Source organism: Opisthocomus hoazin, chromosome 1, assembly GCF_030867145.1.
Source record: "Opisthocomus hoazin isolate bOpiHoa1 chromosome 1, bOpiHoa1.hap1, whole genome shotgun sequence".
In the NCBI taxonomy this organism is placed as follows: domain Eukaryota; kingdom Metazoa; phylum Chordata; class Aves; order Opisthocomiformes; family Opisthocomidae; genus Opisthocomus; species Opisthocomus hoazin.
Window position 1 is genome coordinate 21,363,675 of NC_134414.1, and position 60,948 is coordinate 21,424,622.

Sequence of the window (60,948 nt, forward strand, 5' to 3'; positions counted from 1 at the left end):
ATCTCTTTGATGTCCTCCATCCCTAAAGCCAACTAATAGTTGCCATCTCAGTTTCTATAACCTTCCAGCCTCCCACCCAAGTAATTTACAAGAAAAGACACATTACCTGTGTTACCAGCTCAAACTGGATTAATCTAGTCAGTTCAAGCTCAGCAGGTGTAATCACAGCTCATTTGTCTGGGCAGTTCTTCTAGATAGGCTAAACTCAGTGGCACCTACTAGACACTACAGTCCTTCATTTAATTTTTTTGCAAATAGTGCAGGGAGACTTGTCTGCCCACCCTGAATTAGCTCAGCAATTACACTTACGTATCGGTGTCTTCTACGTCCTTTGTGAGGCCTGCAACAATATAAAGTTGCAGGCACTGGATAGGATAGAGACAGTGGGAAGGTGATTAGAAATAATTCTCCTCTTAAGAAGTTATCAGAGAATGTGTCTGGAGCAAAAGTGGGAATCTGGGAAAAACAGATGACCATGACAGCAGGCAATGAATTGTAGGGCTCCTTCAGCAATGCAGTGCTTACAGAAGAAAGTACCTCTTTGACCAGCGTACCCACAGGGTCTCAGCACAAAGCTGAGACAAAGAACATTCTTCATTAGCTGAAAACTACATTGTTTCACACACCAGCACTTCCCAAACAGAAAAGAGTTGGAGGAGATGGGCTTCGTCGGAGCAAATGGCAAATGCAAAAGTTGAGCAAGGTGCAAGATTGACAAATGACAGAAAAGGAAGGCATGAGAACGAATACTTCACTTGTTTTACATACTACAATAAATTGCTATTTTGAATCTGTTTCTTAATCTTGCCTAAAGGCAGATTCACGTACAGTTTAAGAATTAACTTTGAAATGTCAATGTGCATGACTTCAGGTCAGTATTTTAGTGGAGCAGGTTGCATGTTCCTGTATTTTCCTGACACTTTACTGAGCTAGTTTTGCTTCTGTAACTGTGATGTCTAAGATGGCAAGATTTGCAGAGACCAATACCATCTATTACATTTGTAGTAAACGGACATTTGGGAGGGAAATACCGTTCATGTTATACGTCTGATCTAGACACAACAAACATCAAGCTGGGAGTGATTGCTCTGGGTGTAGCACAGTATTACTAACTTTTAGAGGGAGGAGATAGTTAGCGAAGAGCAGTGAGACAATGACAGGCCTGTAGATCAAATAGAGGTCATTTACTTGGGTGGAACAGGGATGGCTCAACAGTTGGTGGGATGTGAAGAAAATTATTAAAAATATTTAATTTATAAAACATTTATTGAGTGAATACTGAGTCCCTCGTTTTTAATATTCAGAAAAGTTATGACTTTTAGTTCCCAGGCTTGTCTTTGAAGTTATGTTGTAGGTTCTTCTAGAAGATCGGGTCTGAGGAGTTAGGCAACGTTTTCGTTGTCCCAGCTGGGTGTTTCTGTTCTTCACTGACTGCCTCCGTGAGTTCATTCTGGTGTGGAGTAGTTTCACTTGCATCATCTCCACAGAGCCATTTTAATGCCTCACAAACAAAGTGGATCCGAGGTGGGTAAGATCCATGGATTCTGATGACTCAGTTGTGCAGCATTTTTTTTTCCATTGTTTATACCGATGTTCTACCATGCACATACCTATCTCAACAACATAAGGAACACCTTCATCAAACAAGGACATCTTTTAAGAGGTCAGAGTGTACCTTTGAACCACATTACCACACAGAGACTTAGGACACTATAAAAATACACTCACCAACCATCTATTTGTTGAAATCTGTACAGGAAGTCATTAATAATACCGTAAACTGAAAGAAGCTTATCGCTCCTACCACGTTTTCCTAGAATATTCCTTTCTCCTTCACCTGAGGAGAGCTCCAGGTGTTCCAGATACAGTATCAGAAATAAACTTCCAGCAAGAGATAAATGGAATAAGATCATGCTAAGCAATAAGCACAAAATTTTCCAACACATTTCCCTTTACTCAGTAAAGCTTTTATGACCCATGCAGTTTTTTTCTCAACCATCTTGGTTCCTGCTAACACATCACTAACAGGGATTTGCTACCCATCTCTAATACCGTTCCACAAGTCTGTGACTTTTCTCTTTGTGGACACACTGTTCCACAAGTTTTAAATTCTTTTTCACAAATAGTGGTATCAATTAGGTTATTTCCCCAAAAAAAAATGCTCCCAGTCTTTTCTGAAGTTTGAAACAGGAGCTGTATCAGAGCTGAAGAATATGTAATCAAAATCCATATCTTCCAGTGCTGTCTGTTGGTTTAACGGAAGATACTTAAAAATCTCCATACTAATCTTGCCTCTATTACCAAATAAAAGCCTTTATACTTAGAAATGTAAATATTTTTGTTATTACTGAGCTTTGCAGCGGAAAGATTAGCTGCAGATATTCATACAGAAAGACACTTTGCAGGAGCTTCTCAGCAAATTCAAAGGACACAACACCAGAGGACTTAGAAGATGTGTGTTGGTGTTCTGGTACCTTAGGTGTGACAGCTGCATACAAACCAACACAGCAAAATGCCAGAAGCGTGAAACACTGAGTATTCTCACTGAAAGCAAGCTATGAAGTTTAATCAGGCTATAACAAAAAATGCAGTTTTTTCTTTCACATTTTCATTTACCTGTCCATTGCAGAAGGGGATGAAAGGAAAAATTTACAGTTAAGAAAGCAGGGTGGGGTATTTTGGGCCCAGAAGTTTACATGCAGTTTCCAGTCTTGCACAGGCTGCCCAGGTGGGTAACCTGGACCTCACTGCCTCAGCCCCACTTCTTGACACGGAAGTATCATTGTAGCAGAGTAAACATAACTATACTGATATTTCTTATGCATTTCACTATGACTTTGATGCAGGTTCTATAATTATCTGTTAGAACTGTATTTCTCTAACTTATCAGAATCCAATTTGCTATCAGTCCATAATCGTTACATCTTTTTTGATACGTATCTTTCATCCCATTGCAATTCTTGAAAATATTTTTCATAAGCATTCTTCTGTAAGCGAGTTTTTAACACCAGCTTTAATGTTAGAAGGGCATAAGAAGACTTACGTGGTTCTGACCTTATGATTTGTGTTTTTCTCTACAACCAGAGTATATCACAGTCAGTGTCATTTGAAACAGAGTTTAAATAGTGTGAATGCTACAACCTTTGTCATAGTTTTCTGAAGAGGTGCGCAGTGAGCCCTGGTCAAACCAAGAGAGACCACTTAGTTCGGATTCAGCACTATCAACAAGAATAAATGTACTCTTTGCTATTGAGGGTCCAGTAAGAAAATTTAAAGTGATACTGAGAAAAAGTGTTTGTTTACACTAATAAAAGCAGCTGTATGCAGTCTTGTCTGCATTAGCATTCAGTTTCCACTGACGCATGTGTAGACCCACTCAGCCACTGCTGCAGCACTTTCTCCACATACGTGGTGCTAAAGTGAGGGGTTTTTTCACCGTCTTGCCAGGCGAATGTACTCTGCACTGCTTTGCTATCCCATCACTTCTTACCACTATAAAATCAGCACAGTGAGATGAGCCCCAGCATAACGTGGAGCTGTAGCAACAGTCCCGCAGCGAGCTCGGAGGTGAACCCTGGCATCTGGGTGTGAGATCAAGAAGTTGAACCTGGGCAGCAGGAACATCTCATTGTTCCTGTCGGTACTGGTGGGGATTTCTGTGGATCGCAGGGTTAGCAGGCCTGGTGTCCTGCAGGTTTCCTGTCCTACCCCATTGCCTTCAGTGTCTGAGGAGATACAAGCGCTTGTGGAAGGGAAGGCTTACACCAGGAGTGGCATTAAAATCTCTGCCTCGACCCACCGCTCCTGCCGACCCACCTCAGCCCTCCTAGCCAGCAGTGGGAGCATTAGCTTCAGCAAGAGTTGGAATGACTCACTAATTAGCACCACAGGAGAAAGTGTGAAACCCATTAAATACTATGAACTGCAAAAAGTAAGAAGGGCAGTAGATTTTTCTCATACCACTTACGAGATTTTGGGGCAGATTAATCATTTCAACATAGTGCTGTTCTGCTACTTGGATACCAAACTTATACATGTGCATAGAAGTCTGTGGAAGAAACATTACCAGAATGTTGTGGTTTAAGAAATGTCCTTCCCACCATCAGGTGAAACCTAGCTGGCTTGATGACATCTCAGAGGAAGGAGAGTCATTGCTTATTAGCAGGAAGTATCCCACCGCCAGTACTAGTCTATCAAAATAAAAAGATAGCTGGCAGCATCTTCCAACAGCTTGCATCTGTTGAAACTTTCTCTGTGATAAAACAAGCAACTGTGTCAGCCTCTAGACCAATAGCCTGGGCAATTAAAGCAGGCACGGATGGCATCTTGCTTCCAGACTGGTCCCTCAGTTCTCTTAGGTTCTTGAGTGGTAGCAGAAAGCATAGTTTCTCAGTCTCAGGTTGACTGGGATTGAGAGTCAATTACTTTGGTCCATGTTTCTCTGAGCCTCCATGTAATCACTTGTGCACATTCTTCAGGGGCACTCTGATCTGTACACTTCTCAAAGGTTGGGAAAAATCCATGCCAAGTCAAAAGTGTGAAAAGAAATGAGGAATTTTTAGATAGCAAGGTCTTGGATTTATGACTTAGTGTGTTCATCTAGCTACTAATGCAGTAGATTTGGAGGTTTGGGTTTGTTTGGGATTTTTATGATTCCCCAGAATTTAGGTTTGATTCACCCTTCCTGGGAAGAGCAGATTCAAGTTGCCAATGCCCAAGTGGTGGAAACTGTCTGAGGGAAAGTCAGATTCACATTGCTGCTTTAACCTCTCTGCTTTAACCGTTCCAGCTCCTCAAAGCATACTCATTTTTGATCGCTTCTTCTGACTGCTGGTCAGAGGTCTTTGCGATGGACTGTGTGCTGTCAGGGCCTCTGTACTCACTGATAAACTAACAAAAACTGAATCACTTGGAGATAAAATTCACCCACCTTCTCCGCTCCACAGCAGACATGACAAAGGCAGGTTCCGTAGGTAGCATTTAACATATGGCACTCAGAAGGTCCAAATGAAGGTAGAAGGTTGTGCTTTGGATATATGTGAATTTATATACCACTGTCTTTCTACAATGACAAGCTTAGCTAGATAGACCAGACTCTGGAAGCCTGAAAATATTTGCAAACATAATTAGCTCAACTGTAAATGCTGTAGGCAAGTTGACTTTGCTCACCTGTTGGGAACAAAATGAGCCATGTAACTCGTGGCTGTGAGGTTCCTCCAGCCCAGATGTGCAAAGGACAGCAATCTGCTGTGCATCTAAGCTAGAGAGCACATCCTTGAGGCTTTGAAGACCTATGGGTGTTAGCCAGGGTGGTGCCCCATGCAGGATCTAGGTATAATGAGTAAAAACCCACTTAAAATTTTGTCCTGTTCACGTTCGGCAAGTATCAGAGCTACCAATATCACATCCCTCACATCTCTGTTTCACATGCAAATACTTCTTGTGTCTAAGTGCCATTTTTGTCAGAACACTTTAGGAAAGATCCCTCGGAATCACCTGTAATCATGTCCCACATAGAACTGCAAGAACTAGACTGAATTTACCTTTCTTGAAGGTTCATTTATCTGAATCAACATTGTCTTATTTCAATTGTTACTCAAAGGAGCAACTAGCCAAGCACAAGCTTTGTTCAATTAATTTTTTACAAGAATAGCTGGTGAAAGTAGAGGGCAGAAATGTGCCAGGTTCAGGGGGGGACACTCAGAGACGCAGGCAGGCACACAGTCACAAAGTCCTGGGGACTGACTGGCCAGCCCAAAAGGTCCCTGGAGAGTCCAGATTCTTGGAGCTGGCGGCATCCTGCAGCTGCAGCTCAGCGTGCACAGCGAGATAAATCCCTCTGGCAGCTCTGGCTGTGCCTTTTATAGATTCTGGGCTGCCAGGCTGAGTCTCTGCTGGAAGATTCTGGGGTTGCCCGGCCGACTCTCCCAGGGCCAGCCACGTCTGCGCATCCCAGCCAGACCAGTTTTGGGGCTGGAGGTGTGATCTCTCGAGCGGTGCCTGCAAACCCCTCTTTTGACTTCACCCTGCCCTCGGTCAGGTGAAGGGCCAAGGTGCCCTTGGTCTCATCCACGCCGTGGAGCTGCAAGGTCTACCTCAGCCTAGCTGAGGAACCATACTGGTCTCACACTGATGACCACGTAACGCATTGGAATAACAAAGCCCGACGCAGGCGATGAGAGCAGTCGTCGTAACAAACTGCCCCACGGAGTTACAAAAGAAATGTGGTTTCAGATACACCCCTCACCAGCCACAGGCAGTTATGGTTTTAGCTGCATCTGTGCCTGACGTTAATAGGGGAAAAGAGCAGGCTGTGTGAGTAAAAAATGTCGCCGGTCTCCTCTCCCTGTCCTTTTCAGCATCCGAGTGCCCATTCATATGAGTATCCACTTGCTGCTGACCTCTGCCAGCAACAAGCGACCTCCCAGCACACCCAGCCTACTCTGCCCAGTTCTCAGGCTCCCTGCCCCCAGGTCCCTCACCCCAGCCCGATCTGCAGAAGCTGCTGCTGCATTTCTGTTTACCAGAAGTCCTAGGATTTCTGCTTATTCAGCTCAAATGCCCCTACCAGCCATCTGAGGCCTGTTAGTGTTTGTTATCCCATGTGGTTCCGAGACGAAAAGAAATCTGAGGAATCTATTGCTCAGCAGATGTATCACAACATGATACTTAGCTGGAGATCCCAGAGGGGCAAAGAAATTTCACCAGCAGGCATCCCTCCTGACAGAAATGTTCTGTTACCGTAGGTGAGGGTACTTTCACAAAGGCCCAAGTTTGTTCCACCAGGAAATGAAGAGCGTACGTTCCTGTCATTTCCAGTATCGTGCCTTTTCTCAGGACAGTTTGCACAGTTCTCTCTGGGAATATCTATATCACTAACTCTCCTTTTCCCTTTCACCACTTGCCCAGCCCATCTTTACCACTTGGCACTTGTTCCTCTACTTGTTTTTCTGCCTCTTCTCCCGCTCACACTGCTCCAGCCAGCCCCTGCCCAGCTCCCACCCCACCAGACAGCTTCCTTTCAGCTCCCTGCCCTTTTTTCACCTGCTGGTCTGGTTCCTGAGCTCCTTCCCTGGTATTTCATCATAGAATCACAGAATGGTTTGGGCTGGAAGGGACCTTATACATCATCTGGTTCCAACCTCCCTGCCATGGGCAGGGACACCTTCCGATAGACCAGGTTGCTCAAAGCCCATCCATCCTTATGACGAAACTGTTTGCCCTCTTCCAGTTTAAAACCCTTGCCTCTTGTCCTGTCACTGCAGACCTTGGTAAAAAGTCCCTCTCTAGCTTTCCTGTAGGCCCCCTTCATGTCCTGAAAGGCTGCTATAAGGTCTCCCCGCAGCCTTCTCTTCTCCAGGCTGAACAGCCCCAGCTCTCTCAGCCTTTCCTCACAGCAGAGGTGCTCCAGCCCTGGGATCATCTTTGTGGCCCTCCTCTGCACCCGCTCCAACAGCTCCATGTCCTTCCTGTGCTGAGGGCTCCAGAGCCGGACGCAGGACTCCAGATGGGCTCTCACCAGAGCGGAGTAGAGGGGCAGAATCCCCTCCCTCGCCCTGCTGGCCACGCTGCTTTTGATGCAGCCCAGGACACGGTTGTCTGGTTGTCCTTCTGGGCTGTGGACGCGTACTGCCAGCTCATGTTGAGCTTCTCATCCACCAGCACCCCCAAGCCCTGCTCCTCAGCCCGCTCTCACTCCGTGCTGTGCCCAGCCTGCGTTCGTGCTTGGGATTGCCCCAGCCCGTTTCCTTTCTCCTCCCCTTCCCTGTGCAGCTCTCACTCTTTACCGGCCCGGTTCTCTCACCCGGTTTTCCGGGCCGGCCTGGTCCCCCCCGCCCGGCATCCCCCTCCTCCCGGCCCACCCACGCTCGCTGCCCGCGGGAGGAGCTGCTCCGCCGGGAGAGCCGGGCCCCGGGCAGGGCCTGCGCCCGCCGGGCCCCTCCGCAGAGCCCGCCGCGCCGCGCCGTGGGGCAGGGCCGTTGTCGCGGCGCACATGGCGGCGCGGTGGGAGGCCCCGGCGGGCAGCTCGGCCGCGCCACCGCAGAGCGGGCGGGCCCGGCGGCCCCCGGCGCGGTGCTGAAGGGACAGCGCCCGCCCCGCCCCGCTCCGCCCCGCCCGGGCAGCCCCGCGCGGCGCCGCGGGAGCGGGGCGGGGGGACCCGGCCTCCGCCCGCCGCCGGCACCGGGGCCCGGCCCGCACCCGCGGGAGCGGTTCCCCGAGCCCCGCCCGCCCGCCCGCCGCGCCGATGCCGGGCGTTGGGGCGATCGGAGCGCGGTGCAGGCGCCGGCCGCGCAGGAGCCGCGGGGAGAGCCCCGAGGCGGAGCCGGGCCAGGCCGCCATGGACGCGGCGATTTGGATCTACCAGTTCCGGCTGATCGTGCTGGGCGACTCCACCGTGGGCAAGTCCTGCCTGCTGCACCGCTTCACCGAGGGCCGCTTCCCGGGGCCACTGCACTCCGACCCCACTGTGGGGGTGGACTTCTTCTCCCGGCTGGTGGAGATCGAGCCCGGCAAGAGGGTCAAGCTGCAGCTCTGGGACACGGCGGGGCAGGAGCGCTTCAGGTAGGGGACCCCCGCCCCCCGCCCCCAGGAGCTGCCCCCCGGGCGCACCCTGCCCCGCAGCCCCGGCCCCCGCCGCCCTCCTGGCACCGCACCCTCCGCCCTCATCGTCCGACGCGTCTCCTGCCCCAAGGACTTCGCCTTGCCCCCCCCCCCCACCGAAACGTGTCGCTGCACCCCCCGGCTGCTGTGCCCCACCGCCGCCTCCCCTGCTGCCCACCAGCCCTCCGGCCCCACCGCCCGCCGGTTCCCCACCCAGGGGCTTCCTCCTTCCCCACCCTTGCCCCTCTACCCTGCCGGGGAACAGCCGCCCCTCCCCTCCAGCTCACGCAGGGGTAACAAGTGGCCAGGTCCTGTTCCTCCTGCCCTCAAGCCCTGGACTGAGGGTAGCAATCCCCTCTCCGCTTTTTTTCCCCTCCTTTGCAGCTGCTTCCCTCCGCCTTTCTTACTTTGTCATCACCTCTGAACTCATCCTCCCCTGCAGCATTTCCCTGTGGCGTAACGCTCCCTCCCGTGGGATCCGGAGAGGCCAGGCCACCTCCCTGCCCGTCCTCCCGGCATGGCAGCCCTGGCAGCACCCCCGCAGCCCTGGCAGCGCGGAAGGCGCCGGGCAGCCAGCTGCAGTCCCTCCTCAGCATTTTATCCGCCAGGCGCACCTGCTCTGCGCTGCCAGGAGCCTTCGCTAGCGCCTCTGTCATTTGTGGTGTGCCTGAACCAGCTCCAATGCTGCACCGAGTGTTAAATCCTCTCCTTTCTCCTCACTGCCACAAACAGGTAGCAAAGCTGCCCTCTCTTCCTGCCCCAAAAGAGCCCTGGTCACTCCCAGCGCGCAAACCGCTCCCATCGTTTGCTCGCTCTTGCGGCTGCGCTGTATCTGTAGCGCTTGCCGCCCTGGGCAGCTTACCTACAGATGTTAGGTTGGACTCGGGGTTCGGCAGCTGTGAGCTCGGGCGGGAGGCGAACGCGCAGCCGCCCACGGGGTCCCTGCCCCACACGCCCGTTGTTCCTGGGGGGACTGACAGGGGTCTCTGCACTGTCCAGAATCGACTCTCCGACCTTCGCTGCCTTCCGCTGCAACAGTTGTGCAGGCTCTCGCACGCAGCTGCAGAGGTGTGCAGAGGTGGGATTTCACTGTCTCACCAGGGGACACCGACCCCTTTTTTTTCAGTAAGAAGCATTACAGTGAGACAAAAAACTTCCCTGGGCTTGCGTGAGTCACAACTTCGTACGTGGCTTTGCAGGCAGGCCTCTGAAGGGTTAGCAACGAAATCAACAGTGATCACGGGAAGCTCTTAGCATTTTTCATCCTCCTCCTGCTTTCCAGCAAAGAACGTAAAACGCGTGTAAACAAGTGACTGGGAATGTATAACCCCCTTATTTTGAATTTGCTGACAAATATCTGGCATGGCCAATGCCCAGGCACTTGACCGAGAGGAATGCAAATGTTTTGCATACATTTTAAAACAAACGGTAGCCATCCTTTAACGTGGGAACGCTGCGGGAATACACAGTGATGAGTCATGCAGTCAGTTGCTTTTAAATTTGCCGTTAGTATACATCTGTGTTTTTTCTAATACGGACGATGCAAACTGAAGGAAGTAGTTTTAGACATTTGTGTCTGTTTTTCTGCTAGAAGTTTCTTGTCAGTTGGTGTACCAAATATCATAGCGTTTATTGTATAGTCTGGTTTACACTTAAGTAAATTATAAATATTTTATAATTTATTATTAACTTTTATGAAGTTACACACCACAGGTTAAAATCTTGCATGTTCTGTTCCCTGCTAACAGGGATGACTACAGATCACAAGCAAAGGTGGTCTTGGGGAAGAACTAATTATTCCAAGCAATCTGATTTTGCAGGACGCCAAGCAGTTTGCAGTTCTGATTCCCAGTTCTTCTCTGGTTCACTTGTGTTGGGACTTAAGAGGAGGTAAAACCTGGCCTTAAACTTCCCTGGGGAGTTCCCTGCTTGCAGGGCAAGCTACTGGCTGCATAATAACCCTCTTCTTTTGGTCCCAGGCATTAGGGACGTTCCCAGGGGAAAAGTCAGGTGTGACACACCTGCCATCACACTCTTGAAAGAGTGCACATACTTGCTTCAAGAAATTGTTTTGGAAAAATTCTTGTGTCTAGTTCATTGATGCTGCTGTATTTGAACTGGATTTCATGCATGGTCTTAGAAATCACGTGTAACATGCACGGCTTGCATTACCTCTCCAATAAAGTAATTCTCAGCACTTCCATGAGAAGGGCGAGCGAGCCACAAGCCCTGGTGCCGGACAGTTTGCTGCTTCTGAGCTCAGACAGGGCAGTTCCTGACTATATTTGCTTTTACGTCAGTGAGGCATCACTAAGCAGCATCTCCCATTGTGCTAGGTGCCATACGGACAGCAACAACAGAATCAGTAGCTTTAACACCTTACTGGAACAAGAACTGACAGACTCAGGTCCCCAGTGCAGACCAAGGTAAATGAGGGGTACACCCCAGGTTTATCTCTGTCTGGAGAGTAGTCGTTGTTGAGAGCAGTCTGCTGCTTTGGCTGTGCTTCACATCGTCCACTTTGCTGTGATTTTTTGTTTGCTTGTTTAATTTTCCTGTATTTAAATCAAACAATATGTTTAAATCATGAAACTTCCAAGGCTATAAAATGCTTGGTAGTGGTGGTAAGACTGAGAGTTCAAGAATGCTGGGGCAAGATATTGCGGGGGTGCCTTAATTAATATAATTATTCACAGAGATTCCTTGGCACCATGGTTAGATACCCACTTTTTAGCAGACTATGATACTAGAAACATTCTGTTTCCAACACGTGTCTTGAAAATAAAACACCATCCTTATTCCTCTTTTTGAGTAAGCAATATGTATTTTCAAAATTAATACCACAACAATGTAGTCATTAGTCATAGTATAAAAGTAAGTCTTCAAAATGATATAAAGCTTTTAGTGAAAGTTTGGTTCATCTGGTGAAGATCAGTAAGAGCATAATGAGAAAGAAACCCTGTGACTGATTTAAAGTCACCCTAAAGCCATAGACTGATGTGATTAATACATTTTCTCATTCATTTTCAGAAACAATTGTTCAGTGGCCATCATCTTACCAAGGCTTTTCTTGAGTATTAATTAGGGTCTTACATCTTGAACCTAATATTTAGATTAAGCTAAGAGAATGACTTCTGTTCCAGACCATATTTCCCCCTTCCGTAATGGTAGTTTAGGCAGAACTAATTAGCGGGACCAACACATACTCTACATGGGAAGTCGTAATTTGCAAAAGAGTTTAGGATCTGCATTTAACAAATATTCCCAATTAAAACGAAAGTCTTTGGAAAAACATTCTAATGTATCACTATTGTACATCACAACACAGAAGTTCTTGAGGAGCTGTCTCACCTCCAGCAGTGTGAAACACAGAACCATTTGGAGGAACCTGACAGCATTCAATATCAAAGTGCCATGGTTTCCTTTTAGTACTTAGTGCAATCTTACCTTTTTAGCATGGTCTAATAGGGAAAAACTGATTTTCTCCACCCTTTATATGTATTTACCTTTCATTTATTACAAGTGCCAAGCTTTATACGCAACAAGAAAAAATATTATTCATACAAGTATTCTTGCTGAAAATAAAAATTTAGGATGGTCTTGAGGATGCTAGGACAGTCCATATGCAACAACAGCACAGACAAGGAGCTTTGTAATCTCTGTTTGTTTATATGGAGTGGGAGAGAAAATAAGAATTACCTTTTCAATAAAGTTTACATCAGTTGGCACATAGAAGAAACACGAAGTGGGTTTAGGTAGAGAGATAAGACATGTGAATAAAGACAGATGCAAAGATGGATTTAAGAGTTCGGTCCCCCTTCCATTCAAAGTCACAGGCAGATTTGCCAGATTCGAAATCTGAACGACGTTCTGCTTCCCCGTTCCAGCCAGCAGCTCCTTGGAACAGCTTCCTGGAAGGAGATGGCAGGCTCCACTGCTGTCCCCCCTGTTCTAGAAGAAAGGCTGCTCTTTGGCCATTACTTTTTCACCCTAATCCCACCCTGTCCCTAACTTAGGGCTTTCCCTCTAGTAAAGGAAGTACTCCCCTCTCCCCCCTTCCCTACAGAAAATCAATCACGGTGCTGCAGGTAACACATTCCCTTCCATAATGCTAGTTTAATGACGTTAATTAGCTGAACCAAACTTTATGTGAGAAGCCATCATTTCAACAAGAATTTAGGATCTGCATGGGGATAATTTGAGAAATGGAAATTTGAACATCCTTTATGAGTAAGTTGGACTATGTGACCTGTCACCTGTTCCTCATCCCGACTTGAAAATCTTGCAGGACCCTAGGGATTTTTTTCCTTTTGTTCAAAAAGTGACAGCAATAAGGGAGTTAAAAACTTCATTTTGCTTGCAGAGTCTGATCTTGCAGCACTTCCCAAAGCGTGTATAACCACCTAAGTGGATTCCCTGCTTGTGAAAGAACACAAGAAAGGCCAGTCTGATTTTGTCTATGGTCCATACTCCTGTCCCTGACACAGTCTTTGAATTCTCCTGAATGCTTTGCTGTCCTCTGCTTTCAACTTTAGGGACTCGGATGTGAGCTCGGATGTGAGCAAACATGGAGGGCAGGGCTGTCCCCGCCGAGCGGCGTGCAGCCTGCACGCAGGCAGAGCGCAGGGCTCTCCTCCCCGGGGAGCTCATCCAGGCACCGTGGTTAGATACGCAGCTCAGTGGAGCACAACTTCAGATGTCCGTCGTAACAGTACTGCCTAAGCCTTGCTGAAGGCACTTAAAAGTCCTATAATCTGTAGCGATAATAAGAGGCAAATATTGCCCTTGCACTTCATTTTATAGAAAAAAACCAAACCAAACCAAAAGCAGAGAGACCTGCCAGACCATCGAAGTCAATGCACTTTCATTCTTTCTAGGTGTGCTACAGGGCAGAAGTGGGCAGAAGCACTTCCACTTCACACAGTTCATCTCCCAATTAACCCTAAGCTGTCTACTAAAAGTATAGGTCTAATACCTCATCTGCTCTGGTTGTTGTCATACTGAAGTCAAGTATTTGGCATCTGTAAGACGTTTCAGGCACGACTGAACAACCTACCACAGTCACGGGCCCAGACGCTTTTGCCAGTTGATGGCCTAAACTTTCTGCTTCAAAATTTTGTCTTATTTGTCAGGAATACTTTCTTTTAAAATACAAATGCAAATAATAACTCACTTTAATAGTAAAACTATTCAAATACTTGTAGACCATATTTTAACAAACATCATCCTTTTCTCAGATGTTAGACAATCACATAAAATTATATCATATACGTCATATGTATCTTTAAAACTTTTTGTTACTTTTTTCTTTTGTTACTATTTTCTAAATCCTCTCTAGTATATCAACCTTTTTTTTGGTAATGAGAAAACTAATTTGAAATTATACATACCAAAAATATAAAAAAAACAACTGCTGTCTCTCCCATATATTCACCCAGTTTTTGTGATGTACAGCCCAAAGTTACAGATGGTTTTTAATCATTTCCATTAAAGACAACACATACACATAACTAAATATAATGGCTTAGATCATCAGCTAGTGTAAATGAGCATATCTCTGTAGAAGTGAGTTACAACAGATGAGGGTACTGACTGCTGCGTACAGGCACCCAGTAACGCATGGGGGCTGTTTTGCAGTACTCCGGTTCATAGATACATGATATAACATTGTTCTACATAGAAATGCTTGGTAAATGATACACCACATTTTTACTCACCTACTTTCTTCCCTGGCTAATGCATTTCTTTGGCATAACTGTTTTCAGTATTTTTTTTAATGAAAATAGGTTGTATTAGTTTCCACTTCTCCAAATCGAATTCCATTTTTGTCACCCACTTCTGCCCCTTCTACAACCACTCAAATTATTTTAATGTACTCATTTGTGTTTGCAACTGCTCTACAGAAAAAAAAAAAAAAGAAACACATGTTTATGGCACCTTTATTTAATACTTCACAAAATATGACATCCCTCATTTATGGCCTTAGATAATTTTGCAAAACCATGTGTTATTGTTCATATCCAGGCTATTTGAACTAATCTGAGGGTAAGATCCTGTTGTCTTCACATTCAAACTGTTCAGAGAGACACTCCATGGACTTTATTGCTGGGAATGTAGAAAATATATTTCTGAACATTAGGACAAGCAATCTGTCCCTGTTATCTAAATAAAACCATTTCAAATGCCGTTTGCTGGGGCTAAATTAATTTAGATATGCCAAGAAACCTAAGCCTTATCTAGCTGTGCACTTACCTATCTGTCATAGGACCGCTGCTGCTAATTATACCTCTGTGTTCAAACTGTTATAATGCTATGTGAAAGGCAGTGAACTGAAAATCAGAGGGAGCTACTGTTATGGGAAGATATCTCACTTTGTACAGTTTATCCTGATTCCAAAAGTCTTGAGACTCCATCCTCTTCATAATCATAAGATAAAATGAAATTCATTCTTGGCTAAATTATAATTTCAAATAATGACTGTTAATAGAGACTGCGCATCTCATTTCAGTTGAAGAATACTTACATGTACACTAGCTATATATTCATGCTAGTAATGAGTGCTTGCGTCCACTCCTTGGTAGGCTGTCACTTCCTCTAAAATGTCTCTTCTCACCTTCTCCATCCTCCCCTATTGCTCATGATTAGGCACTTAAGATTTTTCAGTCCTTGTATCTCTCTCTCTCTACATTCTAACAAACGTTTTCTTCTTCTTCTAGAGCATATTAAAAATCTTCTCAATCAGAGGAAGGGTCTCCTTCTTCCAAAATTCCTTCCAGTGAACGCTCTGGAACGTAGAGGGCTCAAAAGTAGAAAACATCTGTTGCCAGTCCTGGAAGTCTCATGCCAAAAAAGAGTAAATGCAATTATAAAGAGCTTTTGAACTTCAGTGTGAGAGAGATGCTGGAGGTAGAAATGTTCCTCGCCAATTCTGTAACAAGTGTGTGTGTGCCCAGCTCAGTTACTTTTGGACAGTTTTGTTTAGGGAGTTTCCTTTCTTAGTCTGTTACCTGTTGACTTCTGCAAGCGCAAAGAATTATGATCATCTGTACAAACTTTTCTATTGAAGAATTTTTCTGCAAGGAATACCAAAACTTATGCTTGTACATTGGCAAGCTTTGGCTCCAGGTTTCTTGACATCTGCCTACATATTTCAGTTTGAAATAATTCATTAGAACAAAGCAGAGTGCATGTTTGTATGAAACTGAAGGACTCAGACTTCAACACCAACAAGTATTTGACAAATAAGTATATATTTTTTATTCTATGAACATGTGCCACAGTTTTCTAATAAAGAGCGCTTTGCAGAATAATTCAGCATTCAAAATGGCTGCAAGAATGTTTAGAAAGTGACTTTTGAATAAGAAAAAAATGAAACAGGAACATTTTTGTGTGTGGAGGGTAAATTAATAAATTCCAATTAGTTTTAAAAAAAGCAAAGTCACTTCATAAAACTTACAGTAGATAAAAACACATCACCACATGGACAAGTAATCTATTTACAAATAAAGTGAAAATGGATTTTAATTTTCCTTTTTTTTCCTTCACAGATCAATAACACGCTCTTATTATCGCAATTCTGTGGGTGGCTTGCTAGTGTTTGACATCACCAATCGACGATCTTTTGAACATGTGAAAGACTGGCTAGAAGAAGCAAAAATGCACGTGCAGCCCTTTCAGATCGTGTTTCTGTTAGTAGGACATAAATGTGACCTCATGTCACAGCGTGAGGTTACGAGAGAAGAAGCTGAAAAACTGTCATCTGACTGTGGTATGAAATATATAGAAACTTCAGCAAAAGATGCCACGAATGTTGAAGAGTCCTTTACAATTCTTACACGAGACATCTATGAACTTGTAAAAAAAGGAGAAATCTCAATACAAGATGGATGGGAAGGTGTCAAGAGTGGCTTTGTTCCAAATGTTGTACATTCATCAGAAGAAGCTGTAAAGCCCAGAAGGCAGTGCATCTGCTAATCTGTAGCATGCCAAAGAGCACATGGGGTGTTCAGAAGATGATGCCAACCTAAATAACAGAATAATAATTCTGAAACAATATTAGATCATGACATAGCTGAATCATAGAACAGTGATTTGGTTTTGTATCCTTCTGTCTAGGTCATAACTTCTTAAAACTTTGAGTGCTTTTTTCTTTTCAGAGTACAATAACTTTGTGTGGTCTTCAGGAAAAGAAATTATATATTGCTAAAGGAAAAACTAATCCTACAGCAAGACACTGAGAAAGCGCAATAATCGTCGTGACATCCTCCTCTCTTGGGCTTTGCATTTTGAATACTGCTTAAAATCAAGGCTTGCTAGGTGAGGATCAGATGAGCTCATTACTTTTGTTCATACCGCCTTAGTTTTGGACAAGAATATATTATACCTTATACTTTTCTAATGTGATTCTTTTTACTCAAGTGCAGGGTTGCTAATGACCATTAAAGTTTAGAATGCTGTAGAATTTCGTAATAAATATAACTCTAAAGAAAGCAAGCTGAAAGATTGCTCCAATACCAAACACTTTTGATATGACTATGAATACAAGCCTTACTAAAGAAAGTTTTGGAAAAGATGATTTATTTGTATACAAAAATGAGGAATAGAAACAATGAAATGTATTATTAAATATTTTCTGAATTGCCAATGAAACTAAATGTAATATCACTTATGATCCAGCTGTTATTTGACTTGTATACAAAACAGATTTCCCAGCCACTGGAGTTACATTTCGGTGGCTGGATCCTCAGCTGGGTAATTATCATAGCCACACTGATGCCTAGGGAATTATGTTGATTTATACAAACAAATTCTAGCTTTAAAAAATAAATCTACTTCTAACTAGAAGTAAAAAGAAATTTAACAGTGCTGAAACCCAAGGGCACCCAGGCCTTAAATTTGAATAGAGCAAGGATTGTTTTATTCTCAGCCAGCAAATGTTAAACTGTTGTCTAAAAAATGAAGGTTTTAAAACCAAAACTGTTATGAATAGAGTTTTTGGAGAGGAGAGAATTTCTAAAATAATGCTTGGCTACAGAGTGTGAAGTTGGAGAACCCCTGTTCTAAGAAAGCAACACCTAATAGCTTTTAATAATAATAATAGGAGAAATCTGTGATCATGTAGCATTTTACTGAGCTTGAGGTCATGTTCCTACTCCTCTGAATATAACACACACTAGCTTTATGCAAACTATGCCCTATATGTCTAGCACTTAAATACCAAATACGTCTATTTCTATTTTATTGTAGTAGTATAACAAGATGAGTTGATCTCCAGAGTTGATAAGCATCTACAGTATATCCGGGCATACTCATAACGACCGAACATCAAGCCAGTTATCTTCATATAAAGGTGTGTTATCGTGTTACAATTCTCAATTTTCAAGACCAGGAAACAAATCTATCTAACCTAACTTTCTTCTTCAACAAACGTATAACTGGTTTTCCCTCAGGTTAATTTTAGGTCCTTTTACAATCCTTTTGTAAATATGCCGTAGTATAGAGACAGGTTGTTTGGTTCCACTTATTTTATTCATTCAGGGCCACTAAAATTATTGACTTCAAAGGAAACTGAAAGGTTAATTTTTTCAATAGCCTGAGTCTCACTTGCATTGAGGCACAGTGACACTGTCATAGAAGGTTACAGAGGCCTTACTATAAACAGGAATCCGCCTTAATTCATTAGCAATTAAAAGTTAGTTACTTCGAGTCTCAGCATGCCACAAAGTAATTGCTGTGAGCATGATTCTCTATTAAACTACATACATTAGTCGTTTACACCAAATCAATTTTGATTTGAGGGCATTTTACGTCCTTTTTACAAAGTAAACGTGACTACAGATGCCAAAAGGTAGTGCAGCATCAGGCTGTGTGCATTTGAACCTGGTTCCCCTATGATACTAGGGCCGTGCTGTGTATCTCGGAAGATCTTCTCTTAGTTGTTTAAGAGGACAGAATGGGCCAACGAATAAATCGGTGGCTGGGGAGTCAACAGAGTCAAAGTCTGCCACTGGTTCACTCTGTGTTTCTGAGCAAGGCATTTATGTTTTCTGTGCCTCACCTTCTGTATATCAAATATAGAAATGATCGTTCTTCCTCAAATTCACAAAGACAGCTGAGACCTAATCTGACTGTATGATCTTCAGTCTGGACTCTTTTCTCTGTGTGCTACCTGTTGTTGAGTGTTCAGCACCATGGGATGTGGATACTGGTTTCTTCTGCCATACCAAAAAAAAAAAAAAATTAAAAATATTAAAACAGCTTTATAAGTACCAGGTATTGCTATTACTATGAATCTACATTTCATTACACATTTCATTACTTTCAGGTTAAAATCTTTTATCTTAAACTTTTCTTTCTGAACACTCTGAAGCCAATGAGCTTTTCATTCTGTAAGGAAAAAATTGGGTGTGTTGGGGGGAAAGGGACTGGGAGAAGAGAGGAGTGGAGGGGAGGAATGCACAGAGACATAATCACCAGAACAGAGCCATAAGGATCTCTGCTGTCAGTGTTTTGTACCTGTAGTGTCACATTTATTACACTGGGAACAGAGCTTTTAACCAGATTCAACTGTGTAAGAAACTGATATTGTCAACGCAACTAGAAGAGAAGTTCACTGCATTTTAAAGTACTGTGCACATAGTTGTCTTATTTGTAATTCCTAAAAATGTAGATTAATGTGTACATTCAAACACTGTCTACCTTGATGATATATTAAACCACTGCTGTACCTTTTCACTACACAACTTACAGTTAAGAGAAATATCTGATAAATAGATGATTTGCTGAAATACGTAATTTTGTTTTCAGATGCAGTACAGTATATAAGTAACAGCTTGATAGGCTGTAGAGCCAATCATAGTTCAGTGCATGTATGTTCTTTTTTCCCCCAAGGAAGGGCAAATATTGATACCCAAACGAAATTTCCAAAAATTAGAGAAATCGCATTTGGCAGCCAAATTAATAAGTAGAAATTATTTATTAAGAAAACACCACAACTTTGCAAATTAAAGTCTGGTAAATCCCAGTTTGGAAACAGAAAAACCTGTTGAAATACTAAATAGTTTGTATTTGGATTCATAGGCCTGGGAAATGAATGGATATAAATTATTGTTTGGACTCCTAAAATGTTTAAACTTTCATTGCTTTTATTTTAAATTTGATAAAGAAGAATAAATATCTTCCTCATTTAAATATTGTACACATTAATTCTTCAGATATTTTGGCTTGCTTATAGTTGCATCTGTCCCATGTAAGAAGCAGAACCTAGCTGCACACCCTAGGAATCAACAAAGGCAAAAATGTTGAGGTAGCATATGCTCATACTATTCATTTACACCTTTGGTATGGAATAGACTTACCAATCTAACTTCAAGCTGGTGACCGTCCTGTGGTTACAGAAGATGACACAGGCTTGACCGAGCACCCAACACTGCAGTTGCTCTGTGCTGAGATCCCTTCTGCCACAGCCAAACTGTTCCTGGCACCCGAGCTGCCTAACTTAAAGCAAAGACGGGTGGATGCACCATGCTCGCAGCCATCTCGGTGTCAGTGTTTCAGCTCCCTTATAGAATACATGCTTCACTGCCCCCTTTTTACAATATTAACATGCAGGGAGAGTACTTTTCCCGCAGCTGTAGACCACAGCACGTGGCATCAGCTCCTCCAAGTCGCCACCTCTGGCTTTTGCCCAGAGCTGGCACAGCAATCTCAGCAGCCTTTACTCAGCCTTGGAGAGACAGGAGGAGGGCTGAGGGTTTATTCTCTACACAGGCATGAAACCATACCACAAGCGTGCCAGACTGTTTCAGAAATCATTAAATATCAAAACACAGTTGTCAGGAGCAAACATTCACATTGCTCATTTCTCAGAGTCCAAAGACAATCTTTTAAATAAGTGAATGAAATTAAAAGAGGCATCTAAAAAATACAAATCTCTCTAAAAAGCCTAATGGATAGGACTGCACAACAAACTAGATTCTAAAAAAAAAAAGTCCAAGCATTTGTGTAATGAACCTTTGCTCCAGTACTTAACCGTATGCAGTAGCACCTACGATGCCTAGGTTTCTTAAGGATAATGATGTTATCACTGAATGTGTTTAAAACTAGAAAAATTCAACCCAAAATTCATCTGCCTGATCCTCAAAGAAAAAAAATGACTGTACCTCATGAATGCATGCATACTTACTTCCCAGCTCATTTCTAGTGGTAATTCGTCTGGGTTTAGTGCTACGTTGCGTGAGGCTCTCCTCTGAAAACCGACTACCTACACAGGCTGTCATACTTAGCAATATTTCCTTCCTGCAACGCAGACACAGCTGTGGAAAAGCTGGATTTTACTTTGAGCACGGCAGAACTGTTTATCATGTTTCAATGAATGTGCAAATCTGATGAGAGTAATGTGATTGAAGACGTGCCAGTTGAGCACAATATAAAGACAATGAAGTTGTACAGGTTCCTGAAGACAATTTGCCTTGCATAATACTTAATTAGTGGGAGTGTAGCGTACATGTGAAGAAGACTAAGTTGGTTCTCAGAACCCAAAAATATTTTGCCAAGCAGCCCTTTTGACGTGGAAGAGCCGGCTCTGTAGGCGCAGGACTCCACAGAGCAATCGCTTTTTCTTCATGGAGCTGTTGCTCCAGCAAGCAACCAGTGGAACAGCAAACACGCCTAAATATGTCCAAGAAAAGAACTTGATAGCACAAACCCCTAACAATGCAACACACACACTGTGGGCTTTTTACCCCTGAGGAGACAGGGAACAGTTGTTGGGCAGCAAACACCACCACAGCACTTGGATGGCATCTCCTCCCGCGACTGCCCGTTGCCCACAGAGGCCAGGCAGGAACCGGGAGCAGCAGGCTCTTTATGCAGGGATAGGTAAATCTTCATTTAAACTCAAACTGAGGAATCCAAATCCCAATCCCGAGCTGCTAGAATGGATCACCGTCTTTGAAAGTATTTCATTCACTCACTTCTCAGAGAAAGTCACGTTGCAGGCTAGGCCTGAGCTACTCAGGGATGGACACTCAGCGTGTAATCTGCTGAGAGACGGCTACTCCATGGGAGCAGTTCTGTAAGCCAGCTGACACCAACCTTCAGCAGCCTCCCAGGCTACGAGGGCAGCTCAGGTGAACAATAACCCTGATTACCTTCACAGGCTGCTAAAGGCCCACCATGCAGCTAAAGAGCTTCTACAGAAACAGAAGAGCAGAAGTAACAAAAAGAAATTCTATGCATTGTAAATGAAACCAATGCTTAGGTAAACAAGATGAAGTTTCAGCTATAGTTCAATGACTGTGATTCCTCATTGCTGTGTCTTCAACAGTGCTTGCATGCAAACTGGTTTTTCCTGCTCTATGAAAATTGTGGAGGGGCAGACTGAGCCCCCCCTCCCCCCCCCCCCCCCCCCCCCCCGGTAGCAATAAACTCAGTCACCAGGGAAACAAACGCACAAGATAAGGATGGAAGGGAAGACACAGATCATTTCTTCCATCCCTGCCCAGCCCCCGGGGAGCGGTGAGACTAACCTCTGCCAGAGCCCTGAAGACCCTTCAGAAATTTCCACTGCTGTTACGGGACTTGCAGGATGAAGGAAAGCGCCAAGGACCTGGAGTCGGCACGGAGACACAGGGTATTGACTCCCAGCTCCTGCGGCTCCCTACGGATCAGTTAATTCTGTGGGACAGCCTCTCGGGAGGAACGGTTGGGTACAACGCTATGCTGGCACTACCTCTACATTGCAGGCTTCTTTCCCTTTCACCTCCTCCCCTGCATGGTTTCTGTGCAGAAAGGGGCTTCCAGAAGCTGTATTTGGCACTAAGGTCTGACAGTGAGCAGGGCAATAGTTTAAAATGTTAGTGGCAGTTGCTAAGTACTAAGGTACTAACACTGAGGGGAGGAATATTTCAGTCATAATCTTAGTAATAAAAACCTTGCAGGGCTGGCACTGTTCTGCAGTGCTTTTGAGAACTGTCCATTTTGGTTAAGTTTTCAATGCCAAGCAAATAGTTTAGCTATTTAGTCATAATTTATATTAATTTGCTATTTTAAAATAATTACTGCTTATTATTCAGGGCAATAAACCTCCTCTGTGCAGATCATTTTTCTCATTTCCCTGACATATAGCTGGTGTTATATGCATTAAAAGAGCAAACTGTGCCAGGACATAAGTTTAGAAGAAGTAAGTCTCAATTCCGGTCAGTCAGACCTTTGAAGTTCACAGTAACACTGTTCATTTTACTGGGATTTTTCCCTGCCCAGTTCTCCATGGAAGACAGAGTCTGATTCTCAGAGAAGCTTTTGAAACAAAAGAGAGATAAAGCTCACCGAGCACTGAAAAAGAGCTGCATATGTGAACAAGTGTCAGATAAGAAGCACATGAAACTGTAATTTTTCGTGCTGTATCCTCTTTCACTCTACCATGCTTCACAGACCAACCACAGCTCCCGCAGTACTCAGAGTGAATGGAACTGTAAATTTCTAGCTGTCCGAAAAAGGCTAGGACAGGGAAAATTAGATCAGATGTAAATCCCCACAGCAATTCTCTGCAACTCTGTGCCTGGGCATGGAACAATGGCCACTTTTGCCTGACGCATGCCATGTGCTCCCCCATGTCCCGGGAGGAATTCGGCCTCCGCAAAAACCCTGCCTGCAAACTGTTGCTCTGCACCACCCCATGTCACCCTCGGTGTAACTCAGGGCAAAAGTGCAAAGTTTTCCTTCAAAGGAAACTGTGAGAGAATAGCACTGCTGTCTAAAAATACACCAGAGAAGAAGAAACATCAGGGAGAGAGAAGTCATTTACACTAAAGGACAATGCTGGCGTAAGAACAAACAGGTCATCCTGAGATGCACAGGATAGGCGGTTCTGGTGATGCTAAGATACCAAAATCTTAAACAACTTTAAGTGGAAGCAACAGTAATCTTCACTCCCACATAGAGGCAATTTCTCCAGAATGCTACTGTTATGAACCAAAAGGGTGATGCGAAGCCCAGACGGTAAACACGAGGAGCAGAAGTGTTTGCTGTCTTGTTGAAATAGAAACAAACATAGAGGAAGTTGTTTCATGTGAAAAGTTTGGTCACTGATGGTGCGTCTTTTTTCATCTACAGGCAGATGTCCGTGTGTCCTTGCCCTTTTAAAAGGATTGTCTTCAAAGCTCTCATGGCACGTTTTTTGCATAGGGCCACCGTGACCATCCATGCCAGTGACAGGCAAGGCTTTCCCACTCGAAAGAAAAAATATTCCTACTGAATATATCTAGTTTGAATGGAGAGGAGTCTAAAACTGACCAATCAACCATCAAATGCTTTTATTCCATCATGGACTAAGCAAAGATTAGAAGAAACTACAGACATCTTATTTGTACCATGTGTTTCAGGGCATTAGAAGAGAACATCGCAGGGCATACTTCTCTCTGATGCAACTCATTCAAAGCCAACAGATCTGTGCCTGGAATCAATTCACTCTGAGACATCTAGGACATTATGCATGGTATTAATTTCACTGATCATCTGAATCTTAATGAGCTGTTGCTTGCAAATCCATTTGAACTCACGGACAGCTCTGGGATTAAGTGTCGTTCACTGTCTCTTACAATCCATCCAAAGGATATCAAACTGTAGGCCAATGTAGTACCATGTACTAATCAATAACTAATATCTTCATTACCATCAGAATTTAGTAGTAATCCATTTGCAATAGAATTACGGCAAATAAAACAAGATTATGTAACACCGTGTACTTTCAAAGCGCCATGCAGTGGCACTAAAATAACGCAAAACCCTAAGGCTCATAGATGTCATTACTTCCCAGAAAATTAATGCACAGCTTTAGAAAAAAATTGCAGTCATTATGTAAGCCATGCAAACTGAGATGCACGTTATTTTTAATATCAGTAAAAGGCACCGCTGTTTCCTTGTCTCACTGCTTCTTGGGTGTTGAAGTTCTCTGTACTCCTTGGCTAGCACTACTCGTAACTACAGCACAAGAACACATCTGGGCAGGATGCAAGAACTCTTGCACTCAGTACTGTCATTGCTTCCTTCTCACCCTTCCAGGCCAACCCCATAAGTGTTGCAGCAATGGCTACTGGGTACCTACGGATACTTAGAACAGCCAAGACCATGGAAGGTGCTCAGATACTGCTGCATCCTGTGTGCTCTTACATTTTTGTGGCAACGTTTGGTAGGTTTGCACAAAAAGTGCAAATATAGAGAAAGCCATCATTTCAAATCATAGCATTTTAAAACACAGACCAACCTCATTTAACTTAAGGGCTGGCCAAGCAAGATTTGTAATTACAACATTCTCATGATTTCCATTGTGGATTTGTACTCTAAGCTTTGCCTGAAAGGGAACTGAGATGAAGTTTTCTATAGTTAGTTTATTTTCTGGCTGAATAATGTCTAAATTATTTCTCAAAAGCAGTTTAAAAACGTCACTGAATTGTGTCATTAATAGCAAGCATATATTAAAAAAAGCTAATAGATGCAACAGAAATTGAAAAGAACAAAAAATCTCAAATAATTGGAAATAGTCACATTTTAAAAGGGTTTGGAGAAATGAGGATAAATCAATTCATGGAATAACGGCTCCCAGAAATGGTTGCCTGCACGTCACAGTCTTTAGAATATTTGCCTGCATCTCAGCTTCTCAGGTACTTACATACCTGTGACGTAACATGTGGACGGTGGAGCGGAGCGGCTGATGCACAAACACCCAGCGCACAGATTTTACTGACCCTGCCGGAGGCCTCGTCACCTCAGCCCTGCTGCAGAATGTACATGCAATGGACAGTACGTAACACGGTTGGATCTACATTGCATTGTTATATACTATACGCAAACTGTATTCATTATATGTGCAATGAATACTGTGTACTTAAATATTTATAGTACAGAATACACAATATATAATAACAGCAAAGAAAAAAAATAAAGGCTGACTGAAGCATCCAGAAGCTGGAAACTTTGTCAAAATAGGAAATCATTCAGTACCTCCTTTGTACTTCTCAATTAAGAGAAGGCCTTAATACGGCTATCTTAATTCATGAAGTTAATAAGGCTGCAGCCTGTATTTAGTCAGCATGATCAAAACTTCCGTAGTGTACAGATTTGTTGAATATTTTATTTCAGCTTTTCTGACACTTCAGGGTCCCAGCGCTCTGTAACGTGACCGCGCCGTCACACCGCATCCCCCATCCCGGGAAAGACGACGGGGGCGCGGGGCCGTCTGCAGCGGGCCCAGCTGGGCAGGTGGCATCAGCCAGCATGGAATCGTAGGTTGGAAAAGACCTCCAAGATCATCGAGTCCAACCATCCACCCAACACCACCATGCCTGCTAAACCATATCCTGAAGTGCCACATCTACACTTTTTTTAAATACTTCTAGGGATGGTGACTCCACCACCTCCCTGGGCAGCCTGTTCCAATGTCTGACCACTCTCTCTGTAAAGAAATTTTTCTTAATATCCAATCTAAACCTCCCCTGGTGCAACTTGAGGCCGTTGCCTCTCATCCTATTGCTAGTTACCTGGGAGAAGAGATCAACACCTGCCTCACTACAACCTCCTCTCAGGTAGTTGTAGAGAGCAATAAGGTCCCCCCTCAGCCTCCTCCAGACTAAACAGCCCCAGCTCCCTCAGCCGCCCCTCGTAAGAAGATATTCAAGCAGTCTGTGTCGGGCGTCCCAGCCCGTGAAGAAAGCTTCCAGAGACCTTTTAGCCTTCAGATCAAGGCTGGGCGGTTTAACAGAGAAGTAAAATTCTGGTTTCTATAAATAAAACCTGAAAGTTCCCAAATCCCTCCGAAAACCTAAACGCAAACGTTTCTTACTACGGAGAAGTGAAAATTACCGACCACGCTGCTCAGCCACGTTGAGTTTGCTCCTCGGGTTACGTGGCTGATCCCCGCGGGGGTCTGCCCAGGAGCCGGACCGGGGGCTCAGCGGGCGGCGGGAGCAGGTCCGGGCGGTGGGCGGCCCTGGGGCGGGGATGGCCGCGACCCTGGGGCGAGGGGCGGCCCTGAGGCGGGGAGTGGGGCGGCGGCCCTGAGGCGGGGGGCGGCCCTGAGGCGGCTCTGGGGCGGGGACGGCCGCGGCCCTGGGGCGGGGCGGCAGGGTTCCCCCGCGCGGCGCGGCGGCGGCGGGCCGCCAGGGGGCGCTGCAGGCGGAGGCGGCAGCCTCAGCGGCCGCTCTTGGCGGCGGGGCCGGCGCCTCAGCGCCGCATCATGTGGGCCGGCCCCTTCCATGGAGCCGGGGCTGCCGCTGCCGAGCGCCGCCTGGGCGGACGCCACCATGAGGCTCTGAGGGGCGGCTGCGTGCGGAGGACCCAGCCGGTCGCGCTGCGGAGCGCCCCGAGCTTCGAGCCGGCCTCGCCCCCGGACAGGGGAGCCCAGCGCTGCGGCCGCTGCTCCTGCCGCCGCCGCGAGGCCGGGCGGGCGGGCGGGCGGCCCGGGGCCATGTAAAGGGGCAGCGGCCCGGGGGAGCCGAGCCGAGCTCGGGGAGAGGAGCCGTCGCCGCCGGTCGGGGAGGCCCCGCGGGGGGTGGATCATGGCGACGTCTAATCTCTTAAAGGTGAGAGCGGGGCCTGGCCGGGCCCCTGCGTGAGGAGAGCGGCGGCGGGGGCCGGGCGGCCGGGGCTGCCTCGCCGCCGGCTGGGCCCTGCGGGTGGCCGGGGCGGTCGGGCCGGGCTGGGCCGGGCGGGGCGGGCAGCGGGGGCCAGGCCGCGGGCGCCGCTGCCCGAAGTTGCCGTTCCGGGGGCGGGGGGGGTGTCGGCGGCCGTCCCTCAGGTGAGCGGCCTTGGCCTGGGGCCGGGCCCGGCCGGCGGCCTCTGGGCTGGCAGCACCCCGCCGCCCGCAGGCTCTCCCTGCCCGACCGCGCGTCGTCGGGAAGCAGCGTTGCGTCGCGCTGCTCGACAGGGCACGGTGTCGTCCCTTTGTCTGGGTAAGAAGACCTGAGTGGACGGAAAATGAGTTTCAAGTTCAACAAAGAGTTGGAAAACGTTGTCGCGGTGGGCAGGTGTCGTCGTTTGGGTTGCCGCCGTATTCCGGCTTTTTTTGTTCACTACAGCTTTTCTGCAGAGAAGAACCCCCGGAGGCCTTTCGCTTACGTTAGGCAGCCTTGCTGTTGTAGTCGGATGTTTTCAAGCGCTTTCCTGGCGTTCGATGACAGATGTCAGTCACCCCGAGCTGCCACAGATTGGAACAGAAGTTTTCGGTGTGACAGTCCCGTGTTCGAGCTCAGCGCTGCCTGTCCTGGTATTGGCAGCGTGTGTGTGGAGAAGACCGTATGCGGCCTTTGAGGCCATGCCAGCACATGGAAGACGGGCCTACTTCAAACAACTGTAACTCGTGCCTCCATCAGTGTAGTTAGGGTGAAAGGCCTTGGGAAGGCTGTCTGCTCAACTTTGTCAGTTAGCAGTTGAAAATATGTATAAATACGGAAGTGTGCGTCTGTTCAGCACTATGTATGATAGTTAGCTGTGGTTCTGAAGAAGTGCTGCTTACATTTCAGCAATCTGACCTATTTTGGGTGTATAGGTTTGGCCTGAAACTGCTGGTTGTGTTACTGTGAGACACTCAGTGTGGAGAAATAATTGATAGCTTTGTTTTATCCTTATATCCAAAAGAAGGTTTTAGTCTGAAAAAGATAAATCAATTAAAAAAAAAAATCTTTCTTGAAATGAAAATGTAGTTGAAATGAATTTTAATTCATTTCTCTATGTTTTTTTCTAAGTGGATAGTTAGATTTTTAACCAGAGAAGACTTAAATAAAAATCTAAAATTGAAGAATCCAAGAACACTGGTGAAAAAAATAATGTCCTATAAGAAGAAATGTGCTTTTTTGTGGAAGAGCGTGGTTTTAGATTGGGGCTCAGACAGTTTATCTACTCGTTAGTGTTCTAGTCCATCTCTTTGCTGTATGTTAAGGATCTCTTGAAAGACCAGTGCGTGCTTTGACAAGATGTAGTTGTATAGCCCGTAGTAGACAGAACAAACGTAGACCTATGAGATTTGTCAGCATTCCACTTTGGCTGTTTTTGAAGGAGTAATAGGTGTACAATAAATGAAAATAAAGGGCTTGATTCTGCGAGATGACTCTTGCTGAACTGAAGCCTTTGTGTTGGCTAGTCATGTTTTTGCAACTGGCCTTTGAATCATTAATATTTTATATTGACAACGAGATACATATGCACAGTGTTTCAGGAAAAATGCTATGAAGATAGCTGTTCTAAAATAGGCCTTTCTGGTGGCTTGGAGTGTTTTTAAGCTATAACTTACTAATCGGTGAGTTTTCTAAAGACAATAAAGTAGGAGTCCTGCATTACAAAAGGTAAGATTATACAGTGATTTGACTTTGTTTATAATGACACAATAAGCCAATGGAAGAATTGGCACTAGATAAAGGCTTTTGTGCCCCAGCTCTGCTCATCAGAGTGTTCACAGAGAAGCAAACTGTTGATTCCAGGTTAGTGTTGATTGGCAGTGCCTTGTGCCGGTAGAGGCTGTGAAACGTACTTCTGCTTTAGGGGGGAAAAAAAGCAACGTCTCAGCACCGTAAATATCCCTGGGTGAGAAAGGAGAGGTGTTAAAACCTGTAAGGTTTTTCCATATCCTTTCCAGACAAGCCTGCAATAATCAAATCTGAATTGGGTTTAGACAGGTCTTTTTTTTGCTAGGATGAACAGGAACTAAGAGCTTTCTCTGGTTTTCCCCCCATCCTCGTTTGACTTTCTACATAGTTGAGAAAGTGAAGTGAAATACTCTTTTCTTATTCTAGTAACGGATATTAGCTGAATGCAAATCTGACTGGCTGTTGTAATTGTAAAGGGCATCGTTTAAACTCCACTAGCGCACAGTTTTCCTAATTGTAAATTATTGTTTTAGTGAGAAGCATGTTCTCAGCCTTCTTTAATGCAAAATGAGAATGACCAATCATATGTTGAATCCTGGTGAGATCCAACAAATTGTAACATGGTGAAAATACTGAAGCACTTAGTAAGACCTGGCCATTACATGGTAAGCTCGTGCGTACCCTGCCTGTAGCAGAACTGCTCTTCCACGTTGAGGCCGTGGCTTTGCTGCAGGTGACTGAGCCATTTCTAGGTGAGTCCCCTGGAGTTTCTTCTCTCAATGTACCAGCGACTCTGGCACTTTCAAAGTGGGATGCTTTGTTTCAGGGGGTGTGTTGGACTTGTAACCTGTTCCGTTTGGAGTGACAAGATGTTCTAGACCAATTCACTCACGTGACATGAAGATACATGAGGTTTTCTGCAGTTTCTGAACAGAAAGCACCTCAGCTTATTGCAGCACAAAGAAAACCTGTAGATGTATCATGCTAGCAGATCTTGACACTTCTGTAGAGCTTTACTGGAGCTGCCAGCAAATGTGAGAGTCTGTCCTTGCAAGATTAAATGCAGCTTGAGCCTGGTGTTAGGATGGAAGAAGCAAAGGAGGCAGTAGATTTTCCATAGACTTAAGTGAAATGAGAATCATTGTTTACCTGTGCGTTGGTTTCAGCTTTTTTTTTTTTGACCTCACGCCTCTGTCACTGACAACTGGAAACACATCTGAAGTTTGTGAATTTTTCAACTTACAAAGTACATATTTCTAGACCTACATTTTAAGTTTGTCTGTTTCTTCCTGTCTGTTTCCAATTAGGATATCTTTAAGAAGCTAGAGAATGTTGCACACTAGTTAGTTACATGGCAAAGCTTTACCTGTGGCTACTTTTCTGCTTTGTATAGTAACTTCGCTACAATCATTACGCTGATTTTTAGAGCTGCTTATAGCAGAAATTAATCAGACAGTGTGTCTTCATGCTTATTTCAGTCTAGGATGTCATATTTTGTACTTCATCCCTCTGTGAACTAGCCTGAATATAAATATAGTGTCTGAAAATGGTGACATAGTAAAGGTGGAGATGTTACGTATGTGTAGATGAGATGTACAATAAGATGCAGAGGTTGTTGCTTTTTACTGTACTGTTTGGAGCATCTGTCAGAGATCAAGGCTGAATTTGTATGTGGCCTAAACATAGAGTTTGCAGTAAAGAGCGCTGAATGTCCAAATAGACGTTTCAAGGTTCAGAGGCACAGTAGTGTGGAGGTCTTGTTATATTGCTTTGCCTTGTTGTATTCTGTGTTTGTTTAGGCTCTTATACTGTACTCTGTGCCTGCTTCTGCTGTGCTTCCCTTGCTTACAGTTAAGGAGAGGAATTTTGTGTTGTGTGACGATACCCAAATCAGGAGAACTGGTTAGTGGAACAACTCCTCTTGCATCGTTGCACTAATTCTGTGTAATACCCACCAACATAGCCTGGGAGGGTTTTCGTCTGCTATCCTAAACCGTTGTGCTGAGGTGCTGATGCATAGAAGTGAAGAACAGGAAGAAGTAAGTTCGAAGAGTGGAGTTGTAGTATATGGTTCAATATAGTCTGTGAAGTAGTGTATATTTCAAGTCAGTTTAGTGTTAAAATGGAAATTTAAATATCTGTGGGCAAATTTAGTGAAGTGACTTTTGAAACATAAAATATTTCATAAGTGCAGTTATTTTTCAAAGCATTACATTTCACGCTCCTAGAATGGTTGCTTAGACAGGGTACTGCTATCATTCGTAATCCGTGTTTTCAGAGAAGGTTTGATAAGTGGAGTGATTTTATTACCTCAAAGGTCTGACTTACCTTCCTGCTAACCTTCCCTTGGGAACTGTGGTTTGAGGCAACAAGCTCAGAAAGAAAAGTTACCCAGGAAGTGTTGCTCAGAAATTGCATGGGTTTGTGGGTGGCTCAGCAAAGTGGGAACTGGGTTCCTCGTGTTGTCTGGGTCACTGGTGTGTGTGTGACTTTGGTAACTACGAATTACCACTGTTTGACCTTCTCTTCTACCATAAAATGTGGTTTTCTCTTGCACTAATAGGGGTAGAGTTAATGAATGTGAACGACACACAATAAGTGGCGTTATGCACCCTTTCTTCTTGAGGAACGTAAGATTAATGGTTGTGGAAGCCTGAATCTATCTAGATGTTGAATTGTTTATTGAAATTAAAGAACAGTTTAGTTGAGTGGGATTTTTATTCCCTTAATTTTGTTTCATCTTCTGCTTAATTTAGGAATAAAGGAGGGAAGGATGGGGGATAAGTTTTACTGCTATAGGAAACAAAGTTCTAAACTTCCCTAATGGCATTTTCTGTCAAGCTTTATTTGGGGAATTCTTTTTAAGAGGGTACGTGTTCCATATAAGTGGACATGCAGTTTTTACAACTGAAATGGAGTTTTATGTGTGCTTCTTAGCATGAGCTAGGTAATCGCAATCTAAATCATGTAAACACTGGTGTTTGCAATTCCCCCCCCATGTTTCACAGTGAAACCACTCTTATTCACAAAGCTGGTGTACTTGGATTTTATTTTCAGCTTTTTTCAGCGAAGGGCTGAGTTGGTCTTCTCCAGAATTGCAGAACAGGCTTTTTACCTCTTCCAGAAAACTTATGGGATCCACTCTGAAGTTTCACTCCCAAGGAAAACTTCTGAGGAAGTAGTTTGTTTTACTTGTTTTATAATGCCTTTTCGGCAACTTCTAACTGTTCAGCAGTGCGTCTTTCAAGTTCATTATCCTGCAAAGAGTGACTGGGAACAGAAATATCTGCAAGTAGAAAACTAATCTTTTTCACAGGAATAGGAAAGATTAGAGCAACTCACCAAAGTCTAGGGAATAATTGTAAAGCCAGCTCTGTGTGGGGGAAGCATGCAGCTGATGATTTTCAAAGGTGATGCATTCAAATTTTTGTTTCTTTGTTTTTTTACAATGGAAGAATCATAGAATCATTTAGATCGGAAAGGACCTTTAAGATGATTGAGTCCAACTGTAAACCTACCACTGCCAAGTCCAGCACTAAAACGTGTCCCTAAGCACCACATCTACACATCTTTTAAACACCTCCAGGGATGGTGACTCAGCCACTTCCCTGGGCAGCCTGTTCCAGTGCTTGACAACCCCTTTGATGAAGAGAATGGGCAAAACTGTCTCTCTGAATGGGAGAACCTTTTTTACCCCCATGGGGTTTTTTTTTGTTTTGGTTTGTTTTTTTTGTAATGTTGAAAGAATTATAAACTTTATCAAATGGGGGGGGGTGTGCTGCTTCCATGAGACCCATGTTCAATACCTACGGCAATGGTTTGATGATGCTGTGAGGCCTCCAGGTCCTGTTGCTGTACAAATAGTTACTGTGATGCCTGCTGGATCTTTATAACTTGAAGATGAGACATCTTTGCACTTAAGAGCAGCAGGGGATACAGTTTCCAAACTATGCTTATTCTGAATATTAAAGAACAGATTTAATTGTAAATTTCCATGTAGAAGTTAATACAAGGAGATGGTTGAGAGACCCTGATGTGCTGCCTGTGCTTGTTTGAAGAGGTGTTAGCGTCAGAACAGAGCGCGTGTCAGAATTTCAAGTAGTTAGACTGTATTATTTACTGTATTTGAAGTGAATTATGTCGAATGTAGTATGGGTAGCCAAGACAATGATCTGTTCAGCAGTAAACAGGGCATTGGAACATAACACTGCAGATAGCTTAACCGGTAGTCTTTCTGCCACAGAACTCTCAATCAACATTTTCTTTAATTGCAGGTTTTTCTTTTTAAAATGTGGAGCTGTAAGCAAATAGGATTACAACATATGCAATAGAACGGTTATTTTTCTCTTAAGGTGTTTGTTTGTTTGTTTGTTTGTTTAATAACAGAAGTCAGCCCGTATTCTACGGTGAGAATAATCAGAATGGTATGGGACCACTTTATTTCTTTAGCTTTCCTCTTGATTTGCATTGTAACTTTGAAAAAGTCACCTTGGATTAGATTTTTCAGCACGATGTAAATAATTTTTATCTGTACCAACTGTAGCCTTGCCTGTCAAACTGCCTATGGCCAGTTAACCCACAGGAAGGGAGTCTGTGATACAGCAGCTCCTACGTTACTCTGCTTCCTTCCTCCCTCTTTGCTGCTGATGCCAAATGCACAGTGGAGAAAAAAGGTATGTGGCAGCATCCGTGGGTACTGCTCCTGATGCCTGGCTGCCATTTTGGTCATGGTAATTTATTCAAGATGGGTTTGTAGCTCTGCCTCATGACTTTCCTTGCATGTATCTTGGCTGGGGCAACGAAGCAGACTGAGTATCAGTCATGTTGTCGATGTATAACTCCATTAACAGGTGAAGAACACTTGCTAGAACTTGTTGCTTTGTAGCTAATGCAGTGAATAAGGGAAGAAGTTGGCAGTCTGCTTCTCGAAGAAATAAATAGTAACTCTGTCACTTTTTAGAATAATACTTACTGTGAAAAGTGTTGTTCAGCCATGGTAGTGTAGGTCAGATGCTAGCTTATGAGAGACGCCTCTGAGAAGAAGAATTTTTACATTAACTGTAGAAACTGCAGTCCTGAAAGATAACTTTATTGTTAATAAGACAGTTTCTTATTTAATTTTTCTGTTCCTTTTAGAATAAAGGTTCACTTCAGTTTGAAGACAAATGGGATTTCATGCGCCCTATTGTTCTGAAACTTCTTCGTCAGGAGTCTGTCACAAAACAGCAATGGTTTGATCTGTTTTCGTAAGTAATTTTTTAGTATCTTGCATCCTTCTGCGTAGTGGGAATACAATTATGGTACTGCTTCTGATACAGAAGTCACGTGGGACAGACTATGTGGGAACACAGAGAACATGAGTACTAGTTTTATTAAGTGGTAAGTGTGCACGTTTGCAGTGGTGTAGGCAAGAGTACAGTTTTGTTGGGATTCAGATCTTTGCAGATAGGGTGGAGAAACAACACCAGAGCTTTTGACTTCAGCTGATCGTAGTAAGCAAGTTTTGTACCTGCCCACAAAGCTTTTGTTAGAATTAGAGACAAGATGTTGTTTACTGCTTTGGCAGTAAGTTCATTTAAAGGCAGTTTTGCCGAAGGTTACATTATTCTGATTTGAATGTCTTTCTCCTAAAATCACTTAAGAATGCTACTGAAGTAACAGGGTAATGCAGTTTGACTGGTATAATTTGAATAGTTTTATGCCCTAAGAATACTACATTTTTCAGACAGTGTTTGCATTATTGTATTTTCTACAAAACCTGCTGTTTTCCTCCTTCCAAAAAGCCAGAAGTTGCTACCTGTTCAGTGATTTTTTTTTCTTAAAATATATTGTGTGACCTTTGCCAACATAATATGGAAGTGAATTAAAACATATATATCAAAAGTATATCTGAAATAATCTTTGTCTGAACCTAGTTGTTTTCCCTGAAATACAGTTGTGGCTTAAATCTGCAGCATCTCCTTCTGTTTTTTAAAATCTGTCACAGAGGAGTTTTTTATTTAAATGCAGTCTTGTAGCAGTTTGTATCTTTATTGCTCTTCCATGAGGATGGTGCAGTGATTCTTTTTACACCCATCTTACTGCACTTGTCACACTTTTCTGCCAACCAAAAGGAAAGGTAGTTTATCATGTAATGAGTTTTAAAGTCTTATGATGTCATGGCTGTAGTAGTTGCCAGAAGCATGGTACAGTTAAGGTACAAATTCAGTTCAGAGTAATTGCTTTCATTTTTAATAATTAGTTCAATAATTCTGCATTGTTATTGAAATCTTCCATTTATTATTTTTGTTGTAGCTGAATTATTAAATAGAACTTAAGTAACTTTGTGGCTAAATTAAGGATATTGAGGGAAAGGATCCCACTCTCCTACGTTCCTATTTTTGGACAGTGCTCTTTGTTAAGCTTTCTAACAAAAATTCAAAACCTGTAGGTGTCTTCTGCCTACTGTTTGAGTATAATTATCCAGTATTGCTTTTTTCATTGCTGTCAGGAAATAGTGGCATTCTAAATACAGCAACACCTTTCTGCACGTGAAAGTTGCGTAAGTCTCAGAAGTTAGGTAGACCTCTCTGAATCCTGGGCCAGCACCTTTGATCTGTGTCAGAGGAACTTTTTACCTTGTCAGTTTTGTCATTTCAGTTAAACTAAAAAAGATGCTTTTGTATTGAAATAACTGTATTGATTTAATACGAACAAAGTCATACCTTTAGATTATATAGTTGCTTTCCTGCAAAGATGTGGTCTTATTGTTGAAAGGAGGAAGAAGAACCAGAGGAACATAATGAGTCAAAAAAAGGCTTGCTGGGCCACATTATATGTGATGTATGGTTAGGAGTGTAACTTATTTAGTTTTTAGTATGGAAAGAAAGTAGGAATTAAGTTACACTTGCTGGGCTGTCAGCTAGGAAAAACAGGAATTTATTTGACTTCATTAAAAATCATTTTGGTAGCTTTTCTACAGTAAGGTTTCACTTTAAAATGCTACTGCTGTCATGAAATATTTAAGTGATCTTATTAAACTAATTAAAATGTCTTTTATGTTACTGATGCCCCTAAGCTCACATTTCTCACAAGGAAGGTATGTTTCCTTTGTAGCACAAGGATGTTGTAGTGCTTGGATTGTGAATCTGTGAGTGAAGGCTGCATGTTAATGAAAGCATTTTAGAATAATATGGGCTGAGTAGTAATGCTTCTGCTGGCAAGCGATTTTAAAGAAGAGCTTTAAAAATTGTCCTTAATGCAGTGAGGATTATTAAATAGATAGTGAAAACAGAATTGGCTTCTACCTCTCCTTCTCGACTGTGGCCTTTTCCTAGGTAGGTTGCTGTCACTTGCTTCCAATACTTTTTTATAGCTTCAGTCTCTTCTCCAAACATGCTTTCTTGCGTGCATCACTGGGACCTAACCATGTGTTGTTTGACAATGATAGATAAAAAGTATATTAATTTCTTAGACATACTGAAATTATGACTGTTAAAACCTTAAACTTTGAGTAGCTGTTACTAAAAGGTGGATACATTCTTTTATAGAGATGTACATGCAGTTTGCTTGTGGGATGATAAAGGTCCAGCAAAAATCCATCAGGCTCTGAAGGAAGACATCCTTGATTTTATTAAACAGGCACAAGCGGTAAGTTCTTAACGTTTCATAACTTCTGTTCATATTGTTAGAAAAATAACCAGCTTTCATTGAATCTAAATGCATTGCTTTTTTGTTTGAAATTCTGTGATGTTCTGGAGATCGTAATTACCCTGCAAACTTCTGTTGACAAAAAGAAGACTTAGCCTTGAGCATTTGCATTGGCTTATTGTTTTCTCACAGTCCTTGAAACTGGGGTGGGCAATGATTTTTGTGTTATATTAAAAAAAAAAACCCAAACACAGCATTATTTTTGTTTATCCAACAGTACTTATGGAATATTCTTCTACTTGAAAACCTCCTGAGGCAAAATTTTCCATAAGAAATTACCGTCTGGAAAAAAAATTTGTTTGTCTAGCTTCAGTGCTATGCTGACGTGTTCATGGATGGCTTTAGAATAAGCCATGTGTATGACATACTAGAAATACCCGTGCTATCGACTCAGCAAGCTTAGCTGTCCAGTTTTTTGGGCTTCCCCCCAAATGATTGAAGTCATCAATAGATTCAAAGGAAATTTTTGTGTTTGTAAAATGTATATCAAACAGTGTTTTCTGTAATAAGGAATTTTAGAAGGAGTTGTTGTGAGATTAAGAAAAAAAAACTAAAATCCCATGGCAAAGGTTAGAGGAGGACAAAATGAAAGTCTATAAAATCTTTCTTCAGTGAGGAGACTTACAGCACTATGGCTTTGCTCAAAGGAAAATTGTTTCTTATATAGGCCTTTGTATAACCAGGCATATAAATATTGATTTTTGAGTTCCATCAGCTTGCTTGCTTACATGGATAAATGCTGTGCTGAACTGGGGCCTTTGATACGGTCTGCATTGGCTGTTGTTTCAGGGGTATCGTTTTAGGCACTGTGATAGTCATTGTACAATGAAGCTGGAGTTTCCAGACATTAATAAAATACACGTGTTAGGCAGATGTCTGGGTCTAATGAAAGGTTAGTAGATGCCGTTCAATTAAACTTTGACTGTATAGAATATTACATAATCGTTACAGGTTTGGGGTTTTTTTAAAGATGTGATTGTACCAGCACATGCCTTTAGATCAAAGGCTTTTAATCTTTTTGGCTTGCAGATGGCTTAAAAGAAAAAAATGGTTCGTTAGGAAAATTTAAACTTACTACTTGTTTGCTGTTACCTTTATTTACTCTTTAGAAATGGTCCATATGCTATGAGTTGATAACTACTTCCCTAAACTAAATGGTACTTAGATATGTAGAGTTTCTCATACTGATATATCTGTCTATTTGAATTTTACACGTGGAATTATTTTCAGTATAAGCAAAGTCAATTCGTATTTTGTGTAGAAATTTGTTTATAAATTACCTCCTCTTCTCCCCCTTCTCCAGAGAGTGCTGAGTCATCAAGATGATACAGCTCTGCTAAAAGCATATATAGTGGAGTGGCGCAAGTTCTTCACACAGTGTGATATTTTGCCCAAGCCATTTTGTCAGTTGGAGATTACTTTAATGGGCAAGCAGGGCAGCAACAAGAAGTCTAATGTAGAAGACAGTATTGTTCGAAAGGTAAGTGACAGGTATTAAGAGTTTTGTTGCCTACTGTTCTGCTTATAGTAATAGTACAGAAGGCATTCTGTAGCTGAAGATGAAATTGCACCGATCAAGTAATATGACGTATCCCTTTGCTTCAGTGTGAAGGTCAGAACAACCCTGCAACTTGTTTATTTCTCTCCACAATAATTTCACTGTGTTTCTCCAGTTTTGCTTTGCCTAGTAACAGTTTTGTTCAGGTGATTAAAGCACTTTTGTTGGCTTTGTTTTTTTTTTTTCAATTGTGACTTGAATCTTGGCATGGGAGACAGTTGTAAATTCATCTACTATTTCTATACTTTTGAGCAGCAAGTGTACTTGTATATACAAGTGAGTAGTTTTTCTACTCCTAGTTTATTTCCCTAGGCCAAGATTGTAACTGGGACACATGTCTGCATTTTATAAATGACCAATTAAATACTGTCATCTCAAGTTAAATATGGCTATTGATCTCTCAATTTCCCCTTTTTCCTCCAGACTGTTAGTCACATCAGTGAAAAGATTGGACATGTAGAATCTTGTGAATACAATCTTTTTACTATTTCATATCAAACACATAAAGAAAGTCTAAGGTTTTGAGTGTGGAGTGCTCAGTGTTCCAAGTCCCATGAATAATGGTCCTTGAAATTGCTTTAGTTTTTCATTATGAGAAAAACGGAACATATCAGTTGTAAAGTGTGAAGTCCTTTAGTTTGAAGTCATTCATTATGCCTTTTCATTGCAGAAGGGTCTGTAGGGAAATGAAATTTCTTTAGCAATCTTTCATTTGGTACTGAAAATAGTTTTAACTGTCCAACTGTGTACAGGATGGGAAGAACAAAATGGTTTTAATGCATTACTTTGGGCAGGGTTTTTTTCTTCGCCCTCCATTTTTGACGTTTGATCTTCTATACCTTTTGAACAAAAGGAAGAGAGAAGAATAGCGAAGAGAGGAATCACCACCTCAAGTTACCTTTTTTTCTTTTCATTGTTCATTGGAGAAAGCATGTGACCTTATTAGGCTCTCCAAGATCTGGCAAACTCGAACTCTTACCTCTGCTGTATGCAGAAGACAGGAGAACTAAGAAATTAAAGAAAAGACAAGATGGAGTGGAGGAAGTAGTGAGGAGAAACTGGGAGAAAGAACTGGTGTCTAACAACTAAGATTTTGTTCAGGATGAAGCTGATGGAGATGTGTCTTATCTCTCATATGGAGTCTAGTTAGGACCATCCCATGATCGGGACATCAAAGCCCCGAGTCTCCAACTTATCTTGCTATTTCATGTTCACTGCTGAAGGTCACTTCCTGTTTCTGGCATCGTTCTCGCTAGTTTTCTAAAAACCACCTTGTGAAAACTTTTCCCATGCTTGAGAAGTTCTTCATGTAGTCACTCAAAATGATATGTGTGTTTTCCTTCAAATACCTCCGTAAAACTTCCTTCTCCTTAATGTCTAAAAGCAGTTGGACTGTGATAAAGCTGTTAATGTGCCTGCCAGGTTGCTTGACTTATCTCACTGTTTCCCATTTTTCACTTGTTTCAGCTCTTATAAACCAATTCTATAATTGTACAGTGCAACCATAATGGGCATATCAGTAATGTTAAAACAGTGAAAAAAGTAATTGAAGAAGTGTAATAAAGTTTTGCTTCTAAGAATGTTCCAATGTTTTGAACAGTAATTCCCTTCCAACACATATGACTTCAGTGTCAGAAGTGGAAATTTAGCTGAAATTGAGAGACAGTTATGGAGAAGTTAAGAATAAAGGGTGGTAAACTTAACACTTTTGAAAGAATATCTGACTTCTATTAGGCGCTTGCTGTGATTAAATCTAAAACTTACAAAGCAAGAATGGAACAAGACCATCTAATCTTTGCTATTAACTTCACTACACAACTGTGTCAAGTCATCCTAAGCTCATTTTTAGTAAGCTTATTCACAATCAGGAGGTGAAGTATGAACTGGTAAATTTTATGATTCCAGCCTGCTTTCCACTGCCAGTGTAGCCTGACAATCGGTGTGCTTAAATTACATTCGTAGCAGTTACTGCTAAGTTCAAAGATACTGCAAATTTGAGCTTTCCTCTAAAGCAATGAAATGGCATGAGTTGGATAGAATAAATAAAAATTATTTTTTGAAGTTTGACATCATTAGGCATTCAGTGGCTTATAGAAAGAGACAGATCCGGTGTCTAAGGGCAACAAAAAAAAGATCACAGTAACTTGAATTCTAAAGCAAATGAAGATCTTTTAACAAACATGTAGCATACGTTGAGTATTTACTACTGAACAGCTGGTGGAGTTTAGGTGGGCATGAGTATGGCCTGGCCTGCCAGTGAGCTTTTGGCGTTGCTCAGCTGCAGCACATCGGGTCTGGTGATCAGGGGTAATGCAGTACGTTTGCAGCAGTGTCAGTAGCAATCACAAAAAAAAAAACCCCAAAAAAACCCCACAGTGGAATATGAAGGGACCCTTTGAGTGATGAGGAATTAGTTAGGCATTTCCATAACTCATTCTAAAACTTTGCGGTGCTTAGATGACGTTTGGAGTTTTTTATAAATTACATACACATTATTTGCATATTGAACTTTCATGTTAGATAAATCCAAAATGATCATTTTTTTTTTTTTTACGTAACTGTGATGTTCATTGAATTTTTGGTTTTGTTGAAGACTGAGCCTGCCAAATAGTGAACTATATTTGGATGTTTGGCTCAAAAGTACCCCCTGATATTGCAACTTCTGACACGTTTCATTGCTGGAAAAGCTACTTGACTGATTACTGAGAACTGTAGAAATGTCACCGTGTCATAATTAATACAGAATTACGGAATTAATATCTGAATCAAATATTGCTTCCCCTAGCTTTCCAGTTACATAAAGTAAGCTTAGAATGTAAGCTGTTATTTCTGTAACAAGTTCAGAGCAAGATCAAGTTCTAAGGCAGTTGAACTGCTGTGTATAACCTGAAAATTATAAATTGCTTAATTTCTGTTTCTGAGCTCTTGTATTTCTTCTGCAGAAATGAGTCTGCATGTACCTTTCTGACAGGATTTTTTTTTTTCTTCCTGATACACAGCTCATGCTAGATACATGGAATGAATCCATATTTTCAAATATAAAAAACAGACTTCAGGACAGTGCAATGAAGCTAGTTCATGCTGAAAGACTAGGAGAAGCTTTCGACTCTCAGCTCGTTATTGGAGTTCGAGAATCATACGGTATGTCGTGCGCAGACCGATCTCTGTTGCGCCTCAGTAAATGAGTTTTCATCATACAAAATGGACAAGTATGGTTGTAGGCTTGGAATGATTATCTCAGCATCTTGTACTGATTTTTCGTTGTTGTTGATATGTGATACCAATAAAATTCTGTTTAAAACCTTCAACTTCTAAGCGATTTAGCTACTTATTAGTTACTGCAAAATGAAATATTTTCAAAGAGCAAACTACTTTTTGACTTTCTAGGGTTGCAGATATAACCTTATGTCTGTGCCTCTTTCCATATTGTTTCTGATTCTTCAGACAGTTGGAAGAAGAAAGGCTCAACATGTTGCATCTAAGGCTCCCAGGCTTTTTCTTCTCTGCAAAACGGATGTGTGTATCGGAAACTTCGGTGGCATTTCACCATTGCCTGCCTCTTATGCAGAGTTCTGTACCCTGTTGAATTGAATTTGTTGCTAATACTCTCTGATAGCTTTATAGATGTCAGTTCTAAATTTTTTTTAAAGTGTACTCCATTTAAGGACTTTATTTATTTATGTCTCTGTAACCGTTTAGAGGAAGGTGGAAACTTCTTTTCAAATAGTGCAAACCACTGCTGGGTAGCAGTAAGCTTGCCATCTCCATTCTTGTAAAACAGAAAAAAACTACTGCAAGAAAAAAAAGTCTTAAAATGAAGACATTGGGATTCTAAGAACAGTGTTTAAGAAAAGCTGTTTGCTGAGTAAGGTGGAGAAGTTTTCACTTTATTAGGCATTATGCTGAGCTTCCCTGCTGTCCCTGTCCCCCCCCCCCCCCTTTTTTTTTCTTGTTTCCTTTTGATTTTGCAATTGTATGTGTATTTCTGGTTACCATGTTTGAATGACCAAAATGCTGGAGATAAATATGCAGTTCTTTCCGGTCCCTTATAGTTAATGTTTTGGGAGCAAAGACTGGGCAATTTTGGTTACCTTTAGGGATCAGAGTGCGTTTATAGGACACTTCAAATTGTTCAGTGCAGCCTTTTAATGCAAGACTCACTTTAGCGAGAGAGATTTGCTCGTTATTAGCCACATAAGTTTCCAGGACTTGAGAGTAAGTTTGGACTTTCTCTTTGCAGTTAACCTGTGTTCTAATCCTGAGGATAAACTTCAGATATATCGGGATAACTTTGAAAAGGCATATTTGGATTCAACAGAGAGATTTTATAGAACACAGGCTCCTTCTTATTTACAACAAAATGGTGTACAGAATTATATGAAATATGTAAGTAAAAATTCTGTTGTAACTTTCTTCTGGAAGTGTTAGTACTTCAAATAATTGCTGTTCTACTTTTGCACAGGCAGATGCTAAACTAAAAGAAGAAGAGAAGAGAGCACTACGATATTTAGAAACAAGGCGTGAATGTAACTCTGTAGAAGCAGTAAGTATAATGTGTAGAAAAATTGGTGTGTTTTACATTTATATAGTAGTATTACATTGCAGTTTTGATTTTTTTTTTGTGTGTGCTGCAGTGTTATGTGGTAGCAGTAGATTGATACAAAACTGTTGATTCTATGTTTTTTGATCATCCTTTTTTTTTTCTTGCAAAAATCTGTATTTCTTTCCAATCTGTCAATTTACAGTTTCTACAGGTGTTTTAATAGTACATGTAGATCAAAAGTTCAGATTGAAGGGCAGGTTTTTACTCAAGTTGATTTTTATTCTTTCGAGTCAGGTATGAAATTTTTTTTTTTCTGTGCTTAATAGTGAATGAGCTTGGCCAGCTTACTTTCAAACATCAATCCAGTAGGTAAAGGTTTCTCAGAGCTCATTTAGAATACCTGAAAGAGTAGTTGTTCATTGCAATCAAAAGGAGCAATAGAAATTTCGTCAAAGTGTTCTAGATTTCCTCTCAGGCTGCAATATGGCCGTTTAATATAATGGATGTGTTTTCTTTTTTTCCTTTCACTTCCCCCCCTTGAGCAATATTTTACACAGATTCTGGAGGAAGATGTAACTACAGTGAATAGTTCGTAATTGTCTGTGTTGAAATTAGTTCAGGAAACAGGTAATTTTAAATAAATACCCTTTAAATCTGAATTTTCTGCAGTGGATCAAGATGTGTTTTATGTCTTTTGTTAAGTTGTAAATCATACAATTTATAGCAGTGCAAAATGAAACCCGTACAGAGAGGCCAACAAAAGAGAGACGGTCCTGACATGTACAAGCAGTTTCTGTTCTAGATCTCGCCATAGTGTCTTGTTCAAGCCAACCAGCCTGGTCCAAATAGGGTATGCTGGAATGAGAACTATTCTTAGCTCTTGGATGTATACTTGGAAACTAAGTAGGGTAGTTGGTGTTCCAAAAGTAATGACTCCCTTGAGAGAAAAGAGGCGACAGAAATATTAAGCTCATTACTGGTTTGGAAGAGAGTGTACCACATTTACTAACTTACAGGGTTTGAAGAAATACAGTTTCATGTATAGATTTTATTCAAACTACACATACTTTTATGAAACAGTGAATGAATTAATGATTTTGTAGAGCACAGTTGTTAAGAACAGGCAGGATTTTGTGTCATGGCAAACTTGAGAGAGGTCAGACTGGTGTTCGGATGGCTAAACAAGCTAATTCTGTGTTTAATATATTTCAGCTAATGGAGTGCTGCGTCAATGCTCTGGTGACATCTTTCAAAGAGACTATTTTAGCTGAATGCCAAGGCATGATCAAACGAAATGAAACAGAAAGTAAGTGAAGCTTCAAGAACAGTGCAGGATGAACTCAGCATCAGCTGCATAAAAATAGATCTGTTCATAGACGTATCGAATTACTGTTTTTGATAGATGGTGGCAGTGTGTCATAGATAAAATATTACTGCATGTGGGCTACTTTATCCACAGAAAATGGCCATCATTGGTTAGTATTTTTTTTATATCACTTCTGAAATGTGTATGTATAATACCCTAATTTGAATGACTGGATAGCTCTCATCTTATTTGAAAGAAAATAATATTTTGTGCTCTATTTTATTTATTTTTCCTACAACTTATTTTCCTCAAGTTGAACAACTCTGGTAAATGGTGCATGTGTCTTATTTTTTATTTGGATAGTTCAGATACAAACACTTCCCTTCATTCCACCCCCACTACCCTCTTGCCCCTGGAAAAAAAGTGAAACATCTCTTTATAAAGCTGTTTTTTGTGAAAAGCAGGGAGAAGATGTTCTTATTCTGATTGTTGCAGGACCAGTAGGTCAATCAACAAAATCTCTGCAAGTTTTCCATCTGGTTTCACAGCCAGTAGGTCACTGAGTGTTGAAAGCTAGCTTGGCGTGCCTTTTTGAAGTTTTCAAAAGTTTTTTTAACTTTGCTGCCATAAATAGAGAGGTTAGTGTGATTCAAAAGTCTTGTGTTGGTCTTGTATGATAAACCAAACTAGATAAGTCATTAAAATGTCATAATTTAAGTAAGGAAATTAAAAAAAAAAAAAAAGCTGAAATCACAGGTTGATTTGCTTTTTTTGAAGTCTCAGTGTCCTGCAGCAAGGGAAAACTTACTAATGTCTATATAAGTTTTCATTTCTATGCAAATTTGAAAACTGTTTTATGACTTAGTGGAGAAAATACTTACTTGCAAAGCTAGCATTTCAGAAAATATTTGACCGCAAAACTATGTCATACTGATCTGTTCGTGTAGCAGCATGATTTCTGGCAGTAGTCCAGAGCTAAATCTAGAAAGCCACCAAACTTCTTACGAGTGTATGTTACAGCCTTTGTGAGAATACAGGAGGCTTGTATAAATGTAGATCTTCAGAAGGGTTCATCTATAGCATCCAAAGCATCTTTCTTCAGAAACTTGTTGAAGTGTTCACACAGTCCTCTCTTCGCTTGTGGCTGCGTCTGCCCCGTGGTACTGCTTGGTTGCAAAATACTTCTGTTCTGTTTAGTAGAGAAGAACTCAAGCATCTCTTTCAAATCTTCCCCTACCCCCCCCCCCACCTATGCTGTTTAAAATGTTTTAATGAAAGGTACAGGTGCAGATGATTAGAAATTTATTTAGACTGGAGCTATACATAGTAATACATACATCGGATAGTACCCTCTGCTGTACTTCGCTAATGCATGTGTCTTTCTGATATTTGCCTCAAAGAATTTCATGATGTTTACTTTATTAAACAGCATCTGACAAGAAAGGGCTGGGTTTTTTGGTTATGAGCTGGGCACTACTGTAAAATATTCTGTTACGTGAAGTACTTGATATTTACGTGCCATGCAAAGGAAGGCAGGCATAATGTTTTCCAACTGAAAACTACCAAAGATGTCGTAACTTGCAAATGCTCTTCAGAATTGGCTTAGTGTGGTTTTGTTTGCTTATAGTATTGCGAATGGGAGGCCTAAATTTTATTCTTGAAGTACTTCATAACAGAAATAAAAAGTAAACTTGGCTTTTATGAATACAAAATGAAAACAGAACTTGATTAAGTACCCCAGTGACTACAAGATGGATTTGTTTCCTTTTCAATGTCATAATGTATTCTGAGAGAAATTCCAGTGAAATGTTCCTTTGGTTTTGTTACTTTGAAATCTGTTTTTAGAGAATCTGTTTTTTTCATATTCCTACAGTTTTAGGGATTCGCCTGAAGTCTTCCTTTGCCACCATTTGTTAGGGGAAACCAATGAATTTTTTTCTTGAATTATTCATGCCATCACTAGTTTACAGAAACAGATGTATAACCCTTTAATATATCTTTTAATTTCCTTTTTTCTGCCATCTCTTCCTCTTACCAAAAAGATCCAGTAAAAGTTGAGTGAGCTTTTTGGACTTGCCTATGTAAAACAGTGCTGCTATCACTTACGATACCTCTAAATTGCACTGAGAATACCTCTGCAATTTGTTCTGGTTCCTGAAATCCCATAGTTTAGCCCATATTGAGCTGTCTCTGATAGCATTGCAAGTTCTTGTTGACAGTTGTTGATAGTTTCCATTCTTCAATTTGCATTGTTGTGTTCTAAAAGGACTTTGTCCTCTCTGTGCATTGCTTTTTCTATTCGGTTTTGCAAGTGTTGTTGGGATACAGAAGTTGATAACATGTATTTTATACTCAGTGGGACGGGATCTTGCAGATGTCGCTGACAAAAGTATTGCAGAGAAGAAAACAAAGACAGAGCCTCTGGCTGTTGTCTCCTTTCACAGTAAAAGTGACATTGAAGAACTAAGCAAATCTATCTATTTTTTTCCTGTCAAAAAAAGAATCGGAATCCATGATCAGTTTGTTCTGCTTCATTAACCACAATCCTTTGCTGTGTTTAGTTCAAATCTCTGTGGTCTCTCTAAAACAATCTGGTGGCCTTGATCCAGGTGCTCCTTTGTGGACAGCTTTTTCAAGATTATTGATGTTTCAGTACTTTTTTTTTTTTTTTCAGTGTTGAAATACCTTCACAAAAAGTAGACAAATAAACCGTATCAGTTTTTAAAGTTTTTGAACTGGTAATTTTTGGAAAAACTAAATAAACTCTCTGGGAGAATATAGAGGAAAAATCCTGTTTATCTTAGTCAGTTTTGGTTACTTCAGAATTTGGCATGCTTTTAATTAACACAAAACATTGTAGATGGGCTTGGAAGATACACAAAGACAGCTCTGTTTGGGTTTAATTTAAAAAAAATTGAAGTATCTTGAATCCATACAATTTCCTGCATGTAGGCTTCCAACTGAAAGAGACCCATTTTTGCCAGGGATTTTAAGGCAGCTACACTGAGAACCTGGACTTAATCTAGATTGCCGTTGACTTTAGGGGGGTTTATTCAAGCCTGTGATATTATATGCATAAGCAAATAATACGTTGCAATAAATGTCTCTCTTTGCCTTCACAAGAGTTTCCTTGTGGGATCAGAATTAGAACAGTATTCAAAACATGTTTGCTTTTGGGGGATGGATTGGATTATTTTTCTTTATATCTATATATATATATCTTATATTCAGTGTTCCACTTGAGATACCCTAGCAGAAGTGCAGTGTATTTGTTTTTTTTACAGATCTTTGACTGGTGGCTTTATCAGTATTTGTATCTTTCAGAGTTGCATTTAATGTTTTCACTGATGGATAAAGTTCCGAATGGCATAGAGCCTATGCTAAAAGACTTGGAAGAACATATTGTTAGTGCTGGACTTGCAGATATGGTAGCAGCTGCTGAAACTATTACTACTGTAAGTTTATGCTTTTTAATAAAATAACAGTGAAAAAACAACTTTGCAGAAGTTAAATACTGTCTAATTGTGGGGCATACATGTGAATGGAAATAATGTTTGAAGATTTTATGTTTAAACATAAAATTTTTATTCACTGAAAGTTTTAAAGGTCTTTAGAATCTTTATGTTTCCAGTTGTAGCTTTAAAATGTGAATCGAATTTGCATAAAGAAAAGGTTATAAATTAAGTGCATGGGATGCTTATATGCAAGCTCACACTGAATTCTATGGAGCCTCATTTTTTTTGTTGTTTTGTTTTTGCCTCTTTAGGATTCTGAGAAATACGTAGAGCAATTACTCACACTATTTAATCGATTTAGTAAATTGGTTAAAGAAGCTTTTCAAGATGATCCAAGATTTCTTACTGCAAGAGATAAGGTAGGTGTTTCTGCTGATCCTTTGTTTTCAGTGGAGTAATTGTTGTAATTCATATTATGAAACCCTTGTGCCCATTCACTGTTAAATCTAGACGCTGCTCTTACTGTAGTAAATATGCAGACTAAAATGTTGATGAAACTTACTACCGACATACTGCCTTTTAATTTTGTGTTGTGGTCATGCATAAATTTGCATTTGTGTTCAGCTTTGTGATGTTGTAGAGTACATCAGAGGATGATCTTTGTACTGAGCACCTTAATGTCTGATTCAGCAGTGTATGTTTAGAATTTACGATGTATTTGGGTATAGTCTTATGACTTCAGATATGCAACCTGGTCCATGCAATCCCATCTTAAGTTGTTGCTTAAAGGAAAGTAGGATGTTAATAGAAAAGAGAAAAATGCAGAATATCAGTTATTGGGAAATGGAGTCAATAGGATTTGAACTCTCATATTGAGAATAAAATCCACAGACTTTGGGCTGATGAAAAAAAATCAGATTAATTTCATGTTACAGTAATCAAAAAAGAGAAATAAAACCTTTCTCAATCGTATGTTAAAGACAGAAATTGAGTGAAGCACTAATCATCTGTAATTATTTTTCAGGCATACAAAGCAGTTGTGAATGATGCTACAATATTTAAACTTGAATTGCCATTGAAGCAAAAGGGGTAAGCCATATAAACCTCATGTGAATCAAAGTTTTTAAATTGTTAAAAATTGAGCTTCTCTTTTCAAATATCTCTTCAAAAAGTGCTTTGTGTTCTTTGCATTATGGAATTTCAGATTGCTTATCAGCTTCTGGTATGACACTCTTCCCATGGCAGTGGATCAGTGAATAATAGCCTATTTAAACTCAAATTTATTAGGGATGTATTCTTTTATGGTAATGAGTCAGTTTGTTAGCTGAATTTAATAGTACCTTCCTGGGTTAATAATTCCAAAGACCTGAGCTGTATGACTCTGCTGCAGCTTGCGTAAAAGTCCGGGGGGAAACTGAGGCAGTAGTCTTCACAGGAATAGCTGTGGCTGATTAAGGTGTAACCATCCACAAGCTGTTTACCAGCTCCACTTGTGCCAGCTGTGAGTGTGACCTGTCTGGGTGCTACATGTTTGTTTCGGTGCAGGATTCACCAGGTTAGTTTAAATGAATTCCAGTAGATCAGGCAGACCTGTGTGACTCAAGAAGAAAAACCAGTAGCCACTCCACTAACTACTAAGAGAAGGTAGCAGTCAGTTAACTGAGTGTTAACATTTAATGTGTGATGTGCCATTTGAGTAGGAATCTGTATTTATGTAGGTGGCTGGGATTGCTTATATAGTTTGTAGTTTGATTTACTGCAGAAACAAAGCTTATGTAGCTGGGCTGTCAGCTTCCCTTTCCAATGACTTCTCATTAGGGGTGGATGGGCGTAAATAACTGTTCAGCATTCTGGTTCTTATTCTGTGTTTGGTTCTGGACTAATGATAAGCGTGGACCAGGGATTAGCCTTGCTGGTTTTATGTTCTTGGAGGAAAACCTTCAGAAAAGACTGAGTCCCTGCTTTGTATGCTTCATACAGATGTAGGCAAGGCAGAGGAGCGTAGTAGGTGTCTGCTACTGTTTTCATTTCCCCTGAGAGCATCCAGATCAATACCTCATTCAAACTGTGTTTCACTCCGAAAGCTAAACCTGCCTAGTGATTTCTGAGAAACCACCATGATAGCAACGGTCCTCTGTTCAGCATTCTTCTTCCCAAGCTCTTTTGAGTTGTCTACGTGTGCAGCATGGTTTAAGTGAAATGAAACTTCATCCTGCTTAACTTGTGCCATTAAGTTCAGCCTAAGAATATGGAATTTGGCAATTTTTCATTGCTGTCAGGAGCTTGAAGACTCTGCTCAGAAAAACCTGGAAACACATTGATTAAATAAGGGTTCTGTCTTGTAATATTCAGAAGACTAGTGATCTGCTTTTACTGCAAATGGTCTTTAGGAGGGCAGAAGAAACTAGCCTGCAAGCTGTTTCATGAGTTAAAAAGGACAAGTTGTCTGAAGAGTCCTAGCACTGTCTGCGCTAGTTGATGAGAGGCTGAGAGAGTGAGCAAGAACGCTGGGTCCCTGGGCATCCCAACAGCTTCTTAACTGCTGTCTTACTCATTGCCTTTGTTTTGAGCCCTGGAGACTAGTGATCAAATTGGTGGCACCTGACTCTAGAAGCAGGGATTGGTCCTTGGCACTATGGTAGTCGCCTGTCTAGACGCAGGTTCAGAACGGGACCTTGTGCTTGCATGCCTTCTGAAGACCCACAGTCTGTCTACTGTAGCAGCATCTTGTTCAGCTTTAATCGGCTTTTAATCTCCAAACTGTTAGTCTGCTGTTTATACCTGTTACAAAATAATTTCATCCTGTTACTATGCGATAGATGTGTTGGGTTTTGCAGTCTGTGAAATCCAGTGCAGGAGGCTGTTCTTGAGACTTTCGTTAGAGTGTACTGACAAGATGAGTGAAACATTTCACTGCAGCATTTGTTAATTCTTTACTGGAATACTTAACTGCCATGCAGTATCTAGTTGTTTGAAACTGTTGTTTCAACATGCTCCTTTGTTGTTGGAGTTTAAAAGCAGTTGGAATGATCAAGCTGTAGAAGCTGTCTGAAAATGTTTGGTAGTAGTTATTCTTTCAAGAAGAAAAGGGGAGTTATCCCTAATTTCTCATTAGTTGAACAAGGATATGAATTCACCACCAGGATCCTTGCCAAGGGGATCAGGAGAGCGGTCTGTCTTGTTAACAGTGTGACTACTCCAGAATAGCAGGGTTCCATGCGGTTTGAAGATATGTTGTTCTTCTTTTTAGTGTTGGATTGAAAACACAGCCTGAATCCAAATGCCCTGAGCTTCTTGCTAATTACTGTGACATGTTGCTAAGAAAAACACCACTAAGCAAAAAACTAACCTCTGAAGAAATTGAAGCAAAGCTTAAAGAAGTGGTATGTTTTGGCTTTCTACTTCTCGATTGTTCTGAAGAATGAATGTTTGTTTTATTTCCTTATGGTTGAGGCCTTGATCTTCAAAAACAGTTATGTAAGGTGTAATAATAGGGAAAAGTGTTTATTATGTAAGGTGTAATAATAGGGAAAAGTGTTTATTATGTCATCAAGTGTCTGTGTTTGAGTCTTGTAAACCATGCAGCGTTTCATGTCTCTGTGTCAGTTCACAACATTAGTATGCTAAATTAATGCCTATATCAGACCGTAATGTGTTACAGTAGCTAATGTTAGTCTAGAAAATAATACAGGAAACTTGTGTACCGGTGTCAGTGTCTTTTCTGATGTGAAAGAATGTTCTTGACAGTTGACAAATGAAGACATTGGAGGTATGATACTATGAAAGATTCATAGCTGATGCCTGTGGTAGTATTAACAGTTACTCTTAAGGCAATGTCAAGTAGCGTTATTCTGCTTCATAGTCTTCATAGTGGCATTAGATCAGTATTCAAAGACTTGTCTGGTTGACAATGCAAATAAGTTAAAATCTCCTTTTTTGACAGCTTTTGGTACTTAAATATGTACAGAATAAAGATGTTTTCATGCGATATCACAAAGCTCACTTAACAAGACGCCTGATATTAGATATATCAGCTGATAGTGAAATTGAGGAGAATATGGTGGAATGGCTCAGAGTAAGTAGCCTGACATCTGTCTTTGTTTGGTTGTGCCTCTTGCTTGTGGTATTATTTCCCACTCTTGAATTTAGATATCCTTCTTGCTTAGGTGAGTTCTATCTTAAATTGCAGGCTACTCAGGGCATCTTACGCTTCCGTTTTATTGCAACGTTTTGTGCAAGTAAAACAATTTAGCTCTTTTCTGAAAGAAATGTTGATCTTAATAGTGGTAGTGATTTTAAAAGATTTCACATATGATTATCTGAAGGCTTCATAGATTCCATATGCAAATGAGCAAAATGCAGTGTACTTGTTTAGATATGTAAATAATTTGAGATGTGTTCTAATTGTGAAATTTTATGTAGATTAGAATATTATTTGCATGCCTTAGACATTCCTTCAAATCTCAGAGTTCACTGATTCCTTAATGCACGCATATATTCTTCAGCACTTGGATTTCTTTAAAAGAATTATCATGTGCCTTTAAGGAGTAACTACTTACGATGCATGCAAAAAAAAATCTTAGTATTGCATTGCAGATTAACTGTTACTGTAGAGTGATGATACCTGTGTACTTTAATGATCTTCATTTTTTTGAGTTTATTTTAAAAATAAAGGGTTTTGTTCTTAAGTTGTCTATGTTATAATTCAGTGTTCTGTTTGTTTATACAGGAAGTAGGAATGCCAGCCGACTATGTAAACAAGCTGGCTAGAATGTTCCAGGATATCAAAGTGTCTGAAGACTTGAACCAGGCCTTCAAAGAAATGCACAAAAATAATAAACTTGCTTTGCCAGGTACTGTTTTAAAAAGATTTGCTACTTTTCTTTTGTCTTAGTGAAAAATAATTCTGTTGAATCTTGAGTTAAAAATTGTATCAGCTGCAGGTTGAACATGGTCTTCAGGTCATCCCTGCATTGGAAGTGTCTGTAGACTCTGCGTTCTCTTACAGTTGACACTGGAGCTATGTCATTCTGTCAGTTATTGTGGGTTTTCATTATGAGCAATCTTGTAGGTAAAGACTCCTGACTCTTGTAGTTAAATGCCAAACAGAGGCTTGAATCAGTATCAGCCAGGTGAATGCCTGAACTACCCTCTCCTTTTATGTCCTCATCATTCTTCATGAGTGCTTCATGCTGTGCTGCTCCTTCACCTGCCAGCAGGAGAGCTGGATGCACACTATGAAGAGCTCAAATCACATTTCTGAGATTAAATTTCACTGATGAGAGAGGCTGAGGAACATCAAGTTTTTGGACCTGCTATTGCTGAAAACCCTTGAGTAATGCTTACAAGCATAAGCTATAAAGCTGCATCAGGGCTTAAGGAGCTCTGCAGAGGCAAGCCAAAAAAACAGAGATTTCAGTCAGTGTTGCTGGCAGAAAGCCAGTGGTGCATAAATAGACTACTTTAACGTTTAAGTAGACAAACACCCTGCTGCTTTCTGAAAACTCAGTTCTCCATAACTGTATTTAGAGTAGGAAAAAAAAAATTCATTTTGTTTATCTGTCTGTTATACCTGGAGATTCAGATCATCCAATATTGTCTTACAGCTGACTCTGTGAATATTAAAATTTTAAATGCTGGCGCCTGGTCCCGAAGTTCTGAAAAAGTATTTGTCTCGCTGCCCACGGAATTAGAGGATCTCATCCCAGAAGTTGAAGAATTTTATAAAAAGAATCACAGTGGGAGAAAACTGCACTGGCACCACCTCATGTCCAATGGAATTGTAAGTGTATAGTTTTTGGGTATCAAAATCAATGACTCTGCTTTCCGTGTATTTAGAATAGTAAACAAGTTTATGATCCAGAAAGGCTGATAAACAAAACTGCCATTCTGTTCACAGATAACGTTTAAGAACGAGGTTGGCCAGTATGACTTGGAGGTGACAACATTTCAGCTAGCTGTGCTGTTTGCGTGGAACCAAAGACCTAGAGAGAAGATCAGCTTTGAAAATCTGAAACTGGCAACTGAACTCCCTGATGCAGAACTTAGGAGGACTTTATGGGTATTTCCCTTTCTCTTGAAACAGATTTCTTCATGATTTTTATGCTCTGAAATACTGGATTAGTATTTTTAAAGTGCTGTCAGATAACGCTTTGAAACCGAAATATGAACACCTTTCTTGCTAGTTAGTCAGTTGTAACACTGGCTCCTTGCACTACTGTTGAGCACACACGGCCTTTACGTTAACACGTTCTCTCTACCCAATATTGTCTAACTTAAGCTTTTGGAAACAGCAAAATCTTTTTAACCGTATGCTGCCTAAAGCACACAGTAATGCTTGTGGTTTGTGGAGTGGGACTGCTCTAATTCTAGGAAATCAGTGGCACCTGATAAATAGGTGTTGCTTAAAAATAACTTCAGTGTTTGCTCTATCAGACTTTTAATTATTTAGCTCAAGAATAAAGAGACAAATTGCATAAATCAGACTTAACACCACTTCTGTAGCTGTGAGTTGTGCATTTTGCTTCTTTGTATGATTTGCACTAACCCATTGCAGAAGGAGATTTGGTAAACTGTGACATCCCCCTCCCCGGTTTTACTGGTATCTTCGTGTTGCCCTCTAGCAGCTCCAAACAAGGCTACGTGGTTCCCTCGCTACAGTTTGCACAGCAGTGAACTGTGTTCTTAAAAAGTAATTGTTTCCATTTAGAAAATCTGGTGTTTTATTTTCATTCTTTCCCCCCCTTCCCTTTTCTTTGTAGTCTCTTGTAGCATTTCCAAAGCTGAAACGTCAGGTTTTATTGTATGAACCTCAAGTCAATTCACCCAAAGACTTTACAGAAGGAACCCTCTTCTCGGTGAACCAGGAGTTCAGTTTAATGTAAGATGATGTTTGAAAAGTAAAATAACAATGTACTATTTTATAATTAAAGGAATTCACTTTAAGTTAACCTTCGTCCTTTAAAGTTTTCAAGATTCGACTAGATACATGCGTTGCCGCCCTGTCCTCACTTAGTTTTGGCGACAGTCATGCTTCAAATAGGTGGTTAAACTAGATGACCTCCAGCAGCTGCTTCAGACAGATGTTTCTGTGATGCTGATTTCTGTGAAATTAAATTTCCTAAACACCTAGGGGTGAGATGCAAAATTGGAGGCTTTGCTATCTTCCTTTTACTAATGAGCCCATGAAATTTCCTAGAGGAAGAACGGCATGTAAGCAGAGCACTAGCACTGTATTGATTATTACACACACACAGTTTCAAAAGCAGAGTGGTAAGCTAAAAAAGGAAATTAAACTGCTTCATAATATGGTATGCTGTCAAAAGCCGGGCTTTTTGATGTGCCTTTCACCAGAGAAGAGTGCCTTTATTTCAGTGACAATGGCAGTGCTTTTTTCCTGGTGCTTTATAATCCTTCAGAGTATGAGATAGTATAAAGAGGGAGTATCTAAATGGTATATACTACATTTAGCATGTTTTACTTTGGGTTTTGCCTCTCTTTAGTATCGATGACTGTGATTAGAATTGGCTTCTTGCTAGTAACCTTAGATTCTGGGCCTCATTCTCAGTAACAGCCGGACATCTGGATCTGTGGAGGTAGAGAGGTGACGAATCTGCTGTTCCTGGGGCTTAGCTGCTTGCCCAGGGCCATGGTGTGTGTTCCTGTCATCAGGATGGTGAACTCTGGGAGGTGATGAGAGGGCGTGGCAGAAGTGACAGGCTGTACAGAAAGTTTGTGGGTGACCACTGAAGAATGCCAACAGTTTTTTTTTGCTATGTTTGTTAAAACAGCTGTTACTTTGTCCTTTTTTTTTTCTGCTAGACAGACAGTTCTTCTGATGACAAATGAACTAGTTCTGTTTCCTGAACTGTTGTAAAAACTTCCTCTGAAGAACCCTATATTTATATAATTAAACTGAAATATGTTTCTCTGGAATTTTGTTATTTAAAATAGTACTGGTAACTTTTCAACTTTGGCCACTGTCAGTTTCAGCTGATTGAGTTGTTCTTTTTTTTTTAATGCTGGTGTATTCATGTTTTATTGTGTGGAGACATTGGCATTGAGTGTTGATTTGTCAGCCAGTTGCCTCACTGCTGCAATGCTAATAGCCTATAAATATCTGATCTGTGATGCTGTAATTTGGGTTTAATAGGAATTCCTTAACTGAAAATGCATTTTGTGCTTATTTTCATACAATACAACTTTTTCAGAAAAAACGCTAAAGTTCAAAAAAGAGGCAAGATAAATTTGATTGGTCGGTTGCAACTTACTACAGAGAGAATGCGGGAAGAGGAAAATGAAGGAATAGTCCAGCTAAGAATATTACGAACCCAGGCAAGTAAACTACCAGAGGAATATAAAGTTACCCTGTTTCTTTTGCTGTGTGATCACTACTGCGTGCTGTCTGCAGCTGGATGTCGATGTGTGCAATGAATGCTTTTGAATCCCCTTGGAACTCACTCTCGCCGTTTGGCTTAGATCCTTGGTGAATACCGGATTTTGCATGTGTGTTAGCGCACGTGCAGTTATCAGCCTCCTGTTCTGATGTACCAGCTCATCGTTTTTGAAGAGGACAAAGCAGATACTAAGCGAGCGGTGGAGGTGTAACTCTGTAGTGGTGGGTGGCAGCAGCACACGGTAAAGTTGACTGACTTGAGCCACCAACATGGACAAACCAGTACTGTTGATCTTGAGATCTCTTTGACTGCTCTGTGTGAAGAGAGTAGAGTAAGCTCAGAGATGGGATCACGCTTTAGTAACAGCAGTGTGACTCTGAGAGGCCTTCTCTTTAGAGGGAAAGTTAATAAGCACGTCTCAGATGTACAGACTGCAGCTTCCTGCGTTGTGGCTGGTTGTCCTTCAGTCTGGTACTCACGTCGAACCTTTTGAGCTGACAGTTCTTAAAAAAACAGATTTTTTTTCAGGCATCAGAGATCATTACCTACAATGGAGTGTCAAAAATCGCATCTTACCTTCAAATTGCAGGTCTCTTCTGTTAGTCAGATTAGATTGCAGGCCATGCACATTGTGAATTGTGTCCCCTGGCTTAACATCATGACCATACTTCCAGCCGAAGGATCAATGCCCAGTGGTATTTATGAAATTAGAACTCCTTGTGAGTTCCAGTTTGACATTGTTGGCATTTCATGAGGTGTTCACAAGGCATATCACAAATCGCTCTGGAAACGATGACTTCTGCTCCGAGAGTGAATTTAGGTTTTAGTAATTCACAGTCTTAAGTATAAGACTTAACTTCAGATTCTCCTTTGACTGGACTTGTCTTGTATCTCTTGCATCTTGCCAGTGCTTCATTCTTTTCCTTTATCAGCCCCTTTGTAAAAGCAGTTCAGTATCTACTTAGGCTAAGAAATGCAGCATATATCTGATTTTCAAGGAAAAATTTAGATTTCCTTGTTATCTTGCCTTACCAGGAACCCCCTATTAATGCTGTGTTCACTTTGTCACTTCATTCGGGCATTTCAAAAAAATTTATTTTTTTTTCTCTTGTCCCCCACCAGGAGGCAATCATCCAAATAATGAAAATGCGGAAGAAAATTACTAATGCCCAGCTTCAGACTGAACTGGTAGAAATATTGAAAAACATGTTCTTGCCACAAAAGAAAATGATAAAAGAGCAAATTGAGTGGCTTATAGAGCACAAATATATCAGAAGAGATGAGTCGGATATCAACACCTTCATATATATGGCATAATTTGAGGACTCTGCAGGATGCTGAGAACATAAATGGAAGGGTGCTTGGACAGACAGCTGCAACAGTTTGTGCTGCAGAAGGACTTGTTTTCACTTTCGTTACATATTAAAATCCCTGCCTTACCTTACAGAGGACTGTATTTTGCCAATCTTATTCAGCTAGCATGATGGCATTCCCTTCATGTTGCACACTTTTAACAGCATGCTGTTTTGTGGGAAACTTGCATTCATGAAGAGCCCATTGTGAACTTTTTAAAGTAGATTTGATTTACACCCACCAGGAAGAATACAGGTTTGGGTTTTTAGATGACCAGTACTTGCACAAGGAAAAAATATTCAAATATTCATGCACTGAGGAACTGCTATTAGTTTTGTTTTGGGTTTGCTTTTTTTTTGTTTGAGGTTTTTTTTTTTTTCCTTTTTTAAATGCAATTAGGACTAGAAGTAGCACTTTCACTTTTGTGTTTTGGATCAGCAGAGTAATGTAGTGTCCACCTTTGATCCTTTTTGTGTAATAACATTTGAGAGACACAAACACATGCATCACAACTGATATGTATTTGTTACAGTTAAAACCTGTTGGCTAGAGCAGTGCTTCAATCTAGTAACTGGATTTTAATAATTGACACATAAGTGACATAAAAGTAATTTCAAGTCATGAGTGATCTTTTTCCTTAAGCAAGAGATCATTGTTTTAAAATTGTTTGCTGTAAACAAGTGGATATGCATTATTTGTTACCTTATTTGGATGGATGATTTGCTACAATCCTTTTTGAGACGGTAAAGCTTTCTTGAATGATACTCCACTCTAAAAGCAGTTTTCATGGGTGGGTCTGTTATACTGAACAGAAATATTAAGTGTATTTCCCTGTACATTTAATATTTAAATTCCAGATATTTAAGTATGACTACATATATCTGAATGCATTAAAGAGTAATTGATGCACAACTCTCCCAGAAAGAAAATAACACTTGAAGATCCCTGTACTAATTCCTCATTGGTAACTACATATACATGAAAGGTTAATCCAACTGGACTGGTTTGTTGCTTGGAAGTCAACATCTTTGTATGAAAAACAAACCCGCTGCTTTTTGTTTGGAAACTGGCAGGGTAGGAAATACAATTCTAACGAAAACAGTAAAAAGCTAAGGAAAAATACCTTATTTAGTGTATGCGGAGAGAGTGCCAAATGCACATCAGGAATTTCAACTTTTTAGTGTTACCTCTTCTATTTTCAATCATCTTAAGTAGTCGTTTGGCACTTCCTGCCTCTTTGCTACTCTGAAATGTCCCGACATGTACTGGACTGATAACATGAATCACTGGAGCAGAGTGCCTGTCTTGGGACAAAAGGTAAGTTGTGCTTTACTCAGTTCTGTATGAATATTCTTCTATAAATCGCAAGTGCGTGAATTATTTTTTTTTAATTAACCAGTTCAAGTACGACATCTAAAGGTCTCATCTTCTTTGATGATTGAAAGGGGGAAGTGGATACAATTAATTTTAGTCAAACAGGAAAACCTTCCAGTAAGTAAGAGGAGGATTTTTGCTTTCACGTGGTTGCAGTAAAGTATAAAGTAAGCGTGGCTTAAAAGCAAACTCGACAAGAATGGCTGTTTGCACCCTTAAACAGGCTGCGTGCTCTATTATTAATGTAAATGCCAGTGTGACTGCCTGAGAGCAGTGTGTACTTGGACATCTGTTTGAGTAAGAAATTTCCGGTAGTGAGGGTTTCACAAACGAGATGGAGAGAAATTGAGACCTGGCCAATTACCATCGATTGAAATCCCACAGCTGATGTTACACGCTATTGTTGATACTCAAAAGCAGATGCTGTTTAAAAATATTGCATCTTTTATGTTGGCCCTGTGGTGTTGCGATTCAGACTCAAAAGCAAGTGGTGCTCTGTGTAGTTAACCAATAAAACTATTTGAACATTAGCAACCAAAATTCTAATAAAAAACTTTGTGCTGCAAGACTTTCAGTCTTTGTAACGTAGAAGTAATAAATGCTCACTTGGGATAACTGGGGGAAAACATGACAGTCTGAGCACACTCTTTTCAACATAAACAGTTCCAGCCCTTAACCAGAGAATGGGTGTGAAACTGTCTCACAAAAAGAGCTGCAGAGGGGAGTGATGCTGATGTTGAAGCCATTGATTGAGATTTGAGAGAGACGTTTAAGAGACTGCATCTCAGATACAACTGTTTAGGAAGCTGGAGTGTATGCAGAAAGCAACGGGTTGCTGAAAGCTAAGGACCTACACGTTCCCTCAACTAATAAATATAATACAACCTAAATGTCATCTATTTCTCAAAACCTGGGATGCAGAAATATAATTGGTAATGTGCCTATGACATGGTCATTTTTCTTTAAATATATACCGGAAATGGATGTCAGGTTTTTTATTAAATGAGACTCACACCAGCAAATTTGTTAAAGATGCAGAATCACGTTTAGCGTCCTTCATCAGGTCACTTTCACCAATATGCACTTAAAACTAGTATCACCTGGGGCACAGGGAGATACCTGGGGGAAACTGTTCTTTTGGGGAGGGTAGAGTTTGGATCTAAATGAAAATGGACTACTCTTCACTTGCAATATGGCAACGACGCACTTTTAAGGCTGCAGTTTTTAGCTATGAATATATATGTCCAAAGACCTAGATTAAAGAGGTGCTGCATCTGAAAAACATGTTGCCACACACACTGCCACGGTGAATATCTACGGAAGGAAATCTGGTGTAGAAGCGGGGTGGGGGGAAATCACGCTTAGTGGGTTTAGTTAAGAAACGCTGTTAAATCTTTCTCTGTCCCAACAACTTGATGAGGATCTCAGTTTCAATTCTGAAGTCTTCCATTTTCCTCTTTCCACAGTTGGTGTCCCTAGCTTCTATTTTTACTCATCTATCTTCATTTGTTATGACTGTAATGCAATTACATTTCCAAAAGACAATGTGACTTTCTCATTTTCACCTTTTTAAACTTAATATAAATGTTCTGAATGTTAACGTTGCATTTATTTGCATTGGGATGCCATTATCCTGTAAAGTGCGAATTTTAAAAATACAATTGGCAAAAAGATTTGCTAGTTTTACAGAAAGATTTGCTATCTTAAACTGTTTTCTATTTTCATCCAAATGACTGGGATGCTATCTTTGTAATTCTTTGAGGTCATATTTGTGAAATAAACGACACATGGAAGCTTTCCTGTCATGCACACTATATGTAGTCTGGAGTGTTGAGCAAACTTGAGTTCCCGAGTTGTAATATCTATCTACGTATGGTATTTGCAATTTTGAATGTGTGCCACTACCAAGATAATAATGCTGTACAATTTTGAATGGTGGTAGTTTCTGTATGGCAGTCCAGCTGAACTATTTTGATGTACTGCTTAATTTTTGAATTTTATTTTTTAAGTTGTATAATTTATTTTCTTGCAAAATAAAAATGTAATATAAAAGACGACTCATTTAGCAAGGTATTTTGGTGTCTTCCCCGGCAAAATTTTTAAGCTGAATTCAGGTGCTGCTCCTGAAAAATAGCACTGTATGAAATCTGCGTGATTCCAAGTCTCGGAGGCTATTATGGTCAGAGTACTTAAAACAAAACCAAACCACAACAAAAAGAACCACAACAGAAAAACACTTCCAGTTCCTGTCTTGTTATGATTTTCAAGTACTTAAGGTTATATTGAGAGCTATTTAGTCTTCCAAATTCTGTTTAA

At 41.2% G+C, this 60,948-nt stretch overlaps 2 protein-coding genes across 5 annotated transcripts; both read left to right on the plus strand.

The window, feature by feature from the left end:
* The first annotated feature begins 8,245 nt into the window (after window positions 1-8,245).
* On the plus strand, window positions 8,246-25,523 carry RAB39A (RAB39A, member RAS oncogene family). 3 transcript variants are annotated; one of them, XR_012763678.1, is made up of 3 exons: window positions 8,246-8,562; window positions 16,149-17,950; window positions 23,716-25,523. XR_012763678.1 is itself a non-coding variant. In XM_075418349.1 (2 exons), exons 1-2 carry the CDS (start codon window positions 8,246-8,248, stop codon window positions 16,573-16,575), a joined length of 744 nt encoding a protein of 247 aa, XP_075274464.1. In that variant the 3' UTR covers window positions 16,576-19,802. The 3 variants fall into 3 exon arrangements, 1 of the variants encoding a protein (XP_075274464.1); XR_012763679.1 differs by lacking the exon at window positions 23,716-25,523 and having other exon boundaries at window positions 16,149-16,917; window positions 17,848-19,804; XM_075418349.1 differs by lacking the exon at window positions 23,716-25,523 and having other exon boundaries at window positions 16,149-19,802.
* A 1,305-nt stretch (window positions 25,524-26,828) lies between these two features.
* Window positions 26,829-60,689, plus strand: CUL5 (cullin 5). 2 transcript variants are annotated; one of them, XR_012763683.1, is made up of 20 exons: window positions 26,829-27,179; window positions 34,095-34,204; window positions 36,488-36,587; window positions 37,951-38,127; window positions 41,205-41,346; window positions 42,446-42,591; window positions 42,668-42,748; window positions 43,961-44,054; window positions 47,379-47,509; window positions 47,821-47,928; window positions 48,534-48,598; window positions 50,760-50,892; window positions 51,453-51,584; window positions 52,239-52,362; window positions 53,116-53,291; window positions 53,409-53,570; window positions 54,271-54,389; window positions 55,720-55,843; window positions 57,028-58,575; window positions 60,099-60,689. XR_012763683.1 is itself a non-coding variant. In XM_075418370.1 (19 exons), exons 1-19 carry the CDS (start codon window positions 27,156-27,158, stop codon window positions 57,220-57,222), a joined length of 2,343 nt encoding a protein of 780 aa, XP_075274485.1. In that variant the 5' UTR covers window positions 26,829-27,155; the 3' UTR covers window positions 57,223-60,689. The 2 variants fall into 2 exon arrangements, 1 of the variants encoding a protein (XP_075274485.1); XM_075418370.1 differs by having other exon boundaries at window positions 57,028-60,689.
* The last annotated feature ends 259 nt before the right edge of the window (window positions 60,690-60,948 follow it).

Excerpts from the sequence above, each read along its gene's own strand:
- RAB39A (XM_075418349.1), top strand. The coding sequence starts at position 8,246 with ATGCCGGGCGTTGGGGCGATCGGAGCGCGGTGCAGGCGCCGGCCGCGC. Across the intron at positions 8,563-16,148 it reads GCGGGGCAGGAGCGCTTCAG|ATCAATAACACGCTCTTATT; the intron begins GTAGGGGACCCC and ends TTTCCTTCACAG.
- CUL5 (XM_075418370.1), top strand. The coding sequence starts at position 27,156 with ATGGCGACGTCTAATCTCTTAAAG. Across the intron at positions 48,599-50,759 it reads TTGCCATTGAAGCAAAAGGG|TGTTGGATTGAAAACACAGC; the intron begins GTAAGCCATATA and ends TCTTCTTTTTAG. Across the intron at positions 53,571-54,270 it reads AACTTAGGAGGACTTTATGG|TCTCTTGTAGCATTTCCAAA; the intron begins GTATTTCCCTTT and ends TTTTCTTTGTAG.